The sequence below is a fragment of the Ascaphus truei genome, chromosome 10 (genome assembly GCF_040206685.1).
Source record: "Ascaphus truei isolate aAscTru1 chromosome 10, aAscTru1.hap1, whole genome shotgun sequence".
In the NCBI taxonomy this organism is placed as follows: domain Eukaryota; kingdom Metazoa; phylum Chordata; class Amphibia; order Anura; family Ascaphidae; genus Ascaphus; species Ascaphus truei.
In genome coordinates, this window is record NC_134492.1 from 63,637,561 (window position 1) to 63,709,649 (window position 72,089).

The window sequence follows — 72,089 nt, forward strand, 5'->3', positions numbered from 1 at the left end:
AGCTGCCGAAGGCCAGGCTATATCTGTAATACCTCGCCAGGAAAGAGGCACGAGGAAGTGAGATTTCTATCTGATCTGTCCTGGAAGAAAAGGGAGGTGTGTAGTGGTTAAAAGCTGAAACCCGACAAACACGTTTAGAAATAGAAGCTTTTGAGCAATCAACATTTTCCAGGAACTTGTTTCAAGTCCTGAATACCGTTTTACAGCAGTTATTCCCAGCAGGTGGTCCACAATAGGACACCAAGGGATCCGCCCCAAAAATTCTTTACTGGAAGCTCCCAAGCAGTATATAGGGGGTTCCTGAGCCTGTGCAGGGGCTGCACACTTAGAAATGCCCCAAACTGCACCTTAGCATTAGGGTATAGCTGTCATTTCCAAAGTTCCTGCCCACAATCAGGGCTGCACACAGATTTTAGGAAAAAAACAATCTATGTAGAATCCGATCTTAAAGTACACTCTGACATCTTCCGCAAACCTCATGCACGCAACACACTTTTATACGCCATCAGTTGTCACAATCGCAGCCTCTTTCGAGGAGTCCCCTATGGCCAGTTCCTGCGTTTATGCAGGAACTGTTCCACAATGGAACGCTTCGAGATTGGTGCCAAAGATCTTTATTTGAGATTTCTTGAAAGGGCTTATGACTCCCGAGTCATACAAGAAGCATACATTAATGCTAGAGACAAACCCCGACAGGACCTGATAGACACAAACCCCAAGCTTTTCTAATAGAAAATGTATATCATCAGCAACATACTGTAGTATCCCCCAGTATGGTCAGAAAGAATACAATTTATAACAAAAAAGAGATGTTCCCAAAGTTGCTCGTTTGCTTTCCTTGTGGAAAATGCAACATATGTAAATTTGTGCAAAAGACGAAATGTTTTTCTAATCAAGAGGAAACTAGGATATACAATATCATGTCTTTTATCACCTGCAAAACAGAATACATTATTTACATGCTTACATGCGATTGCAACAAAAGCTACATTGGACTGACATCAAGGACATTCAAAGTTCCAATGCAGGAACATGTGAGATCTATTATACATAGTGATCTCACACAACCAGTTTCTCAACATTTTAAACTTTGTCAGGGTGGCAAGGTGACAACTTTCAGATGCGTAGCAATAGAACATATAAAGTCCCACTTACGAGGTGGTGATAGAAAAAAACAATTACTGCTGCGGCACAGTTTATTCGAGCATTTGCCCGTTCTGTGCCGCAGCAGTAGCCTGGCGCGCGCCCGAGTGTGACGGGCGCACGCCGAAGCAGCGGAAGAGCGCCCTCCGATCGGGGCGCTCTCCCTACCGCTGCCGGGTCCGCCGGGTCCCCCGGAACCCCCTGCCGCTGTCCCGCGATCGCGGGACACCAGGGCTCCCTCGGGGAGCCCCTGGACACGCGTGCAGGGGGCGCACGCTCCCGATGACGCGTGACCGCGCGTCTATGACGCGCGGCACGCCGAGGGGCGGCCACTAGCAAGCCGGGAGATTTCCCGGCTTGCGGTACCGACCACACTTCAATAAAGTGTGTCGGTAGTGTATATAAAACCGAGGCTTTTTGGATATTCACCATGGATACATTGCAACCCAAAGGTTTGAATACCCAATGGGACCTGAAAGTCTTCTTGTGATAATCTTAGTTGCCTCTTTTTACTACGCATCTGAATATCTCAAACTTATGTCACCCCGGCAAATGTTGTTAACCTATTTTCCTCTCTTGATGGCATATGAGTTATTGATTTTTGCTTATTTGCTTTGTTTTTCATTCATTCAATTCAGATTCTATTGTAATATTTCTTTGAATTATATTATTGTATATCATTCATTGATATGGAGTTACTAACCATTATTGACTTTATATTTTAACTTTTAATTATCAAGATATGTCCCTGTACTTATACTTTACATTTGATTGTTTAAAAACTTTTCGTTTTTATCCATATTTTATGTGTGTTATTTCATAATGCTCATTAGTGCTGTCTCTTTGTTTCTTTCAGCTATGTTTACAATGTTGCTATACATAACTATAGAATATCTGAAATATTTAATGGTATCAATAGCTATCAATTATGATATCAATTACTATTTTATTTCAGATACTATTTATTAAGATTCATTAAACATTGAATAATATTATAATCAGTAATTGACTTTATATTTTACTTACTCTATTTTCTAATGACATTGTCCATTATCTCACCGAACAATTTCTAAGTATGTATGTTCAAATGGCAACATTGTTCATATGCGGTTTAACTATTGCTTACTCTTTGCATTTGTCCATTCACCTCTATATGATTGATATCCAATTACACACATGTTGTGTATTTTCAATTAGAAAGGAGGGGTTTATATAGCAGCGCCTCTCCTCTCCTACTTTACTCCTTGAGAAAGCGCCAGTGACGGCGTGAAACGCGTGGGAGGAAGAGCTTTTTTGTGTGTGATGCCTTCACTTTTAATGTAGTTTAATAAAAGTTTTTTTTACTCCATTTTCTGGCTGGTGAGTTCTGCTTTTTCACGATTGGCTGTCGCACTGATCTTCTTTTTTTGCTACTGCACACAGATTTCCCAGGACTAGAGTTTCGACTGGGCCCCCTGGTGCAGGCAGTCTTGCAAGCCCCCACATTTCACACCTCCTCATGAGCCGCCTCCTCTATTCAACTCCCTCTTCCTCCCTCCCTCTCTTACACCCCCTCTCACTCTCTCCCCTCCGCTTTCACTCAATAATGCCCCTCTCACTCAATCACGTACCCTCAATTCCAACCTCATCACACTCATTCCCTCCTCCACCCCTGGCCACATAGACACGTACAATTCCCCCCCCCCTCAACACACCTTCCTCCCCAATACTCCACACTACCTCCCAAATACATACCACACTAGCCCCCCGAAAATACATACGGAGAGAGGTGCCTGGCACGGGAGAGGCCCGCAGAAGCTGGAGAGAGCCGAGGCCCGGCGGCAACCAGAGGCTGTCTGACCGAGACCAACTTCTAGCATCAGCCGGGTCCCCACAGCCACCAGGCCCGGGACACTTGTCCTGGCGCTCGCCCCCTTGTTGGTGGCACTGCCCACAATGCTTTGCATCTACAGCAGCAAGGCATTGTGGGGCATTACTTTGGAAGCTCCCACAGTGAGTGACAGTTTGGTGTCTTATAAAAACGTGTGTTCCCCCCCCCCTCCCCACACCCCCCAACCCCCACGCGCTCATAACACTGTAATACCTGGGATTGGTCACACGGGTTTCTTATCATTAGTTTGATGAGTCGGCAATAAGATTTATTAATTAGGGGTTCACATATCTTCTAGCAGGGGGAGCACAGTGTAATAAAAGGTTAATCCCAGCAGTTCCCCAGATGACAGAAATACCCATATTACACACACATAAAGTATCTGTTGTCTAAATTTAGCATAGGTTGAACTTGATGGACGTACGTCTTTTTTCAACCTCATCTACTATGTAACTATGTAACTATAATATATTATATTATTATTGTAAGTTCAAACCGTTCCTTCCAAGTAAACCTGTGTCCATCCCTTTATGAGACGTGTTACGAAGCTGCTGGGGACGCTCCCTGTTTTTTAAAAGTACTTTCTTTCTTATGAAACTGCTATTAGCTGTATTTTTTTTCTTCAAAATCCCGGGGGAGCATAGGAGAAGTTCAACCAAAAATATAAAGAGAAAACAATTCGAAGTGTCGATGTAATTCATTTTGCGAGTTTATAGGAAGATTTGCTTCCTATGTGTTGTCTACTCACAGTGTAGCAGGTTGAAAAAGGGCATATCCAAAGCTGAGGCTATCTATTCTCAATTGTGGGGGTCGAGTAGTTGGTACCTCAATATGCAAGAAAGAGGGGAACCATTGCACAGATCAATTTGCAAGTAATTTATTCATGTAAAAACATAAGAATCGCACTTACAATTTGTGCAATGTTTAAAAGCATGTACAGGCATACCCCGGTTTAAGGACACTCACTTTAAGTACACTCGCGAGAAAGGACATATTTTCAATAGCACACTGCAGAGAAGCACACTGCAGCGTGAGCCCTTAGCCAGAGGGATTTCACCAAAGACTACTTCAACTAAAGTAAGGATTATTCATTTGTTTACTGACTGCTTAAAGTACCCTTATGGTTTGGTTCTGGTTTAGCCAGCCAGCCTGCTAGATAGGTCTGCTGTGTTATGAGTCAGTTTTTCTCCCAAAGTGGAGCAGGATTTATTTTGTTAAAGGGACAGTGTACCCGCATGTTATGTTACTGTGGAGAAATAAAGCCACTGAACGTTTTTATTTATCCTGAAACTATACGTGTGGACTGTTCCCTGACCTCGGCTACAGGCCGTACTGCCACAAGCACCATACCCCTGTGTCCGTACGCTCGCTCCGTGAGTACGGACACTAATTCTGCACTACAGACCGCAGTAGTAGTAGAACGCTGATTCTCCTCGCCCAATAAGCAAACGGCAGATCGCGCATTCGCCTGTCAGCACTTCCTGAACAGCAATACCGGCTCCCTACCCGTACCGGAGCAGCGATACGTGGGGAAAAGTTAGTGCTTCACTTTAAGTACATTTTCGTTTTACATACATGCTCTGGACCCATTGAGTACGTTAATGCTGGGTATGCCTGTAACAGATATAGGGGCCTATGCAAAGAGCAGCGAATTTTAAAATTGGCGAGTTTATTAAAAAGTAGCTTTTTTGGAGAGTTTTATTCTCCATATGCAGAAATGTGCGAATTCTGCTATGTTTAACATGAATGCGTGTGGCGAGTTTAAATTGGCGAGATGCGCGCTTCAGAAATGTGTAAAAAAAAATCGCGCCTTTTTTTTCCCTTTGCTATGGCCGCGAGCGGCAGCTTCTTGCCAATTTTTTCTGGCGAGGCAAAAAGGAGACAACTAGATGCCGTTCGCGCCTCTCTGCATTAGGATATTTTTAAAACTGGCGAGATGGAGGTTCTCGCCAGCCGCGAGGCGAGTTTTAGAAATAGAAAAGAAAAATTGGCGCGTTTTTCGTAACTCGCCATTTTCTGCTGTTTTCTGCGTGATTTTCTCCAAAAAATGGCGAATTTTTAAATAGCGCTGCTCTCTGCATAGGCCCCATAGTGTATGACGACGTGATTTTTCTCCCCGCCACCGTCCCCTCGGGTGTCGCTGCCCTGCCGGCGTCTCTCTCGGGCTCTGTGATTTTTCACGAGCGCCCATCCTGCTGGTATTAGCTGTTCGGAGCGGCGTCTCAGCCCTGTCGGTGTCCCCCTCAGCGCTGCAACGTCACTTCCGGTACCAACGGCGTCACTAGGCAACACATAGGAGCCAAGATTTTGAAGAAAACTTGCATCATTTTGGGACCACTGGAGACCGTCCCTACCAGAGGGTCTGAGCAGGGTGTTACAACTCTAATTACATCACTGTTTATGTTCATTTATTTCAGTGTAATATAATAAGTCACAAATAATATTTAGCACTTGTATTATAACACTCATCACGTTGGTTGTAGAGGGAGCGCCTTTTTCATTTCACCTTATTGTTTGCATTAGCTGTGTAGCCAGGTTCCCCAGATCCTACCCTTATCTCTGTATGCTGGGAGAATAGGGAAGGTCGCAGCGAGTGCAGGGAGCGCTCCGGTGCACCGGAGGCTACGTAGTGACCCGAGCGATCAGGGCGCCGCCATGTTGGATGTTCGCGCATGCGCAGTGGGCCCGTGGAGGTGGTGATGGAGGAGAGGTCGCGCATGTGCGGTAGGGGATTGCTAGAGCCCGCGAAACAGGAGCCAATCCTATAGGGTGTAGCGGATGGGACTACGAGTCCCAGGAGCCTTTGCAAGACCAGGTGACGCCGGGGAGCCTATAGGGCGAGCGGATTCGCGGGAGGAAGAGTTAGGAGGTTGCGCAGGGGAGCACGCCGGGCAGAGACGATCGGGAGGAGGAAGGAGAAGGAGCTCTGCGTGTAGGGAGACAAGTATTCCCTACACTAGGCCACATACCCCCGGCCCAGTTAGGCCCTGAGTCACAGTGAGTGAAGCTGATGCAGGGACAAGCCCTAGGATAGGAAACAGCCCCTTTAGTGTCAGCCCCAAAAGGTATTATACTCAGAGACTGCCGCGGTACTATACAGAGGTTTGGGCTCAGACCTCCGCAAGCACAGCAGCAGCCGACCGGGTGGGATCGCCCCGGAAGGTACCCCGGGAGTGTCTTCATCGTCGGATCCTTTGCGAAGTCCATTTGCAGGCCCGAGTGCTGGAGCACTCGGCAGGTAACCTCCTTAAGTGCACCAACTATAAAACCAGAACATAGCAGTCACACACACACATACCTTACTTTGGGGGTGGGGTTGTGGTGTGGGGAGTTGGACACGGTGTGGGTACACAGTGAGGGGTCGCGTCCTGCGAGGCGCGTTAGTTATTATTGTGTCTCCTATACAGAGGGACCACTTATTGTATGACACGCAAGGTTATGGTTACCCGTAGTAAGGTCACTGTTCCTTTTATATGCTGTGTGCGTAGTATTATATTATTGTCCTGTGAGGAACCACTCCCGCTCTGCTGGGAGCCCTCGCAGGTGGAGGCGCTGCACTTGGTAAGAGGTTATCTGTATTCACATGTGTTGCCCCAGGCTTTCCGTGGCGAAGGCTTAGGCCCTGCGAGCCAACAGGTTAAACAGCATTGGTAGCACACTGTATTCATAGGAAACAGGGCTACAGCTGTATTTAGCGAAAAAACATACCTGACCTTCTGATCACTTGTTCCTGCTACATAAGTACCTGACCTAACCTGTTCGTGCTGTGGCGGAGGCGGGGGTGTCTGGGATGAAGTTAGTAGGACATGCAGCACATTCCTCCTTTACAGGGGCCTATGCAGAAAGCTCCGTAAAAAAAAAATCGCCACGTGTTTTGATTCGCCATTTTTGGCCGTGTTGCTCTCACGGTATGCAGAAAGGCCCGAATACCAGTGAAAGTAATATATGTAGAAATGGCGAGTAGTTAGCGGCGTGATTATCGTCTGCGTGAAAATGTGGAAATGGCGTGGAATGTAAATGAATCTTTTTTTTTTTTTTTGCATTGTGCGAGAATCTCGGGAGAACTTCAATTAGTTGAGCGGCCTACTTAAATGGTGTATTTTTGTTCATCTTTCTCTGTGTTGTTGGGAGTGAGTGAGAGACAGACAGAGCTAGTATTTGTGAGGATTTTTTGACTTGTGAGGTTGAAAGTGTTTGTGTGTCATTTAATTTATTATTTCTTATTTGTGAGTGTAAGAGGTATGGAAGGTATGGAAGAGAAGAGTGGGAGTAGGCGTGGGAGTGATGGTGGTGTGATTTATGTGGTGAGTGGTGGGGCTGGGGTGAGTGGTGAGGCTGGGGTGAGTGGTGGTGGTAGGGTGAGTCATCGTGGTAGGGTGAGTGGTGGTGGTGGTAGGGTGACTGGTGGTGGTGGGATGAGTTGTGGTGGTTGTGGGGTGAGTGGTGGTGGTTGTGGGGTGAGTGGTGGTGGTGGTGGTAGGGTGAGTGGTGGTGGTGGTGGGGTGAGTTGTGGTGGTGGTGGGGTGAGTGGTGGTAGGGTGAGTGGTGGTGGTGGTAGGGTGAGTGGTGGTGGTGGTCGGGTGGGTGGTGGTAGGGTGAGTGGTGGTGGTGGTGGTGGTGGTAGGGTGAGTGGTGGTGGTAGGGTGAGTGGTGGTGGTGGTAGGTTGACTGGTGGTGGTGGGGTGAGTGGTGGTGGTGGTAGGGTGAGTGGTGGTGGTGGGGTGAGTGGTGGTGGTGGTGGGGTGAGTGGTGGTGGTAGGGTGAGTCATCGTGGTAGGGTGAGTGGTGGTGGTGGTGGTAGGGTGACTGGTGGTGGTGGGATGAGTTGTGGTGGTTGTGGGGTGAGTGGTGGTGGTTGTGGGGTGAGTGGTGGTGGTGGTGGTGGTGGTAGGGTGAGTGGTGGTGGTGGTGGGGTGAGTTGTGGTGGTGGTGGGGTGAGTGGTGGTAGGGTGAGTGGTGGTGGTGGTAGGGTGAGTGGTGGTGGTGGTGGGGTGGGTGGTGGTAGGGTGAGTGGTGGTGGTGGTGGTGGTGGTGGTAGGGTGAGTGGTGGTGGTAGGGTGAGTGGTGGTGGTGGTAGGTTGACTGGTGGTGGTGGGGTGAGTGGTGGTGGTGGTAGGGTGAGTGGTGGTGGTGGTGGGGTGAGTGGTGGTGGTGGTGGGGTGAGTGGTGGTGGTGGTGGGGTGAGTGGTGGTGGTAGGGTGAGTGGTGGTGGTGGTAGGGTGAGTGATGGTGGTGGGGTGAGTGGTGGTGGTAGGGTGAATGGTGATGGTAGGGTGAGTGGTGCTGGTGGTTGTACGGTGAGTGGTGGTGGGGTGAGTGGTGGTAGTGGGGTGAGTGATGGTGGTGGTAGTGGGGGGAGTGGTGGTGGTAGGGGGGTGGAGTGCCATTCTCTTGCAGTCTCTTCAATTGGAAGAAGAAGAGAGCAATCAGCAGCAGCAGCAAACCTCAGTGGTTGGATCTGGGCATTAGAATCCTATTGGGAAAAAAAAGTAATATAAAATTCAACGATGAGGAAAACAGAGTCCTCGTAACGTGTATTTTGGAGAATTATGATCGCCTGTATGGTCATTTAGTAGGTAAGAAATTAATTAGCAATGAGTGTCCCAATTTATCTTGTAATGAATTATATAATTTTTCGTCATTCACATAGAACTGACATTAACATAAATGCCATTGTATATATGTACAAACATGTTATATATAGTCTTAGCAACCATGTTACAAATAGATGCATTGTACAATAGTATGTAAATATTATAGTTACTTCTATATTAATTGTAGACGTATGCCTACAAATAGTTTCTATATACATGTGCTTAACATACACTCTGGCAAACATCATCTCAAATAAATGTTAGCTGAGTTCACACACTTTATAAAATGTAAACCATAGATATGAAGATATGTCCCGGATCAAAAAGCGCACCAGCACAAACGGAGCAGGAAAAAACCAGAACAAAAAAATGATTAAAAGGGCACTTTAATGTGGCAAAAGACCCATCCAATGCATTTCGAACGTCGCAGCGTTCTTATTCAAGGATCCTTGAAAAAGAACGCTGCGACGTTCGAAATGCATTGGATGGGTCTTTTGCCACATTAAAGTGCCCTTTTAATCATTTTTTTGTTCTGGTTTTTTCCTGCTCCGTTTGTGCTGGTGCGCTTTTTGGTCTCCCTTTTCCCTGTATTGCATTGAGTAGCTGCACAGCTTGCCTGCCTGCCCTACCAGGATGTGAGTATTTGCATATTTTTCAGGGGAACCTGCCAATGAGACATATGGTGAGTGGGTTGCACCACACACCACCTGTCTTCAGGAGGATAGTACCCATTATATGACACAATAGGTACTATATCAATTGTTAGTACCCTGGTACAGTGGTCTGGCTTATTATCATTTTGAGATATACCTGCATTTGAGCGCTTCAGCTATTTTCCATGTCCCGGATCAAGGCTATTTTATTGTATATTTAAAGTAAAGACATCGGTATTGGTGAAGAGGGAATTGTGGGAACACATTCGAGTGTCTGTGTCTGGCTGTGGTAATCAAGTTTGAAGTTATGATAATTGTCGCAAGAGGTTTGACGATATCAAATGGAAATTGAAATCCAAATTACAAACCCAACATTTACATGCTTCAGGCACAGGGGGAGGACCTTCTGCACCCAATCTAAACCTGACTCTGTGGGAGGAGCAGTTGGGTGCTAGACTGCCGCCCATCCAGATTGAAGGCTTGGAAGGGGATCGGGATATCGGGGTGCAGATCATCCGTTTCCCGAAGGTAATTATTTTTGTCGATGAAAACAATTTCATAGTAATTAAGTTTTGTTGTTGTTTTTACAATACTTTCATCAATTATGAATAATTAAAAATGAACAATGTCATCACTTCATAATGAATGGCAACATTATTTCGTGTCATTGTTTCATATTTATTATGTGATTCCAAATGTACACTATTACCCACCCCTTCATACATATATAAATTAAAATTATATGATAACATATGAACATAATATTTGGAATACTTCATTTGTTACGAGGAGTGCTGAGAACAATAGAATGAAGTGGGTGGAGGAAGCCATCATCGCCCATTTAGATGCCACTGCTAGGGACCCCATGTATAGAGACATGATCGGGCCCAGCATTTGATTAAGGTATGGGTTGTGGGCCGGAATATCCACCTAGATCGTGTGGAATATATCTCTTAGTTTGGGAAGAGGAAGTGTTACTCAGTAAGGGTGCCAGATGGAAAGGGTGGAATGGTCAAAAAGCCTGATCCGGCGCACTACTACTGAAGGTAGCCTTTACTATGTTATGTTTTGCAATGTGTATGCAGATGTATCACCGTGTATATACATATGGTTATTTCGTTCATACCATGTTATGCCAATTTCCAGGAAGTTGCGTAGTGGGTGATGTTAATGTTAGGAATCTGATTTCTCAGCGCCGTCCGCTCAACACACAAACTACCCTCAAGGAGACTCAGGGCGCGCAGCGCAACCTCCGCTTACCTGCCTCCATGGGCCGTCAGCTCCTCCGTCCCGCACGCACATGTGTGTCCTCCTCCAATGCTGGTCGCGTGCACACGCAGCTTACAGAGCGCACGCCCAGCATCCACTCTTCTACTTCCACTCCTACTGTGAGGCTCCGCACCCGTACACCGCACGGGTGAAATCAGAGTGCTACCAGTACTCACCTGGGTTGTATCAACCACACCTATCCAGAGAGGCTCCCTGCAGTCCTCCTGACCCGCCTCCATCCCTGATTGGTCAGCCCAGCCTTATCTAGCATGTCTGAGCCCGCACTCATCGCTCGACATAGTCTCTGTATGGAAGTTTGGTGTACTCTCGGTTACTACAGGTTTTGACACGGCTCGTACGACTACCCCCTTTGGCTCTCGACTTCGGCTCTCCTTGGACTACGTATACTCTGGCATCCCACGATCACGGCTTGGACTTCAACCTTCCTCATCTCTCCGCTCCCTGACCTCGGCAAGGCAATCACTATTCTACTCCTACAGTATACCCGGTACCGGCAAGTATTGTCTACGTTACTTACATCGGCCTGGCAATGCTTAATACCACACTCGGGACACGCTGCCTTTGCTGCGGGTGCGTGTATTCCTACCTCCCCCTTCAGCATAGGGGACGGGTCTGGTCTGCGGGCAGCACCGGCATAACATTATGTCGAGCCCACAAGATGCAGACCAGACTGAAGTAAGGCAGTTTTTCTCTGATCTGCTTCAGCAAAAACAGGCCATGGCGGAACAAATTGTGGCACTTACTGTCACGGTAAATTGTGGTAGGATATAATATACACAAAATAACTGGGTTGAACTGAACATGACTTAGATATAATAAAGAGAATTTATTCCTTAAAGAAGGTGAACACACAGGATAGTACAAATAACAGACAAGAAATAACACTTACTTAGGGGTTGGGGTGGTGAAGTAATCAGGAACAGGATTAGCAATTCACACAGCAATCAGGCATCAAGTAGTTGGTAAAATCGAAGACAATGAGCATAGGACTAACACTTGTTTATATGTAATTCCAGTCCTATACCTTATCATTGAGTACAGGTCATTGGAGAACAATGACCTGCACCCAATCTCTAACGTGGGAACATTGATAGATCATGCCCCCCAGCTAGTTGGTACATGTGTACTTCTGGCCCTGGGGGTCCCATTTCCATAGCCCCACACAAAAGACAGGGTGCCTACATGTCTACCAGACCTGGATCTGGTCAGGAAACCCTTTGTCTGTAAGTGTGAATTATAACACTTACAGACCACTCATGCCCTGCGTTTCTCCGCCATAATGTATAAAGCCAGAGTGGCTGAACCTTTGATCAGGGGGTCTGTTGCAGACAATGGGTTGCCCCCCTGAGCATTTACATTAAACAGATTCAGAAACCTTCGCGGGCTTTTATCCCCACTTCGAAATACAATACATTTTTCAATATCAAGATATATTAAAATAATCCGTTCGGCTGGGCCAAGCAGGCTGAAACTTGCCAGTCCCTCATGCCGGAGGTGACTCTCCATGGTGGCCAAGTTTCAGCTCTCTGCGACCCGCCGAGCCGGAGATACAAAAATACAGTTTAAAACCCTTATTAACTTTAATGCAGGATTCTCCGCTCTAACTAAAATAAATCTCTGCTTTTCACTCTCCCATTGAAATCAACGGGTTCCGCCGCTATAGGCTTTCAATGGAGCAACTCCGCCATTGAAGTCTATAGGAAAACCACAATTCTTTACATTTGCCCATACTCCGTCTGGTTGATCGGAGAGGGCTGGAAATGGCCATGCAGTCATGCCGAAACAGTGACTACATGCGACCCAAATCCCAGCCCTCTGGTCCTCCCAGAACCGGAGATATGGGCTTACACATTTTACCCTTTCGGACTTAGCCGTTTTTTCGCGTTGCTCTTCCCTCCGCCATTGGAGTCAATGGCGCGACCCTCTTGGCGAGCGCGACCCCTTACGGGAATCCTTAATCCTCGGCCCCAGTGGTGGTCGAGTGTGGGGGTTCCTTGGATCTAGGGGCAACAAGAATTTTATTTCTGGGTGCCTTAGAACCTCAGTTTCCCACGCCAATTGTGTTTGAACTTGAACTAGTGTGATAAAAGCTCTTTTTCAGATATTGTATCTGCTTCTGCGGTTTGCGGTTTGGATGGCTGCCAACCCGTTCCTGGAGGTCGGAGTCGAGGAATCCCCATTGAAATGAATGGCTCCTCCTCTCAGGCGCCACCTGCTGGTCTTCTATGGAAACGGGCCCAAACCGCCGGATTCACCATAGGATTGAATGGAGCTGCAATGGCGACCTATGGGAAACTGCAAAAGGGAGCCTGAAAAGGCGGAAACCTGGAACAAAGGGCTATAATTACTTTCTAACTATTAACCCTTCTCCTCCCGAATGGATCCCAGTGTGTGTTGGTGCAGACACTGGAATGGTGACAATACATTGTTACAGGGGAATACACATTTGGAGGTTGCAGCAAGGTAAAACCACATTCCTGGACCGCAGTCCAGTTAACCCCTTACCTCCCTGTTGAGGTCAGGGGGTGGCCATATGGGGTGCAACCCCTTTAATATCGGGCCAATCCCCTTCTCCCTCTACACTTACACGTCAGGTCGCCGTACTCTTGGCCCGAGTACCAGCTGCTTCCTCTCCTGCTGTTAATCCCCAGCCTGCAAGCGCAGCTAGCAGCTCTGACGTAAGAATTCCGCCCCCCAAGCCTTACACAGGCGAACCGCAAGAATGTAGGGGTTTCCTCAATCAGTGTGAGGTGCAGTCTGAAATGGCCCCCTATCTCTTCGATACTGGACGTAAGACGGTAGCCTACATTTATAATCTCCTAACGGGCAGCGCCCTGGTTTGGGCTTCCCCGGTCTAGGAGCGACGTTCTGATATTACCCAGGATTACCTGGCCTTTATGGCTTAATTCCAGCAAGTGTTTGATTCTCCCGCATGCCGGGAGATGGCATCTGTTTCTCTCCTACAGATTACCCAAGGGCAACGAACGGTGACGCAGTATGCCGTGGAGTTTCGGACCCTCGCAGCTGAGACTAACTGGGGGCAGGAGGATCTCGTCTCTGTATTCTGGCAAGGCCTGGCAGATCCCATCAAGGATGAACTCGCTCGTCAACCCAGGCCAGATCAATTGGAGGTTCTCATCGAACTAGCAGTCGGAGAAGATCAACGTATCCAGGTACGCCGCTCCGAGCGTCAGCGCACTCGCTTTCTTAATTTTCAACCTCCCTTCCTCAGTACTCCTGGCAGTACCCCTGCAGTTACTAGTGCAATCACTCCTCTTCGTCCTCTCCTGGAGCCACCAGAGCCAATGCAATGGGGGGTATAACGCATCCGCACACCTATACAGCAATTCCGCTATGCCGGGGGATTGTGTTTCTACTGCGGATCTGCTGAACACCTGGTCCAGGAATGCCCCCTGCGGCCGGGAAAATGGGAACACCCAGTGAGTACGGAGGGGCTCTCTCTGGGTGTCATGTCTCCTCGTCCCCTCCATAAGGGAGAACTCCCTAAGAAACTCACCATACCCGTCTCTCTTATAGGCGATAAGTTTCAGACCTCGACCGCAGCGTTCATTGACTCTGGAGCAGGAGGAAACTTTGTGGATCTAGAATTCACCAGGCTGAACCACATACCGATCGTGAGAAAGAAAACTCCCATCGCACTGGTCAGTATAGATGGACTTCCCCCTGACCCTGCATACATCTCCTTAGAGACGGTCCCTCTCCTGCTGACCTCACACCCTCACAAGGAGACCTTAGTCCTCTATGCCATCCATGCACCTGGAACACCCATTACCCTTGGTCTTCCCTGGTTACAGCTTAACAATCCGCAGATTGACTGGACTTCCTCTTCCCCCATCACTTGGAATCCAAGGTCAGGCGTGGCTTTCCAACTCTTGGCCAATATCTCCGTACCTGAGATTATCCTGCCCCTGTCTACCACCAGTTCCGGGATGTTTTCAATAAGGACCAGTCAGATCTTTTGCCGCCTCACAGGACCTACGATTGCCCGATCGATCTTGTTCCAGGTTACTGCTTGCCCAAGTCCAAGACTTACCCCTTATCACTACCAGAGTCACAGGCCATGGATGAATATATCCAGGAGAACCTCAAGAAAGGTTTCATTCGCCCTTCCAACTCCCCAGCAGGGGCTGGCTTTTTCTTCGTGAAAAAGAAAGATGGCTCGTTAAGACCTTGCATCGATAACAGGGGTTTGAACCGCATCACCATTAAGAATCGTTACCCCCTTCCCCTTATTACCGAACTGTTCGATAAATTACAGGGGGCTAAGATATTTTCCAAGTTGGATCTACGTGGGGCCTATTATCTGGTGCGCATCAGACAGGGGGACGAATGGAAGACGGCTTTCAACACATGTAGCGGCCACTACGAGTACCTTGTAATCCCTTCGGCCTATGTAATGCTCCAGCAGTCTTCCAGGACTTCATTAACGATGTTTTTCGTAAGGTACTCAACATTTTTGTAATAGTTTACTTGGATGACATACTGATTTTTTCCAAGGATCTCCAGGATCATATTCGTCACACTTCCTATGTTATCTCTCGTCTCCGTGAACACCATTTGTACGCCAAGCTGGTGAAGTGCACCTTTCATCAGACCTCTACTCAATTCCTGGGCTACATCATTTCTGACGAGGGTTTTATGATGGATTCCGGTAAACTTCAGGCAATGACTGAATGGCCAAGACCCAATACCCTCAAGGCCATACAACGCTTTTTGGGATTCGCGAATTACTATCGTAAGTTTATGCGTAATTTTTCTACCATTGTGGCACCCCTCACAGCTCTTATGAACAAAGGGGCCGATCCAGCTGCTTGGTCACCCAAGCCTTCCAGGTACTCAAGGAAGCTTTTGTATCTGCCCCTATCCTCCGTCATCCTAACATCGATCTCCCCTTCGTGTTTGAAGTCGACGCCTCCGATTGCGGTGCAGGAGCAGTTCTGTCTAAGAGACCTACGCCCCAAGACAAGTTACATCCCTGTGCATACTTCTCCAAGAAGTTCTCATCTGATGAGAGGAATTACGACATGGGTAATAGGGAGCTCCTGGTTGTGAAGATGGCTCCAAGAGTGGAGACATCTCCTGGAGGGGTCGAAAGAACCCTTTACTATCCTCACGGATCACAAAAACCTTCTCTACATCGAGAACGCCCGACGCCTTGGTCCACGACAGGCTCGTTGGTCTCTTTGGTCTCTTTTCTTTAACAGATTCGATTTTCACCTTTCTTATATTCCTGGGACAAAAAAACGTAACGGCGGACGCACTTTCCAGACAACATTCCTCTGAGGAGAGACCAGAGGAGTCCTTGGAGACCATCCTTCCACGGGAGAGGATTCTCGCCACATCTACCTTCAAGAACCTTGATAAGATTATGCATTTTCAGAGATGCATTCCTAAGCACTTGGTGGTTCCTGACAACAAACTCTCTGTACCCCCCAAATTTGTTCCTGAAGTCCTGAGTTTGGGGCCACTCTTCTAAATCCGCAGGTTATCCAGGTCTTAAAAAGACTATTGACCTTATTCGTCGCAACTTTTGGTGGCCTAAAATGTCCCATGATATTTTTTCGAATTTACCCGCGCTTGCCCTACCTGCGCACAGAACAAGACATCCCGTCAAAAACCCTAAGGTTTTCTGTTACCTCTACCAGTCCCCGGCCGTCCCTGGTCCCATATTTTGATGGATTTCATCGTGGAGTTGCCCAAATCCAGAGGAATTAACACAATCTTGGTGGTCGTGGATAAATTTTCTATGATGGCCCATTTTATTCCACTGAAAGGATTACCCACCTCTCCCGCCCTTGCTGATATCTTTACGGATCAAATTTTTCGGATTCATGGGATTCCTTCCTCCATTGTTTCTGACAGAGGGTCCCAGTGTGTGTCCAAGTTTTGGAGAACTTTCACCAAGAGATTGGGCATTTCTTCCTCCTTCTCCTCTGCTTATCATCCACAGTCCAATGGACAGACGGATAGAATCAAGCAGTCCCTGGAAAAGTACCTAAAATGCTTTATTTCTGATTCCCAGGATGATTGGACTCAACTCCTTCCTTGGGCGTAGTATGCTGTTAATTCTGCCAAGAATGAAGCCACCTGTGAGTCGCCTTTTTTTTTTTTTTTTTATAAATTATGGGTTTCACCCTCCCTACTTGCCCATCTTCAACATTCCTTCTGGGGTACCAGCCTGTAGACGGACGTTCACAGAGGTACACAATTTGGAGACGTTTATAATGTGAAATTATAATAAGGCTTTATTGTGCCTTTTCCTTTTCATCAGGAAATCCATCCAAACACAGGGGGGGGGAACAAAGCTTCTATTCACTTGGGAGTATTTCTAGTGAAACACTATGCAATAATTCACATCTCCCTTAGTCAAGCATTTCTCGCAGCCCCAAAACATATAGCATGAAATAAGCAGATATAAGCAGTCTCTTAAGAATAAAAGTCTTATCTGTTTCTTGGAGGGAAAATCTTCTCACTTCCTGGTTCAGCTTCAGGTGTAGTAGTTTTCCCTGTGTCTTGAAATCAGCTCTGCAGTGCAGAGCTCAAGACCGGTCAGCTCCAGAGATCTGGGTTTCTTTTGGTCAGTCTCTCCTGGGACTCAAGAACCTCTGCTCTGTCTCTCCAAAGGTCAGCTCTCAGTCAGAGCTATGGAGTCACTTCCTGTCTGAACAGACAGGTTTTTGTAAACAATCTAATCAGGCAGGTGGTGTTTAGTAATTAACTACCACACTGCTAGATTAAAGGCACATTACTGAACAGGGATAAGTCCCCTGTTACACAGCCGTAGACGAATGCATTTCTTCTCTCCAAGCAGCATGGTCCAGGATTCAAACGACCCTTCTCAACTCCTCCCACAGATCTAAACTTCAGGCCGATCGCCCCCGTCGTCCTACATCCAGGTACAGGCCAGGGGATTTGGTATGGCTCTCCTCTAAAAATATCCACTTAAAGGTACCATCCCCAAAATTGGCACCTAAATTCCTGGGTCCTTTTCCTATTTTAGAATAGATCAATCCTGTGACATTTCGCCTCCAGCTACCACATAGTATGAAGATCCCCAATGTTTTTCTGTGTTTCTCTCTTAAAACTTTTCGTTTTCAGTCAATTCTTTCCGGACCAGACTCGCAATCCAGTTACCATCCAAAATAACGAATAGTATGAGGCTCAATCTCTATTGGATTCCCGCGTGTTCAGGGGTCAACTCCAGTTCCTGGTACAATGGAAAGGTTTTGGACCCAAGGAGAGGTCTTGGGTTCCTTTAAAGGACATTCACGCCCCGGCTCTTCTTAGAGCCTTCAGAAGGAGGTTTCCGGAGAAACCTTTTGAGGACCATCCAGAGGCCGTTCCTGAAGAGGGGAGTACTGTTAGGAATCTGATTTCTCAGCGCCGTCCACGCAACACACAGACTACCCTCAGGGAGACTCAGGGCATGCTGCGCAACCTCCGCTTACCTGCCTCCACGGGCCATCAGCTCCTCCGTCCTGTGCGCGCACGTGTGTCCTCCTCCAATGCTGGTCGCGTGCACACGCAGCTTACAGAGTGCACGCCCAGCATCCACTCTTCAACTTCCACTCCTGCTGTTAGGCTCCACCCCTGTACACCGCACGGGTGAAATCAGAGTGCTACCAGTACTCACTTGAGTTGTATCAGCGACATCTAGCCAGAGTGACTCCCTGCAGTCCTCCTGACCCGCCTCCATCCCTGATTGGTCAGCCCAACCTTATCTAGCATCTCTGAGCCCTCACTCATCGTTCGACATAGTCTCTGTTGGAAGTGTTTGGTGTACTCTCGGGTACTACAGGTTTTGACACGGCTCGTACCCCCTTTGGCTCTCGACTTCGGCTCTCCTTGGACTACGTATACTCTGGCATCCCACGATCATGGCTTGGACTTCAACCTTCCTCATCTCTCCACTCCCTGACCTCGGCAAGGCAATCACTATTTTACTCCTATACCCGGTACCGGCAAGTATTGTCTACTTTACTTACATCTGGCCTGGCAACGCTTAATACCACACTACGGACACGCTCCCTTTGCTGCGGGTGCGTGTATTCCTACCTCCCCCTTCAGCACAGGGGATGGGTCTGGTCTGCGGGCAGCACTGGCATAACAGTTAAGCCCACTGCAGTAGAAGCAGGGATGTTGGAGTTTTCACCAGGGGGAGAATATAGCCTAGCCTCCCGGCAGCTACTGTACTTCTTTTTCCTGGGCCTTTCCTCTGTCAGTCCTGTTATTGCAGGCAGTGTAAATGTTAATTCCTTCTGTAGGCCTGTGTGTGTGTGTTACAGCCTTGGATGATGTAATCAGTATCCAAGGGCGGGCCTAGCAACTTCTGAGGATGTCAATCTGAGGGGTGGATATTGATTGGAACACACCCTGTAGGTGAGGGCCTATCAATATCCAGATCTAGCTTGTTATGAATCAGAGTTACAGACACTCCCCAAAGATTATAAATCCTGACATTCTCCCAAATTGTGAGTTGAGTTCAGTCCAGTTCTGAGAGAGGATGGAGTAATATAAGTAGAGAGGAGTCTCTTCCTCCCACCCATGAGGGGATGGGAGGGAAGAGGAGTAGGCCTGAGTCAGGGCTCTGACTAGGAGAGGAAGGAGGAATACCACAGGCCTGAGCTGGGCATAAGGCTTGATGCAGGGCCATGATCTGTAATTAATAAGCTACAGCTATGAAGAATGCCTGCCTCTGCGTAATGATCAGCTGCCTGCAATAAAACATCAGAAAAGACAATGCTGTCTGCAACTGTCTCTGTTGTATGGAGGAATGTCAGTAGGGGCTCATCCCCTGAGCATCCCCAGAGGATCCCTGCTGACTGGAGGCGCTGCACCTACTGAGAACAAGGTAACCTGTCCCTCCTGTCCTGTTTCTCCCCATACCACCGCGGAGCACTCAGCCCTCCTGTCCTGTTTCTCCCCACACCGCCGCGGAGCGCTCAGCCCTCCTGTTACCTACAGGTATTAACCACCACACAGCGTAACCGGAACAGGCATACCCACCCCTATCTCACTTAGGGGCAGCGGTAGATGGGCTACAACTGTAAGGAATCGGAGAACACGTCCTTTGCGACGTGTTCTCTCCTTACCTGCTGCTGCCGCTGTGGCCACTGTTCCTGCCCATGCGCGCACCCCCTCTCTCATTACAAAGCGCGTGCGCACCCGCAGCTCTTCTTGTTGCCGCACGGAACCTGGCCTCGCCCCCCACATGCGTCACGCATCTCTCCCGCGCGGCGCGCACACGAGATGATGTGCAACAATCCCCAGCTGCGTGGCAAATAGTTCGATTCCTGCCTTGTCTCCTGCAGCCTCCGCTGGGGCCGCACCAGTGCTCCGCCCCCTGCCCTCATTGGCTAGTCCTGCCTTTAAATACTTCCTGGTTGCTCTCATGCTTTGCTCGGCATAATCCTATGTAGCCTCGAGACGCTCACTTCTGTTGTGCTTTGCTCTAAGTTTTGTCTTGCAGTTAACCTCTTGTGTACCGAATCGGCTTGTTAGTGAACTCTTCTTTATCTTGGACTTTGGCATTCCCTCGACTACGGCGATCTCTCCTACCCTTGAACACGGCATACGGACTCGGATTACCCTACTCTCTACAATCCCAGACCACGGTTTATGGACCACTACTATCCTGCCCTCTCCAATCCAAGGACCCGGCAAGTATACCGCATATTCTACACTCTCCAACCCAGACCCGGCAACGCTAGACTATCCGCCTCCCAGACATGCCTCCGCTGCTGCGGGTGTGTGGTGTAATACCTTCCCACCTCAGTATCTTGTCTTGTTTGTGGGCACCGCGAGCGTTACAATACCACATGTACCGTTCTCCATTCCATGAATACGGTCACACATACAGTACCACATGTACAGTTCTCCATTCTATGAATACGGTCACACATACCACATGCACAGTTCTCCATTCTTTGAATATGGTCACACATACCACATGTATAGTTCTCCATACTATGAATACGCAGGGTCACTCAGCCACAAGCCACTTTGCCGCAAATGTAAGTCACTAACGTTAGCCTTTATCCTAAAAACTCTTATCTTAACCCCCCAATACTTACGCTACCCGTTACCCTAAATCCCTCCTAACCTAACCGCTAAAACCCCTAAAGTTATCCCCCTAATCTAAACCACCAAAGCCATCAAGTTAACCTCCTACCCTAACCAATAAACCCCTAAAGTTAACCCCTACCCTTCCCACTAAACCCCTTAAGTTATCCCCCTAACCTAGCCGCTGAAACCACTAAAGTGAACCCCCTACCATAAATGCTAAAACCCCTAAAGTTATCCCCCTACCCTAACCACTAAATCCCTAAAGTTTTCCCCTTACCCGCTAAAACCCCAAAAGTTATCCCCCTACTTTAACCACTAAAACCCCTTAAGTTATCCCTCTACCCATTCAAACACCTAAAGTTAACCCCCTATCCTTCCTGAAGAAGCGGCCGGCGGCAGAGGGGCCAGTGGCGGAGCGGATGCGGCAGAGGGTCCCCTTGCAGTTACACATCGGTGGGATCTTGGTCGCGGTGAGACCCATTCCAAATGTCTCATTCCACCGGACCGTCCATTCCTCACATACAATAAAGAAGCAAGTCGGATGTTTTCTAAAATACATTTTATTTCAATCTGTCCCAATCACTTTTTTTCTGGTGCCAGGAGCTCTGGGACCACAAGCAGCGTGATCCTAAGATTAATCATTCATCAATAGAAATCTTTCATGACTAATCCAAAATAAACACCCGACCCCACATTAATAAAGTGTGATGTGTTTCCGAGATGTGGTGTCATCTTTATAATTGGCTCTGATTCTCGTCATCAATCTACAATAAAGGTACCTATAATATGTATTATAGGCTAAATCGGGCAAATTCCGGGCATTATTGAAATCCCTGCTCTCTGATTGGTTAAAATTCCGGGCATTATCAAATCAGTTATGGCTCGGAATTTTTGTCAGCTTGCCAAGTTTTTCAGCCAATCAACTTTCAGTTCTCATTCACAAAGAGTGAAATTTGCTCATAGACAGGGGAGGTAATTGGACAGAAGGCACTGACTCCTCCCCCACCTTGCCTGCAGAGAGCTCCGCATAGGAGAGTGAGGGGAAAGGTTTGTGTGTCTGTGTGTGTGTTTTGTGTGTAAAGGGGGGCAGCAGAGTGTTTTATTAGTGTGTGTGTCTTCTGTTGGTGTGTGTTTTGTGGGTGTAGAGGGGGCAGCAGAGTCTTGTTGGGGTGCGTTTTGTTGGTGCTGAGGGGTTTGCAGTGTGTGTGTCTTCATTGAGTGTTTTGTGGGTGGAGGAGGGGTGCAGAGTGTTTTGTTGGTGTGTGTGTCTGCAGTGTATGGGTTTACAGGGGGCTGCAGTGGGTGTAGGGAGGGGGCTGCTGGTTTGTTTTGTGGATGTAGAGGTGGCAAAGTCTGTTTTGTTGATTTGAGTATCTCTGCAGTGTGTGTTTTGTAGGTGCAGAGGGGGGGCTGCAGTGTGTGTTTTGTGGGTGGAGGAGCGGTGCAGAGTGGTGTGTGTGTGTTGTGGAAGTAGAGCTGGCAGCCTGTTGGTTTGTGTGTGCCTGTAGTGTGTATTTTGTGGACGTAGAGCGGGCAGTCTGTTGGTTTGTGTGTGTCTGCAGTGTGTGTTTTGTGGGTGTAGAGGGGGCTGCAGTGTGTGTTTTGTGGGTGGAGGAGGGGTGCAGATTGTTTTGTGTGCGTGTCTGCAGTGGGTTTACATGGGGCTGCAGTGGGTGTAGAGAGGGGGACTGCTGCTGTGTGTTTTATGGATGTAGAGGGAGCAGCAGGCTGTTTTGTTGGTGTTTGTGTCTGCAGTGTGTTAGTGGGTGTAGAGGGGGGCTGCAGTGTGTGTGTGTGTGTGTGTGTGTGTGTGTGTGTGTGTGTGTGTGTGTGTGTGTGTGTGTGTCAGTGGGTGTAGATTGTGGAGGAGGGCTGCAGAGTGTGTTTTGGTGTGTGTCTGTGTGTGTGTGTGTGTCTGCAGTGTTTCTGTGTTTTGTGTTTTTGTGGGTGTAGAGGGGGGCTTGCTGTGTGTGTTTTGTGAGTGTAGAGGGTGGAGGAGGGCTGCAGTGTTTTTTGTGGGTGTAGAGGAGGGGGGCTGCACAGAGTAGGGGGACTGCAGTGTGTTTTTGTATATAGAGCGGGGGTTACAGAGTGTGTGTTTGTGTGTGTGTGTGTGTGTGTGTGTGTGTATGTGTGTATAAAGGGGGGCTGTGTGTATGTCCAATTTCATTTGAATAAGCTAGCAGTAAAAGCATAAGAATGTAGACAATCATGCTAATAACAATCAATATGACTACAACAATTTATCTTTTTTATGAAAAATTAAAAAAATGAAAAATATGCCTAAATTTAGCCTAGAATAGTAATAATCCCCTTTTAAGCCTCGGGCCTTAAATTCTTCCAGCCAGGGCATTATTGGCCAGTAAAACCCTGTTCTTCTGGGATTATTACTTAAATACGTGAAGCATAATATATATATAGATATATATATATAGGGCCATATTTACATTACTCTATCCAACTTACTAAATACGACCCAGTTAGGAGAATGTATAGTGTGCTCCAGAACAGAAGGTGTCTTATGGAATAACGGGGCTTAGTAAATATGGTCCATAATATGATAGTTATATACTATTGTCCATAATGCATGGAGTCTTCATCCTTGGAACCTGTCTCAGTCACTGAGAACGAGGTTATCTTCAGACTCTGAGGAGGGCGGCCACTACAATCATGGCGTAGAACGTGAGCTCGTACAGGGCAGGAGCCTGAAAGACAAGCAGGGAAAGTCAATTCCATGCAGTGAAAGTTCCAGTATAGTATAGAAATGTTCACAATGATGTTGGTTGGCAATACATTCGATGAAGAGACCTGGCTGTCCATTAAAAGGTATCACAACCTGCAACACATCTCCATTTATCCATTAGCAATTCAGGAACTAGAACGCTGCACAGAAAATGTTGCTGGTGGGGATAGTAATACAATACAATGCTACACGGGCCTCCTCCTTTACAAGAGTAACCTTAACAGAAAATAGTAGCCGTGTAGTAGAGGCGCCATCTTGTAGAAGAACTGTGAGTACGAGCACCTGCGTAACTTTGACTTGATGTCCCTGTTTTTAATGTATCTGACCCCCCGAGACTCTAAAAAAAACTGGACACTGAACCCGGATGAAGATAAAGGCCAAAGCATTTATTAACCATACAAACACATACCATTATTAACATAAAAATCTGGACCCTGCCAAACATACCCAAACCCTACCTCTTGTCTTAAACCAAGAGGCTATAAATATGTAATGTCCATCAACAGATTTAAGCAGCATCAGGAACTGCCTCAAGGTCTATTTCCCCTACTGCTTATCAACCGCCTCCAAAGGGGGCCAAGTAACCCACACCCAAACCATTATCTTAGACAGGGACTCCAGGCATACTGTGACAAGCCATAGGTTATATAAAATAACAAGATGACAAGCGTACAAACATGGCATCCCAAACCAGCCTTATAATGACTGTCTGTTGAACACAGGAAAATGAAAGCGAGGATGGGAAGATAATTGTGATGGTGAAGGGGTACCCAAGCCAATAAATAAAGGTATTATGCCCAGCTGGGTGCCCCTGAGCCTTATTGGGGATTGTACTGTAGGCTGTCAGCTCGGCAACCCAGTAATGGCTGCAACACTGTGCTTTTAATAAAAATGTCTGTGTGTTTCCCACCAGGTATAAGGTGGCTAGAATAATGTTATTTCTTCTGCAAAATGTATTTCAATAGCAGTGTTTCCCTGTAACCGCGCAAAGGAAAAATGGTTTTAAAACCCAGCAGCCCACAGCACAGTGCACGGCGTTTAGCTAACTTCTTCTAGGCAGGTCCTAGCGCGCTGAGATTTGCTGTGAGCGCTGGGGGAGTAAAATCATGAAAAAGGTTATAACGCAACTTTTAGAAAGTTTTATCAAAATTGATGAATGAAAGTCCCCCTATTTTAATTGTTCCAACATTATAGGCATAAGGGGATTTTCATTCAGATGGCCGGAACAGAGGGAAACACTCAAGTTGTAATTGCGGTACTTTAGAAATGTATATCAGGAAATTCCTGAGAGGTGAGCAATGCATACGTAACTAGGACTTCTTAGCCACCCCGCTGGTTTGGTTTCCCGGTGTCTGGAAAAGTCTGTAGTTGAAAGCATTAGCTGACTAAAAGTGTGAAGTGGGGAGGGGTAATTCAAGTATCCCCATCTTAGCAAATGTCCGGGCAAATTGCCCAGATGTCCGGCCAGCCCAGACAAAATGTCGCCAGGTAAGGGGGGTGGCTCTGGTATGCTAAGCGGCAGAGGTGCGGGGTTCGCGCATGCCTTTAGCAAACTAAGAAGCCATCTGCCAGGTTTTGCCAAATATGGGCAACTATGGGATAGGTGGGAATGCTATTCCCACGAACGAGATTGGCTGCAGAGGTTACAGATAGGGATTTGTACTGCATAAGAATCCCTGCAGCCGATCGGGAGTGAGATTCATCTAAGCTGGATTTTAAACTTTATACCATCGTAACCCAAGTGAAGAGTTCATAACAACTAAGGAATCCAGAACCAATTCTACGGTGGTAGACCGAAGTAAGTAGCTTCGGAGGAGAAACAGTTGTTGCGAGAGGTGCACTATCCATAGACTGTTTTTGGCTCTGTTGCGCACAACTCCCACTCCTGGGAAATTGTTTCTAGAGACTCTATTTCTAAAGATTTCATTCCGGGAATAAAAGATTTCATTTTACCCCGTCCCAGTAAGTGTATTTCAAGTTTTGTTTTAAACTAAGCTGTGTACTGTATGTTCATTCTGTAAATAAATTACAATTTATTTTATCTCTTGCTTTGCTCAATCAAAGGATCCGGGTAATTTGGTATTAGAAGTTCTGGTCTACCGTGATAATAATCATGCTGTCAGATCCCTCCTGGCTTAGGGAAGGGACTATCCCAGAGTTCCTGTTGTACCCCCACGCCTCAATTTCCCACCCAAATTCAGCCAATCACGGCCAGCTTCCCTCCCACCTCTGAGATTAGGTAACAGGTATTCTGTATGAGAACTTGAATTTATAGGTAAGTGAAGAATATTACACACCTAGTACTGGGTGTGGGGGTGGGAGATATTAAGGGCCAGATACATGAATCTCCGTTGAAGTTGAGTTAATATCGTACCCAGGAAAAAAATTACAATCGTTATTACCGCAATGTTAAATAGTTACATAGTCGCATAGTCACATAGTAGATGAGGTTGAAAAAAGACAAATGTCCATCAAATTTAACCTATGCTAAGATTCACATGACAGATACTGTATCCTATATCCGTACTTACAGTATATTGATTCAGAGGAAGGCAAACACAAAACCCCAGTGACACATTATCCAATGATATCTCAGATTACTCCCTGGATCAACATTCTTCCCATGTTTACTTATTAACTTACTGTAAAGAAACCTTTCCTTGGTTGCTGATGAAATCTCCTTTCCTCCACCCTTAAGGGATGATCCTGTGTCATTTGTACTGCCATAGGGATGAATAGTTATTTTGAAAGCTCCTTGTATTGACCCAGAATATATTTGTATATAGTTATCATATCCCCTCTTAGATGCATCTGTTCTAATGTACAGTAAATAAATCTAAATTAGCTACTGTAGCCTCTCCTCATAAATCAGATTTTCTATGCCCTTAAGTTAATCACAGGATATCAGCTTTGGTGTATGATTAGAATTGTTACGGTTCCATGCTGCCTCTGTGATCCAGATTACTGTGTCTGGATTCAGTTGCTACCAGTATCCAGTTATCTCCGCTCGACTGAGCAAGCACCTGTATCTTATTTCCTGGTGCTCACCAAATGTATCTCTAGTGAATGTAATCCCAACACATTGAGCTGTGGCAGCTCTCCAAGCTGCAGCTGCTCCTGCCCTGGGGGCAAGGAAACCTTTGACGACTGTAGGATGTTTTTCTTCTGCTGCCCTGTATTACTGTACATGGCCACTTCTATAGTTCAATGCTGAATTATTGTATTTATTGTATCAATACAGTTGTCTCTTTTCTATCAGTAATTGTCACTCATCAACATTCTGGATGAGTGAAATATATTGTACATAGAATTTACCCAGGATCAGTATCACTTCATATCTCCCGCCCCCCTGCCACACCCCGTACGGGTGCTATTCTTTACTGACCTGTAACTTCAGGTTGTCCATGCAGAGATGTCTGGCCTCCTGTGAGGATTCGGGGATTGCGTCCCTTGCGGCGCGGTTCCTCCTCTTTACATAACAGTACTGCAGCGGCTGCTGCCTCCGATCTGCCCCCCGCTGGTGCGCGCACCCCCGCTCTGTTTACAGAGCGCGTGCGCACCCGCGCCTCTTCTACCAGGTCACAGACCTTAGCTCCGCCCCCTCAGTCACACCGCACCTCCGCTGCGCGCGGCGTGCACGCGTGACGTCGCGCAACGAGCCCCAGCTGCGAGTCAAGATTGCTGTGAGCCCTTGTCTCCTGCAGCCTATCCTTTACATCTGCTAAGGCTCCGCCTCCACTCCGCCCCCTCTCCTACTGGTTCCTGTCTCCTATAAGAAGCTTCCTCTTCCTGTCATACCTTGCTGAACATAACCTTGTGTAGCCTTTGAGTGTGCCTGTCTTGTCCAGCCCAGTCTTGTCTTGTTCTCTGCAGTTAACCTCTCGTATACCGACCTGGCTTTGCATTTGGATTATCTCTGGCTCCTGACCCTTGGCATACGGATAACGACAACGAGTACCTCTCCAACCCCAGACCACAGGCTTACGGACTCCAACTACGTGTACCTCTCCAACCCACGGACCCCGGCAAGTATTGGATTAACCCTTTCTACATACCCAGACCCAGCAACGCTACAAACCACCTTCTGGGCTCGCCTCCGCTACTGTGGGTGTGTGGCACAGTCCTTCCCACCTCAGTGCCGGGGTCAGGTCTTGTTTGTGGGCTCGCGCAAGCGTTACACCTCCTCACATTGAATCTGCATCTACCTCTGTCATCCTGTTTTACTATCCCAGCACTTTTGTAACCAGCAGACTGCAGCACTATGAGAGCACGTTATTGGGGTTTGAAATCATCTCTCTCCTGAGGTGCTTTCTTGGTGGTTTGAATGAACGTTTTACCCCTAGTACAGCTACCTGTACTTACCCAGGGTTCTGCGAGTATTTTGTGCTCTGTGTGTTGAACAGGTATTCTGCCCAGGTACCTGCCCTGATTAATTACCTTTTACCTCAAACAGGACGGGAAGGGAGAAGGATCAGAGAGACTAGATGTACTCTGTTTGACCCCTCTTGGCTATCCTTCTAGTTGGACAGGGCTAAACAAAAATATATTTGCATTATAATATGAAAGGAAAATATACATTGTCCTACTTACAAAGAGTCGGAATCCGCTGTGTTTACCATGTCCACCTAAAGCCGAAGTTGCTCCAGATGCTGCTGTTATCCCGGATGCTGTTGCTGCCCCGGTACTGGCAGGTACTGTGATTATGTGAGTTTTGGACCAAGAACATTATTCCAGTAGGTCAGTTTTACTTGCACAACCGTGGCCCTAATAACAGACAGATTAATGAGATCATGTTTTGCTCAGGTCTCAGGCTGCAAATTCTCAGACAGTGAAATGTTTGGAGAGCAGGTTTTTAGAGTTAGTATTAGTTACATAGTTACATAGTAGATGAGGTTGGAAAAAGACATACGTCCGTTAAATTAAACCTACTGCTGCGGCCGAGTTTATTCGAGCATTTGCCCGTTCTCGGCCGCAGCAGTAACCTGGCGCGCGCCGGAGGGTGCCGGGCGCGCGCCGAAGCCTCGGAGGAGAGGCCCGCCGATCGGGGCTTCCCCCTCTCCTTACCGGGTCCGCCGGGTCCCCCGGAACGTCCCGCCGCCGTCCTAACATCCGCGCGACACCAGGGCTCCCTCGGGGAGCCCTGGGCACGCGTACAGGCGGCACAGGCACCCGATGATGCGTGACCGCGCATCGGTGATGCGCGGCACGCTGAGGGAGTGCGGCTCGCAAGCCGGGACATATCCCGGCTTGCGGAATGAGCCGTACTCGAATTAAGTGTGCCGCCTGTGTATGCTAAATTTAGACGACAGATACGTTATCCTATATCCGTACATACAATATACTTATCCAGAGGAAGGCAAACAAAAAACCCCAGTGACAAATTATCCCCAATGATAACTCTTAAGGGGGGAAATAAATTCCTTCCTGATTCCAAATATTGTCAATCAATATCAACATCCTTCCCATGTTTACTTACTTGGTATATCCTTTCTAAAAAGATGTCGAACCTTTTTTTTAACATACCTATTGTATCTGCCATCACAGTCTCAATGGGTAATGATCCCCACACTGTAACTGCCTTTACTGTATAGAATCATTTCCTTTTTTGCAGGTGAAATCTCCTTTCCTCCAACCTTAAGGGATGGCCCGAGTTCTTTGTACTGTCCTTGGGATGAATAATTATTTTGAAAGCTCCTTGTACTGTCCCCAAATATATTTGTATATAGTTATCATATCCCCTCTTAGACGTCTCTTTTCCAATGTAAATAAATCTAATTTAGCTAGCCTCTCCTCATAAGTTAGATTGTCCATCCCCTTTATTAATTTGATGGCTTTTCTCTGCACTTTCTCTAGTGCCATAATGTGTTTTCTAAGGAGTGGTGCCCAAAATTGTACTCCATATTCAAGGTGTGGTTTTACTAGTGCTTTTTAAAGGGGCATAATTATGTTTACTTCCCTTCCATCCATTGCCCGTTTAATGCAAGATAAGATCTTGTTTGCTTTTGCAGCTACTGCATGAACATGGGCACTATTGCCAAGCCTGCTGTCTACACGCACTCTTAAATCCTTCTCCATCAAGGATTCTGCTAATTTATCTGCCCAAGTTTCCAGTCTCTCCAAGTCCTTCTGGAGAGAACTTGCATCCTGCTCTGATCCTACCTTACACAATTTAGTATCATCAGCAAAGATTAAGACTTTGCTCTCTACAGTATGTAAACCTCAAGGTCATTAATAAACAAGTTAAAAAGCAGGGGTCCCAATATCGTTTCCCGAGGTACTCCACTCACAACTTTTAGCCCAACCTGAAAAAGTTCCATTTATTACAACCCTCTGTTGTCTGTCCTTCAACCCGTTTTCAATTCTGGTGCAAATATTTTTACTGAGTCCAATTATTTTGTACACTAACCTCGTGTGGAACTGTATCAAAAGCCTTTGCAAAATCTAAGTAGACCACATCAACTGCATTACCCTGGTCTAAATTCCTACTTACCTCCTCAAAGAAACAAATAAGGTTAGTTTGGCATGATCTATCCTTCATAAATCCATGCTGACTATTACTAATAATTTTGTTTGCCATTAGGTATTCGGGAATATTATCCAGCACTAAACCTTCAAGTAGCTTCCCAACTATTGATGTCAGGCTTACAGGTCTGTAATTCCCCGGTTGTAATCGATCACTCTTTTTAAATATAGGCACCACATCTGCTTGTTGCCAATCTTGTGGTACTGAGCCTGTGGAAATTGAGTCCTTGAATATTAAATATAATGGTTTTGCTATTACTATACTTAACTCCTTGAGAACTCTTGGATGTACTGTACTGTATGCCATTGGGGCCAGGTGCCTTATTTACTTACAATTTTTTTAAGCTACCTACTTTATGAACTTTTTCCTCAGCTAACCAATTGTTTATTAATATGGAGGTTGTGGCTTCCTCCTGCATCACTACTATTGAAATTGATTCTTCCCTGGTAAACACAGAAGTAAACAATTTGTTTAATACCTCTGCTTTTTCCTTATCTCCAATAATCTGCCTGCCCATCTCACACTAAAAGGGTCCTATATTTTCTTTTCCCATTTTTTTGTTCAGTTACTTAAAGAACTTCTTAGGGTTGACCTTACTTTTTATTGCAATCCTTTTTTCATTATCCATTTTTGCTAATTTGATTGCCATTTTGCAATTTTTGTTACATTCCTTATAATTCTGATACGATGTCTCAGTCCCTTCTGACTTCAAAAATCTAAACACCTTCCTCTTCTTGTCCATTTCCTCCCCTACCTGTTTATTTAGCCACATTGGTTTAGATGGTTTCATTTATACTTATTACTCAAGGGTATACACTGATAAGTTTGCTTTTCTAACAATGTTTTAAAGACTGCCCATTTATCTTCTACTTTTTTTCCCTGCAAAAACATCATCCCAGTGTATTACTACTAGATTTGACCTCAGTTTATTAAAATCTGCTTTTCTAAAGTTTAAAGTCTTTGTTGAACCCAAGTAATCTGTTTTTTGATAATTTATTTCAAATGAGACCATGTTATGATCACTGTTACCCAAATGTTCCAGGACTTGAATATTTGTTATTACTTCTACATTGTTTGATATGACCAAATCCAGAACTGCCCCTCTCCTGGTTGGTTCCTCGATAATTTGGGTCATATAATTGTCTTTAATCACCACAAAAAAACTGTTCCCTTTTGTTATAATGCTAATCTCATTGCCCCAGTCTATGTCTGGATAATTAAAATCCCCATTATGCAAACATGACCCAGTTTTGATGCCTTCTCCATTTGCAAAAGTATTTTAGCTTCCTCATTCTCACAGATATTTGGTGGTTTATAGGATATTCCCACAAACATTTCTTTATACTTTTACCTCCACTGCTAATTTCTATCCACAAGGTCTCAACATTTTCATCAATCCCTTCATAAACATCATCCCTTATAATAGGTTTTAGATCTGGTTTAACATATAGACATATTCCACCTCCCCTTCTATTTGTTCGATCCTTCCAAAAAAGGTAATAACCCTCTAAATGAACTGCACAGTCATGAGTTTCATCCCACCATGTTTCAGTAATGCCTATGATATCATACTGCTCCCTTGCAGCTACTAATTCAAACTCCCCCATTTTATCTGTCAGGCTTCTTGCATTAGCAAGCATGCATTTTACGGTTTTTTTTCTGTCTGTACTATTATCTTACCTACTCCTTTCTTTCTACTCCAATTGGGTTTAGTCTTTAGAAGTTTTCTAGTATTATCTGAATTTAATATTGGTGTCTTCCTGCTTGCCAAACTCCCACTTGCCCCCATTCTACCCCCATGACCCATTGCTATGTCCCCATCCCTATCTATTTAGTTAGTTATCTGTTTCTTGTCTCTCCCCTCCCCCTTCTAGTTTGAAATCTCCAACCTTTTTAGCGTTCTCCCCCCTAGCACAGAAGATCCCTCTTCATTGAGGTGCAATCCGTCCCTAGAATATAGATGGCACCTCTCAGAAAAGGAGTCCCAGTGCTCTAAAAACCCAAACCCCTCCTTCATGCACCACTTTCTTAGCCATGCATTAACCTCCCTGATCTCTGACTGTCTCCCTGCGGTAGTGCATGGCACTGGTAGTATTTCAGAAAATACTACCTTGGAAGTCCTTGACTTAAGCTTTTGGCCTAGATCCCTGAAATAATTTTCTCTCTCTAAGTTTGACATTGGTGCCAACGTGTACCAAGTCTGCCGGGTCAGTACCAGCCCCTCCCAATAATCTGTCTACCTGATTCACAATGTGCTAAACTCAAACCCCCAGGAGACAACAAACTGTTCGGTTCATGCGGTCATGGCAACAGATTGCCCTATCTACCGTCCTAATAATCTTGGTCTCTGAGTATTCTGAGTCCCCTCTGTGATGGAGGAACTATTCCCCTGGCTGCTAGAGGAATCAGTCTCCCCTAACCTTGCCATTTCTGCCCTGACACTCCCTATATCTTCACTCAATATGGCAAATCTATTGGGATGGGTCAGCTCAGAACTGGCCTGCCTCTTCTTCTTCCACCTGCTTGCCCTTGTAACAGTCACACAGCTAACTACCTGCTCCTCACTCACAGCGCCACCATCTGCACCACTAGTCCCATCCAGGGTCTGCTCACTCAGCACTAAACTCCTTTCAAAATGGTCAATGTCCATCAATATTGCAAGTTTCGTCTTCAGATCAGCAATCTGAGACTCTAAAGAGACCACTTACAGCACTCACACTTTTCAAAGCGGTATGCTCCCTGGAACAGCTTCTCCAAGTGCACATATATGTGGCATGTGCATTGAGTGGAATACTTAATTCTGTTCTTTGTTGTAACTGAAAGGATTTGTGTGCCTTCTGTAAGAATATTTTTCTTAACAATTTGGGGCCGTGATTCAGATGGATGACTCACCCTGAACCTTGGGGTGCCCCCGGATGACCTGAGAGATACCGCGGCCAAGTGAGAGAAACCTGTTATCTATTTTGTTTCTTTTTAAGTCACTGGCTGTCTGGTGTAAAGCTCTATGGCTCACTGGTGATGCTCCCAGAAACCAAAAATGTATGAATTAACACAGACACTGTGACTAATTAAAGTTATTGTGTTTAGTGATAAACATAAGAAATTCCATGGGTAACACCAACTCCCATGGCACGATATCCTCTCGCATGGGTGAGGGAAGACATTGTTATATCCAAGTTCAGAAGGAACTTGAGGGACTAATAGATTATGGTAAACTAGTGAAAGTATGTGATAATGTAAGTCTGTGCACAAAATTAATTTGGCTAGAAGGAGGCAGTTTTGAGGAAGACGTACGGCACTGGGGGGGGGGGGGCGTGGTTGCTGCCGCTTGTGGGCGGTGGGTGCAGGGGGAGGCGGGGGGGGGAGCAGCCTCCTGCTCGGATTGCCAGCCTTTCCTCTCGTCCCTTCCCCCGGGCCAGTCACTTACATTACATCTGCCTCTATACTCCACTGTGTGTGTGTGTGTGTGTGTGTATCAGTGTGTGTGTCAGTGTGTGTGTCAGTGTATGTGTATCAGTGTGTGTGTGTATCAGTGTGTGTGTGTGTGTGTGTGTGTGTGTGTATCAGTGTGTGTGTGTGTATCAGTGTGTGTGTGTGTGTATCAGTGTGTGTGTGTGTGTATCAGTGTGTGTGTGTGTGTGTGTGTATCAGTGTGTGTGTGTGTATCAGTGTGTGTGTGTGTGTATGTGTGTCTGAGTGTATGTGTGTGAGTCAGAGAGAGAGAGAGAGAGAGAGAGAGAAAGAGAGAGAGAGTCTGAGAGAGAGAGTCTGAGAGAGAGAGTCTGAGAGAGAGAGTCTGAGAGAGAGAGAGAGAGAGTCTGAGAGAGAGGGAGAGAGTCTGAGAGAGAGGGAGAGAGTCTGAGAGAGAGGGAGAGAGTCTGAGAGAGAGGGAGAGAGTCTGAGAGAGAGGGAGAGAGTCTGAGAGAGAGAGAGAGAGTCTGAGAGAGAGGGAGAGTGTGTGTGTGTGTGTGTGTCTGTCTGTCTGTGAGGGAATGCAGACACCAACCCACGGTCAGTCATAGTCACCCACCCACTCGTCAGTCACCCACCCAAGTGTCACCCAGTCACCCACCCAAGTGTCACCCAGTCACCCACCCACCCAAGTGTCAGTCAGTCACCCACCCAAGTGTCAGTCACCCACCCACAGGTCAGTCACCCACCCCATCAACACCCACTCTCTTTGTCTCTCTCTTTAACCTACACTCCCTCTGTCTTATCTTAACTGCCCTATACCTACACCGAAATAACCTATACTGCTTTCTTCCAGATCTGACTCTCAAGCTTCACACAGAAGATATCAGAATCCCCCCTAACCCCGAAGACAGGTAGGGAACACCCCAGTCCCTTACTGAATCCCCCCCAGGTCTTTTGTCACATAGGATGTAGCATTGGGTATCTTTGTCTTTTGTTGAAAATATTAAAATAAACAGATTGCATTGTAATGTTTTTTTATTAGGTATGTATATACAATGAATATACAACTTTTTTTTCACTTTGGGCGCCGCGGAAAAATCCTGATCGCTTTTGGGAGCCTTGAACCGAAAAAGTTTGGGAACCACTGAGCTAAACGCTTCACAGACTCAAATTATAACTCAGAAAGGAAGGTTGGCTAGAAAAAAATAAAAAGTTGTTGTTTTATAAAAAAAAAATGTTGGTACAAATATTTTTATTGAATGTTTGTAGTGCGGGGGAGTGGGGGGGGAGATACAGAAAAGGAAAAATGTGGCGGAGAATGATTGACATTTACCTTACAAAGGTTACACATGAATTTGCTAACAATTCTTAGACATTTCCGAGGACATCTTAACAGTTAAGCATTATAGTAATTATATTTCACCTTACTTTTGGGAACATAATTTTTTAAAGTTCTATTAACAGACAGTTTGTAAGGGAGTGAAGAGGTTAACTCCCTTCCCAGGCATCTAGAGACTGCACGGGTGTCAGATTTCACACCTGAACACAGAGGTGTGCACAATCAACTCCTGATGGAGCAGGGATAAAAGACAGGAAGCTGCCAGAGAGAGACTGCTTCCCTCCACAGAGAGAGATGAACTGAAACTTCTCCCAGCCAGGAGAGAGTTTGGCTGTTATGGACCCTAGGACTGAAGGAAGCAGGCCTGTTGAGTCCAGCTGGGAATCACACCCAGGATAAAGATTGCTTCCCAGAACTGGCATTCCTAAAGGAGTGAAGGAGCGACATGGAGACCCTGTGAAGGAATCCCTGCAATTGAGATAAGACTTTCTATATAGCTCCCTAAAATACTATTTCATATGTTTTGGGCTGGAAACCAGGTTGGCCAGCACCGTTAGCTAGGGACCTGCTGGTGTAGTTAGTTTCCCTAACATGGAATAGGATTTTATTTTATTATTTTATGTTTTGCCTTAAAGGGGCAGTAGCCCCAATGTTTTGGTTGCTGTTTGGTGGCAAATAAACCCAATCCAGTTAAGGTTCACCTTCAGTCTGTGCGTCTAACTGCCCTCACCTACAGGCCGGTCCATCACACAGTTATATATTACTTCATAGAAAAGGAAAGAAAATAGTTAAAAAAAAATAAGAAGAAGAAACACATATTTCCTCCATTTTAACTGTTGATCCAGGGGTACAAGACCTTATAGAAAATTGGAACTCTATTTGTTAGGAGGGCTGTGAGTTTTTCCACCATCATAATATCATCGATTATTTTTTTAACCATACTTTTTTTTTTTTGTAACTTAAATTTTTATTCAGATAAGGTTCAGATACAATTATAACATAGCATGAACATATGCAATGTGTATACAGCTCATGAAATCATCAACAATATCACAATCTGTTGGTAATGATAATGGGACAATACCAAACAAGACGGACTAGGACATAACAAGACGACATATAACTAGACAATTATATCTCAGCAAGACCAAGCGTAACATAACACAGAACGGGAAGGGGGGGAGAGGATTGTGGTGGGGAGGCGGGGGTCGGTAAGAAGGAAGGACCTAGGGAGAGGGGGGACTATGAGGGGAGCCACACCAGCTAGACCATCCAGAACCTGCACGCCAGGACGTCATATCTCAACCCAAGCTGCTGACAGACATCAAGCCTTATTGCCTTGCGCTAAGAAGTCTTGATACGGGTATGGGGTAATCTCTACTCCAGTCAAAGGAGAATGCATCTAGAACTATCAACGCCAGATTGTGGCCCGCTCCACCCCGGGGATGTCCGACTGGGCCAGCCAAGGCAACCAGACCTTTAGATAATTGATGCCAGTGTCATTAACCAGACTCGTTAATTTTTCCATCTGGCAGACAAACCAAATCCTATTCCGAATCTTGGGGATTGAAGGAATCTCATTCGATCTCGCACCGGGTCGCCAGGGCAAAATGCCCAATTAGTTTATTATTTGCTTTTGGTAAACCCGCCAGTGGTCTATTCAGTAAGAACAGCCACGGTTCCAGGGGAATTGGGAGGTTCAAGATCCTCTGAATCCAATTTCTAATTTCTTCCCAAAGAGGGGTGATCCGTGGGCAAGACCACAGCATATGTAACAGGTCAGCCGACTCTCCACACTGTCGAGGGCACAGCGGGAGAGTCCTGGCACATACCTAGATAATTTTAGTGGGGTGTGGTACCACCTCATTAGGACTTTATACGCATTCTCCTTTAATATGGTCCAAATTGAACTTTTAGCTGTGGCCAGGTAAATATCGTTCCAGTCCTCACCCTCGAGAAACTCACCCAGGTCCGACGCCCATTGGGATCTATACCCCGGGTGTTTCTGTCGGGATCCTCAGATCCGACCACTTCCCTGTACAGCTGCGATGTGAGTCCCGATGTGTCTGATTCTGCCAGACAGAGCTTTTCAAAATTAGTCAGCGCTGGGTAGGGGGCTAAATTATTAAAAAATGCCCTGACCTGAAGGTATATAAAGAATTCGGAATGAGGGATGTTTTTTTCGGATCTAACATGTTCGAATGATTTGACCTTTTTGCTATTACCCTCCAGGTCCTTAAGACGTAAGTATCCAACATTTTTCCAAATATAAGTACTGCTCTATAACAGGCCCGGAGCAAAGTCGGGATTCCCCCAAAGGGGGGACATCAGGGAATTTTTTGTGGTGAAAGAGTTTCTGTGCTTTGATGCATTCCATACCGACAACGAGTTGGTCATAGAAGAAAGCGGCAGGTCAGCACCCACACGTGCTGTTTTAGGGAGCCAAATTAATGATTTTAGCTCTAGCGGGGAGCACACCGCTCTCTCCAGATCCACCCATCTTTTCAATGTACGGTCGGAGTGCCATTGAACAATTTGGCTTAATTGCGTTGCTTTGTAATAGGACAATAGGCAAGGTACCGCTACGCCCCCTGCCGGTGAGGATCGCTTCATAATTGATTTGTTTACTCTCGTTTTTTTGCCTCCCCATATGAATCTGGAGATACCAGACTGAAGCGAGTGTACATCTTTCAGTCTCAGTGGCACCGGTAATGTTAACCATACTTTTTGAAGGGGTATACAGTTTTTAAAGGAAGCGGAGATAGTGCATCTTGCTGCTGTCAGAATATGGGATATAAGTTTTTGGTTTAAATAGTTTGTGTTTTCCATTGGTTTTGGCCAGAACAATTACCAACGGATCCCATGGTTATAGTAACTTCTATTGTTTTTTCTATTAATTTTTGTATCATTTCCCAAAACCTTTGGGCCTTTAGACACAACCACCAAATGTAAGCCAAGTCACCCACCTGGCCGCAGTTCCTCCAGCACATATTGGAGGCTCCTGGGAAGATTATACTTAATCTTTTGGGGTTCAGGTACCATCTGAAAAGGATCTTATATATGTTCTCTTTTGTAGTGGTGCATATTGATGTTTTGGAGGCCATTTCCCAAATGTATTCCCAATCCTCCCGTGTTATTTCTGTATTTAGATTGTGTTCCCATTTTGTGATATAACTGTAGTTATGGTCAGGCATTGACCCCCATTGGTCTTGTTTCCTGATAAATAATTGAATCAAGTTTTTCCTGATAGGACCTATTTCTACATATATTTTCAAATACTGTGTGAGGTGGGAATAAATTATGTTTAACAAAATGTCTGGTCTGAAGATACTTATAGAAATCTTCATTGGGCAGGAAATACTCTGCCTTAATCTCCTCAAATGTCATAGTTTCATTGTTTGATATCATGTGCCCAAGAGCCACAATTTTCCTTTCTTGCCATCCCTCAAATTGACCAGAGTTATAGCCTGGAATTAAATATGGGTTGTTTACTAGAGGGATCAGCTTTGATGGGTTTCCGATTAGTCCAAATTTGATTTTTGGTAAGGTGCCATATTTTTAGTGAGAAGGAGATTTCCTCTGTCGGAAGATTTAGCATCATTTTCTTTTCTTCCTCCCTTTCAACGTTGTTACGAAACGCGTTGTGGTCACGTGAGGCTATCTCAGCACGCTTGCCATCTGGCTGGGGACAACAACCAGGAAGGTCCAGCAGTGATTCTACTCTGCCGCGGAGAAGCTGCAGTCCGGACTGGTTACACAGCAGCTCCCTTGACGTCCCGCTTGTCACTTCGTGGTTAGTACTGTCCTCCCCCACTGTGGCCTTTATTCATGTTACATTGTATTCATGGTTATTGATTTATGTTTTGGTGCTTTTACTTTGATCTCTGTGGTTATTTCACTAGATACACATTCTGCATCTATGCCACTGCACTTTCTATGCATTATTTGCATTTCTTTTTGTCCTTTTTGCACCTAATTACATTTGTGCAATCTTATATGTAATTTTGTATCACTTTCACGTTAGGTTAATTTCCTAAGTCACTTTGCACATTATATGTTTACAATGTTGCATACTTGTCTACAGTATATCACTTTAAGGGTACTTATTCTGTTTGTATTGAAGTATTGTTATTTTCACCTTGGGTGATTATTTGAATTATGTTTGTTACTCTGTATTTATACTGCTTTTTAGCTGATAATCTGTTAGGATCTATTGGGATCTTATTAAAAGTATTAATTACGCTAATCCCTGGTGCGCTGTGTGCCTACTTTTTTTCATTTATAGAGATGAGTTTAATAGGCGTTTCTTCTGCCATCTCTATTTATTGTGTTCAAAATACTTTTGTTTTGCCTTATTTTTGTCTTTCCCCAAAAATATTTGGAGGTCCAGGGATGGAGGACTGACGCTGTTTCCCTGATTTCAAAGTCCAGATAAGGTAAAGCTATGTGTTTCATTAAAGGAAAGGTCTTAAAAGAAAAGGTGGGGGGGAGTGGAGGATTGGTTATTAGAAATTAACTGGGTGTGTATGGCGGTGGGGCGATTATCACAATCAGTGACAACTTTGATATTTTGCTAACCTAAGAGTATGGTTAGCCTGATGGACAAATGTCCTAATGGGGATACCACAGGTGGGAGGGTGAGATCCCTCACCAGTCATCCCATGCAGTGTAATGCAGCCTGTTATTGGAGCCTCCCATGGAACATCCCCTCCCTTCTCCTACAGGGAGAACTCTTACATTGTCCCTATCGGACCCAGGAGTCCCCAAATCTTTAGATCAATAAATAACCGCATAGCAGGAACATTATTTTAAAAGGAGAGAAAACCCTCATCATTTTCAACAATAACAGCAGAAATAACATCAGTCATAATAACTTTAACATTAACATTCTTAATCTACAAAAGATATGCATATTCAGTGTGTGCATAGAAGGCCTATGAAACTACCGTAACATATGGATGGAGTATAGCTATTAAATCCTTAAAAGAATTATAGAAAGGACAAAATATCTGTATTCTGAGTCTATTCATGACTATATGATAGACTACAGATGAATCTCTGAGAAAACTGAGAGACTAGTGCCCACTGTGGGAGGGTGTCGCGTCCCACAGGGGTCGTACACGGATAATCCCCTTCCCTAAATTGCGGCCCTGTTTCCCACATTGGGCCTATAGAGATAGCAGTCCATTCTTCTCTCTGGGAGAGGGAATTCTTGGCCAACCGGACTCCAACCAGTGGGGGCGGCAGACATCCCTCCCAAGTCTTTAGTTTTTCCCCAGTGAAGGACTCCCTGGAAAGGTAAGGAACAGTCTTATCTCACTCAGGGGTCAGGTCGGGGGATCTGTCCAGACCTCAGAATGTTGGATGTTTCAGTTAAAAGGGGTCACCATCAATCTGGGCGCCTCGGGTTCCTCCATCTCCCGATGCGGGGACTCTCAGTCTCCCAGCGAGAGGTATTCAGCTTGACGAGGTCTCGGTCCGTCCCCTTCCCTTTGCTGCTGGCCTAATTGAGAGGGTCGGGCCTTCTCACCCGTGACGGCTCATCTGTGGAGGCTCAAGACGCGGAGGAAGGCCCAAGATGATGTTGTTTTCCATTCCGATCCATGATCAATCAAAACACTTTGATAAAGCTCCCCCGAGCAAAAAATGTCAGTGTGATCTCCCATTTTTGTGGATTAAATCGTCTTTTTTTATATTCACCCTCTTTTACTGTCCTCTGTTTTTTGTGGTGCAGTGCTCTTTTGGCCTTGTGCCATTTTTTCTCTTCTCTTCAAATATTCTTGAATGTCCTCCATAGCAACCAACTCGGGGACGTTTCTAATGCGCAGATTTTGTCTCCTTTCGCGGTTCTCCAGGTCCTCCACATTCTCCCTCAGGGCCGAAATCTCTTCCTTCAGAGTCAGGACTTTCGTGTTTGTCTGGATCTGGACGTTCGCATTCATTTTTTGCTCCAGGGCTGTGGGCCGATTAAAAATTACGGTGATTCATGCTTTGAATTCTGCTACAGTCTTGCATAGTTCAGTCTGGAACGAGTGTTTGATATCACTTGAGAGCCCTTCCAGCTTTTCCGTAGTTATGACCCTAGGTTCTCGTTTTCTCAGGGCCGCACCCGGAGACACGTTGTGCACGAGTTTCGCGGCGCCCCCATCTTCTCCCTCCGATGCAAGGAGCAGGCCAATGCTGAAGAAGCATCCCTCCTGTGATGAGCTTTTTTTGTGTAGGACCCTTTGGAGGCATTTCTGCTAGTTTAGAGAAGGTTAAGTTTGTTTATTATCTTGTTTTTTGGGGGGTTTTAGTCCAGATTCAGGGATTATTATGTTATTTTTATTGCATTCCACGAGGAGCTGTTGTAGCAAGCGTCCATTTTCCTCATCAGCTCTCTGGCGCCCCCAATACATCAGTTTTACAGAAATATATTTATACACATTATGAAAATATTAAGATTAGTTATAAGAAAAGGAAATTATTCTTTAATTATTATTTCGTTGTTGCAGGAATAAGAATCAGGGAAAAGGGAGACCAAAAAGCGCACCAGCACAAACGGAGCAGGAAGAACCCAGGACAAAAAAATGTTTAAAAGGGCACTTTAATGTGACAAAAGACCCATCCAATGCATTTCGAACGTCGTCAGTTGAAAAAGAACGCTGCGACGTTCGAAATGCATTGGATGGGTCTTTTGTCACATTAAAGTGCCCTTTTAAACATTTTTTTGTCCTGGGTTCTTCCTGCTCCGTTTGTGCTGGTGCGCTTTTTGGTCTCCCTTTTCCCTGTATTGCATTGAGTAGCTGCACAGCCTGCCTGCCTGCCCTACCAGGATGTGAGTATTTGTATATTTTTCAGGGGAACCTGCCAATGAGACTGATGGTGAGTGGGTTGCACCACACACCACCTGTCTTCAGGAGGATAGTACCCGTTATATGACACAATAGGTACTATATCAATTGTTAGTACCCTGGTACAGTGGTCTGGCTTATTATCATTTTGAGATATACCTGCATTTGAGCGCTTCAGCTATTTTCCATATAGGAATAAGAATCAAACTGGGCCTCATTTTGCAGGCATTGGCAACAAAGGGCCACAGGTTAATACGTATAAACTACATGTAACGGATTTTCTGGCCTAGCCTGACCCACCCAATCTCACATTGGCCCCTGTGGTCTAACCAGTCCTCATTACATGGTCGTGTCTGGTGGTGCACCTGTTGGCAACAAGACTCCTGAGTCTCCTGCATGATGGTGTTTGGGGAATGCCAACCCAGACAGGAAGCTGAGGTAGTGTGCGTGAGTCCTACCTATATCCAGTGCAGCGCCTCCACCTCATCAGGATCTCTGCGTCCGCAGTAAGATGTGACTGATGAGGAACTCCTTCTTGGTGCTTCCTCCTGTGCAAGAACTTCACACCCACACAGCAAGGATTTGTTGAACTTGAGCATCTTTATTGTAGTTGCGGTATGGGCTAGCTGCCCCTCGCAGTGATGAACTCAGCTGCACATCTCGGTACGTGCTCCCTTCAAAGGTACACCCTCCCAATGGAGTGGGATCCCCTCTCCCCTCAGGGAGATCACCCCTGTGTCAGGTCCCTGGACACAGTATGGCGTTGATAACTTGATGCTGATTGATTTAGTATAGGGCCACTAGTTACAGCACTAGCGCCCTCTTTCCCCAGGTCTCAACGCAGACCTGCTCCTTACTCCAACACCCTAACTTTGAGCAGTGCTGTGCCTTATATCTCTCAGGAGGCAGGCACATCTCTGATGTCACTAACAATGGACTCAGAGTATGAAACCACTCCCATCCACACATAGGGCACCTCACCAGGGTGTGAGGGCAAACCTCCATGATTACTGCTGGCATCCCTATAACTTACCAGGCCTTACTGCCAGCAGGAGAGGAAACTGCAGTCCATTTTACAGCATGGCTACATACAGATAGGCAAAGCTCAGGTAATTTATTTGGGACATTTGATCTCCCGGAATGCCTGTGCCATCATACCTACTAGGGTACAAAGTATCAAGAACACACCTGTCCTTTCCGCAGTCCACGAGTTGCATTGCTTCCTGGCATGACTGCCTTACGGTATCACCACCTCTCAAATCACAAGACTTAGTCACATTGGATGAACCAGCGCTGTTAGTTTTTAAGGAGTTAAAGGAGGCTCTAGTGTCCGCTCCAGTATTAGGATTCCCAGACTATGATAAACCTTTTTATCTGTATATCACAGAGCAGCAAAAATTCACCCTCTCTGTTTTCACACAACAACACGGGAACAGACAGACCACGTAGTCATGCAGACCAGTCCCTTACCGTCCCCATGCTCAGCCCAGATGGCTGAGTTACATGCACTTACCATGGCTCTCACCCTTAGCAAGTAGCAGACTGAGAACATTTACACTGACTCACAGTATGCTTGGGGTATTTAGACATATGTTGGTATGCTATGGAATGCGCGTGAGTTTTTGTCCTCTGCCGGTACACCGGCAGAAAATGTTTCCTACCTTGCTGCTTTGCTAAATGCTATTTTACCTCTGCATGCTGTGGCTGTTATCAAATGTTCTGCACAAACTAAAGCCACTGACCCAATTCCAAGGGAAATGCCTCTGCTGACATTACTGCCAAGACAGCTGCCATGCAGCCTATTGTTATGAACTGGGCCATTGTTACCATGACAGAACTCCCCACTTTCAACGACTTTGTTACTATGCAGGATTCTGCAGATTCTAAGGACTGGAAATTACCAGGGTGTAAGTATTTAAACGTTATACTTATTACCATACAGTATATGTTTTTTTTTTTTTTCAAATCTTTTTATTAGATTCAATTTCAGCATACAGATGAACTTTTCGTACATTTACTGTTACATACATATTTTATCATTGTACTTTCTATAAACAATGCTCACAATGTATTATTTTTTTTCCAACATAACTTAAATCTAATGTCTTTTTTCATTCTCACTCTCAGTTTTTCCTATCACAATAGCTTAAGGTCATTCCATTTTGGTTTTTCCAGTTTTGGTCACCTTATGTCCTCCCTATGTCTTTCCATTCTTAGCTATATTTTCCGGTTCAATGCCTAACTACTTTAACGTCAACCTCTAACATAACTTGTCGTGTTGGTATTTTTTTATTCTCTTCCTTCTCACCTTCCCCTCTCTGGTGTTTGTTGTCCTGTCCCATCCATTGTCCTCTTGTCTCTGTCCTCTATGAACCAATCCCACCTCTGGTGAAAGTCTTCCTTTGTTCTGTTACTGTCTATGCTTGTCTCCAGTTTGTCTATCGTCATTAGTTTGTACAGTGTGTCTTGCAGTTGATCTATTGAGGGCTGTTGTGTTTGTAACCAGTTTATCATGATGGTCTTTCTTGCCGCTAATAGTATAACCTCAGTGGGTCTGGTCACCAGCCTACTGATTTGTTTGCCTTCTGTCCAATTCTCTATGTTCGCGAAAAACATAGGTATTGGGTCTTTCTCCCAGGAGATTTTTATTTTGGTTTTCATGTATTCTAAGACTTGATCCCAAAATCTGGCTATGTGTATGCAAGTCCATAGGCAATGTTTAAGGTCTGCTTTGGGTGTCTTGCATTTAGGGCAAAACGTGGTGTCTTCTGTCCTAGTCTTTATCTGTTTTATGAATGCTATGTAGGCCCTATGTGTGATTTTGTATTGCATTTCTCTCCATGTCTCTGACGGTATAATCTTTTGTACCCTGTTGGTCCCCTGAATTAGTTGTTCCATACTCTGTATCTCTGGGAAATCTTTTTGCCATGCCCTGAGTGTGTTTGCGTGTGTGAGCTCCATGTCTTGATCTCTTATAATGCTATATAATTCTGACAGTTTGCTTTTTTCTTGCGCCTTCAATTTAAAGTAGTCGTCTATTGTGTTGTTTTTTAATACAGTTATTTTGTAGTTTGTTAATTTTTTGCAAAAGCTCATTAGCTGTGTGTATGAAAATGCATGTGTGAGATTTTGGGGAATGTCCCATTTTTGTGCAAATTCTTGGAAAGTCATGTGTTCCTGTTTGTCTGTATGTATCGCCTGTTCCAGACAGCTGATGCCTTTTTTTTCCAGATTTGGAATGTTAATTGGGTGTATCCTGGTATAAATTTGGGGTTGTCCTGGATAGGTATATATCTTGAGATTGTGTAGGAGAGATTAAACTTCTTCCTAACCGTTTTCCACGTTATTATGGTGTCTTTTATTAGGACGTTGTTTCTTTGTGTTACTGGAATGTCTCCCCATTTTGTGTGTAATAGCTCTCTCAGGGGATATTCTGGTGAGAATTCTTTTTCTAGTTCTAGGGAGGAGTAGTGATTAGTATCCTTTATCCAGTCTCCTACATGTCTCATTATGCTTGCTAGATTGTAATTTCTAATATTTGGCAGATTGATGCCTCCCATTTCCTTTGGTAGCTGTAGTTTTTTTAATGCTATCCTGCTTCTCTTATTTCCCCATAGGAACATTGACAAAGCTCTATTTACTTCAGTTATGTCCCCATGTTTGATGAGCATGGGGAGAGTCTGCATGGGGTATAAGAGTCTGGCGAATGATATCATTTTAATCGCGCTCGCCCTCCCAAAGAGTGACAGGAATAGTATCTCCCAGTTTTTTTAGTTCTTGCACAATTTTTTTTATGATTGGTTTGAAGTTGTTATCGTATAGTCTGGACATCTCTGCCTCCAGCCTTATCCCCAGGTATCTAATGGGTTTCTTCGTTACTTTTATTGGGAATTTATATGGTTTTCTTGTGTCTGGGGGTTCTTTAATGTACATCATTTCTGTCTTGGATATATTTATTTTAAAACCTGCAAACGACCCAAATATCTCTAATTGTTGTAATATCCTTTGGATTGTTTCATCCGGGTTCGTCATGAACATTAGGATATCATCAGCAAACATTGACAGTTTCAGTTCGTTTTTGTTTATCATGATTCCCTTAAATTCCTCCATTTGCCTTAGGTATATTGCTAGTGGTTCTATTGCTAGGTTAAAGAGCAGGGGTGACAGCGGGCATCCCTGTCTCGTCCCTCTATGTAGTTGAAAAGTGTCTGATAGATGTCCTGCTGCCATTATTCTAGCTTTGGGTGTATTGTACATTGCCTTTATCATGTTGCTAAAATTTCCCCTTATTCCGAATTTGTCTAACACAAAGAACACATGGTTCCACATTATGTTATCAAATGCTTTTTCCGCGTCAATTGTTACCAGGGCCGTGTTCCCTATTTTGTGTAGCCGTACCCATTCTATGGCCGCGAGTACTTTTCTGATATTTTTAACTGCGGATCTTCCCTTGACAAATCCCGACTGGTCAGGATGTATCAGGGACGGGAGAATGTTCGCCAATCTATCTGCCATAATTTTGGTAAATATTTTGGCGTCTTGGTTGATAAGGGATATTGCTCTGTACGATTCTGATTTCAAAGGGTCTTTCCCCTGTTTATGGATTATCATAATGTGGGCCAGTTCGCTTGTTTGCATGAATGTGGCTTCTTTGAGTGCCTTGTGATATATTTGTTGTAGTGGTTCTATCAGATCCTCTTTCAGGATCTTATAATATTCCCCTGACAGGCCATCCGGGCCTGGGGCCTTGCAGTTTTTAAGGTTTTGGATTGTGTCCTTTATCTCTTTTTGGGTTATTGGGGTATTTAGGTTGTCTATATCTTCCTGACTTATTTTTGGTATATTAATTTTTTTGAAAAAGTTTTCTCTTGCTTCTATGTTCACCTCTCCTTCTCTATAAAGTGTGCTATAGTATTCTTTGAACACCTCGTTTATTTTTTTTGCGTCTGTGATTATTTCTGTCCTTTCATAGATTCTGGTAATGGGTTTAGTTGACCTAAAATTTCTCATGAGGTTTCCCAGTAGCCTTCCCGTCTTGTTCCCATGTCTGAAAAATTTGGCTTCTTTTATTGATTTTTTCCCCTTTTCTTTTTTCTCTAGCCATATCTCGCATGTGGATTTTTTCTGATTTATATCTTTCTTTATTTTGGGGTGTTGGGTCTGTTTTGAATTCTCTAAATGCTTTGCTTAGTTCCTTGCTTGCTTTGCAGAATTCCTGGGTTGCATATTTCTTCCTTCTAGCTATATATGCTATGATCTCCCCTCTGATTACTGCTTTTGATGTTTCCCAAAAAAGTATGGGGTTCATCTTGTGTTCCTGGTTTGTGTTTTCAAATCGTTCCCATGCCACTTTTAGATAATTAACAAAATCCTCGCTGTTACTCATGTAGTTTGGGAATCTCCAGATGTTCGGGCTTGCTCTACCTATTCCCATGTCTAGGTCCATGCGGACCATCGCATGATCGGATATGATGATCTCTCCCATATCTATGTGTGCTATTTTGTTCAGTAGGTTTGGTGTGATAAGGATTGCATCTATTCTTGAAAATGTATTGTGTACATTGGAGTAAAAAGAGAAATCTCCAGTGGGTTGAGTGTTCTCCATCCATCCACTACCCCTATTGCTGTTTTAATCAGCTGCATATTTTTTGTTTGTATGTTGTCTGTGGATTTGCTACCCTTTAGACTTGATCTGTCCAAAAACGTGTCCTGGACTGCGTTCCAGTTGCCCCCCAATACAATGTTTCTGTGTTTAAATCTCAGTATGTTGTTAATTATCTCTTGGAAGTATTCAGATTTATGGTCGTTTGGTCCATATAGTTCCCTAATAGGTAATCCGTTCCTCTACTTCTGACTTCTGCTACTACTAATCTTCCCTCCCTGTCTCCTTTTGTTTTAATTATTTCTAGGGGGAGATTTTTATTTATGAGTATGGCTACTCCTGCTTTTTTTCCTACGGCCGGGGAAAAGATACTATGTCCTACCCAATCTCTTTTGAGTTTGCTGCTTTCTTTTGAGTCTAAGTGTGTTTCTTGTAAAAAAGGCTATGTCTGCTTTCTGTTTTTTTAGATAGTTTAATACTTTTTTGCGTTTTATGGGGTTGTTAAGTCCTTTGACATTCCACGTTATTATTCGTGTATGCATTTTATATCTGTCTGTTTTGGGTACATTCTGTGTGTTCGTTCCTTATCCCTTTCTTGGTTCTTATTAATTGAGTTCTGGGGGGTCCTGTGTCTCTCTGTTGTTTCCCAACACTCTTTGGTTTTTTTTCTTGACCCGGCCTCTCAACATGATCTCTGCCAGTAGTTATTAACTTGTAACTTGTAACTCTTAACTTAACTTTTTAACTTGTTAGTCTTTTCTTGACTTCCCTTTTTTCCAGAGATGTATTTCTTCACTTCCTGTCTGTAAGGTGTGTCACTTAATATGTGCACTTTGTTATCCGCGTCCCTGCTGGGGGTTTTTCTCCCCCTTGCATGTCTTTATGTTACTTGTATATTTGTTCTTGTGTGTTTTTTTTTTTTTTGGGCCCTCGGATGTCTTGGTCTTGTGTCTTAGTGGCTTTGTTTGTGTACGTCATTGTTGGGTTATGTTGTCTCTTTTATTTTAACTTTACCCAGTGTTTTCCCCTGTTCCTCTTATGTGTGGTCTGTGTTTTTTTTTTTTGGGGGGGGTTGGTTTTTCCCTGTTTTTGCTGTTGTCTTTATCTTATTGTTTGTTCGTGTGTTTTTGTGTCTGTGTACCTTACGTCAGAAGCAATGTTTCTCGTCTCTGTCCCCCTTGGGGATCGTTTTTTTCCCCCCTCTGCTGTGCTTTGTTTCTCTCCGGATGCTGTCATTGTCTCGTTCTGTCTGGGTCTCCTGACTTCCCTTGCGGTATTGGTTACACATATTTGATAAGAAAAACAGTAATAAAACATATTTGGGTTAGTGCATGACATTAGCATATTGGTATAGCTAAACATTTGCTTCGTATCTCCCTCTCCCTTCCCAACCTTATCCCCCCCCCCCTTTCCCTCCCTCCCTCTCGCCCTCGTTCCCCTCCCCTCTATCCCCCCCTCATTCCCCCTTCCTTTCCCTGAGTTGAGTAAAATTTACACATATAGTCCGGGATATGAATGTAGTGGGTTTATATCCTTCTTTTTTTTTTTTTTTTTTTTTTTTGTGTTTGTAGTGGGAGTTCGCCGCTTCTGTGTTGGTCATCTTTACATCCGTCAGCCATCCGAGATTTTATATCCTCTGTGGGGTTTCCCCCCTCATTTCAGTCCTCCTCTCCTCTTGTCGCATGGTCTCGCTCGTTTCTTCCTCCGCCCGATGACATCTCCGTCACATATTTTTCTGCTTGTTCGTGCGTTGTGAATGTCTTTATTCCTGTGTCTGTAAAGATCCTTAATGTAGCTGGGTATACCAGGGCAAATTTTCTTTTTTGTCTGAATAAAGTGGTGCAAACTTTGCTGAAGTCTCTCCTTTTTTGCGATACCGCCACTGAGTAATCCTGGAAGATCATAATTCGCTTTGACTCATACATCAGTGTCTCTAGTTCATTGAAGGCCTTGATGACTCTTGTTTAATCATTGAAGTTTAGGATTTTTGCTATTATGGGTCTAGGTTTGTTCTCATGTTCTGGTCTCATGATCCCCATTCTGTGCACTCTTTCCACCTGCAGCGTGTGCTCCGCAGCAAATCCCAATTGTCTCGGTAGCCATTTTTCACAAAAGTCTGCTAGTTGGTTATGTTTTACAGTCTCTGGCACTCCAATGATTCTTATGTTACTGCGTCTAGACCTATTCTCTAGGTCATCTAGCTTTTCCTCCAAGGTGTAAAATAAGTGTATACAAGCGCTAGTGCAACAATTCCAAACAAACAGGAGAAACAAAACCTGAGATACAGTCCTAGGGGGTAGGTAGTCCTGGAGCTGCCGTAGAGGGTTAATCTGGGATCTTCCAACCAGATATGCAGGCTGTGGATAGAAAAACCTCTTATGGCGCTGAGGGTAGGTGGCTGGAACAAAAGTCTTGTGCTGAGGTTTCGGTTGTATAAGCTCAGAGAGGGAGACAAGAGAAATACAAACAACACAATAGTGTATTATCCTTTAGACAATATAAGACATGTGGATGGAAAATGAAGCAATTTATTAATTAAAACAATTGTGACTACAATTGAAATAAAACATGAACTGTAAAATAAACAGTGGATGATCTTCTGTTAATAAAAGAGATAGGGGCTTCTCAGCATTTAAGCAGAGAGAAGCCTTGCTGCTCCACCAGAGGTAAAACCGAAATCCTACTCACCGTCCTGGAGTAGGACATGTGCATTGGTACGGGGTCTTTAGCCAGGGGTAGCCGTCTGCTGTGGGGTGCCGGACGTCTGCTTAGAGCGTGCGGGGAGATCTCAGGAATACTCGTGCATTCAACAACACCGCGTGGATTTCGCGCGTCTCCTCCGCTGACGTCACCGCCGGATTGACTCAGCTACGGTGTCCCTGGATGACCAGAATACCTTCCTACGCGTTTCGAAACACTCGATCACGTGTTTCTTCGTCAGGGAATGAATGCTACACCGGTTGGGCTTCCTTATATACCCCCAATGTTCTAATTGATCAATGGGAACTCCCAGAAGGGCGGGTCCAAAAGATAATGAGTCCATAAACATTTGCCTTGATCATATCATTGGTACAAGGAGATATAGAGACACAAGATAGTTGATTAAATAGATACATCAGTGAATGAATAGTTGCTGCAAGGATAAATACCCTGCAAAAACTTATATATATATATATATATAACATACATAACAATAGAATGACAGATACAAATAACTCACATGAATAACGATTGGTTTTTGTGCTGTTGTTTCTTGAGACCATATTGTTTGATAAAACCCAATTGATGCCCAATATAATTAATTGAATTGATTATTGGTAAAAGGGTTGATTGGTATATAGATGTTAACCAAAAAATCAGAGTAAATACAGCACCTTAACCAAGGCTATACATGTGTGTGATACAATACGATCTATGAATATTAGGATGCAGATATTTTAACAATTACTAATACAGTGATACCAACACTTTATCTGCATAATGGAGTCTACAACAAAGTGGATCAAATAAACAATTTTTATCCTAACTAATGATTCTTTAAACACTATAAAGACCATTATATAATAATACAGACAGTTAGATAATTTAATCTGATAATTTCACAATTCAATCTGTTAGTTGTATATTTCATAATAGCCAGAAAAATGACACATTTGATGTAGTAAACATCAAATCATGTCATTTGTAGAACAATACATATGTATAGGACCACTAAATGAAGTCCTATTTGGAAATGGTCAAGGTGGAGAGGCACATCTCACATGGACAGGGAGGAATTCTTAGAGTCAAATTGAACAAGAAACTTAATGTGATTATTATTTTAAAAGTGCGTTTAGAACATTGATTATAATTAATAGTGCAACTATTTGATTCTCATTAATCTGATAAATAAGTAAATATAAAATCAAATCATAATAATCGTGTAATAAATTGTTGATTTAGTGTAGTAACTTAGTTTGTGTATTTATAATTTTATAAGTGTAACAACATTGAATTATTAATATATAATAAATTAAATTAATTTAGTGTACTAACTAAGTTTGTGCATTATTAGTGATATACTTAGTGATATGTGATACTGGCTAGGCGCATCCACATTGATAAGAGTGTTGGCGGACAAGCTCTAACAAACTTAATATAAATGTGGAAAATAGTAATGCAGATGTATAGATTATGAAATGCTATTATTTGAGAAATGCTGTCAAGTCGAATTCCACATTCAGCCCAAGAGGGCTGAGAGTTTTCAGTTCAAATATCCAATAGGATTCTCTCCTGGAAATGATGTTAATTTTATCCCCCCCTCTTTGGCTGAATGTGGGACATTCAATAGCATGACATTTTAGTCCCATTGGACTTTGTGCATGTTTAAGTTTGAAGTGGAGTGACACATTGTGGGCCTCAAAGCCTCTCCTGATATTGTATATGTGTTCTCCTAATCTTCTCTGCAGTGTTCTGCCCGTGCGGCCCACATATTGTAAGCCACACGGGCATTCCAGCAAATAGATGACAAATTGGCTATGGCAATTACTGTAATGAGTGTTCTGATTGCATATTCTTTTGTTGTAATGTTTGAAACAAATTTTTGTATTTTGACACTATATTGGCATGATATGCATTTGGCACAAGGGAAATAGCCTTTGATGCTGTCTCTTGTGTGTGGGACATCTCTGCTGAAAGGACAACTTGGGGATATTTTTGTTTTTAAATTATTCGCTTTTCTAAAATAAATCTCCGGCTTATCTTTCAAAAAATCTTTTAGGATGTCATCTTGCCGTAACAAACCCCAATATTTATCAAATGTTTTGACTAGTTGGGGTGCAAGTGAACTATATTTTGTAATAAAGGCCACTGTATTACCTGTTGTAGTTGTCTTATCTTTTGGTTTATATTGTAACAGGTCTGACCTTGTCATAGCTGTGACGGTCTTAATGGCATTGTCCAACTGATGTTTATTGTACTCACGGTCAATGAATTTTTGTTTTAATTCTTGTGCTTGGGAGTCAAAGACAGCGGGGTCAGTACAATTGCGTTTAATTCTGACCAGTTGTCCTTTGGGGATGTTTCTAATCCAATTTGGATTATGCTGACTACTTGCCAGTAAATAGGTATTCGCCTGTACTGGTTTGTAGTAAGTTTTTGTTTTTAGGATGTTATCTTCTGTGTATAGCTGTAAATCTAGAAACTCAATACAGTTGGTACTTTCTTTAAATGTAAAGACCAAGTTCCTATAGTTGTTATTGAGATACAATTTGAATGATTCCAGTTCACAGACAGGACCCCCCCACACAAAAATAACGTCGTCTATGTAGCGCCGCCATAGGATGAGGTTCGCCCCCAGCTCTTCATTAGACCAGATGGTATCGTCTTCCCACTTACCCATATATAGGTTCGCGTAACTGGGGGCGAACTTCGTACCCATGGCGGTGCCACATGTCTGAAGATAAAATTGATCTTTAAATGAAAAATAATTATGTCTAAGTATATAATTTATGGACTCCATCAAGAATTTGACCAGTGGAATGGACATAGATTTGTCACTTTCTAATGTTGATTGTACTGCTTCACATCCCTTGGAGTGTGAAATCACGGTGTAAAGCGATGTTACATCAGCTGTGACTATAATATAATTTGATTGCCAGGGAAGATCCCCCAAGATTTGCAAAATATGTGTAGTGTCCCTTAGATGTGAACGCAGATTAGTTACATGTTTTTGCAAATGGTGGTCAATATACTCTGACAATGCAGAAGTAATTGATCCAATACCCGAAATTATCGGGCGACCAGGTGGTCTGTTAATGTCCTTGTGGATTTTTGGTATCATATAAAAGATCCCTATCTGGGGGCGAACCTCATCCTATGGCGGCGCTACATAGACGACGTTATTTTTGTGTGGGGGGTCCTGTCTGTGAACTGGAATCATTCAAATTGTATCTCAATAACAACGATAGGAACTTGGTCTTTACATTTAAAGAAAGTACCAACTGTATTGAGTTTCTAGATTTACAGCTATACACAGAAGATAACATCCTAAAAACAAAAACTTACTACAAACCAGTACAGGCGAATACCTATTTACTGGCAAGTAGTCAGCATAATCCAAATTGGATTAGAAACATCCCCAAAGGACAACTGGTCAGAATTAAACGCAATTGTACTGACCCCGCTGTCTTTGACTCCCAAGCACAAGAATTAAAACAAAAATTCATTGACCGTGAGTACAATAAACATCAGTTGGACAATGCCATTAAGACCGTCACAGCTATGACAAGGTCAGACCTGTTACAATATAAACCAAAAGATAAGACAACTACAACAGGTAATACAGTGGCCTTTATTACAAAATATAGTTCACTTGCACCCCAACTAGTCAAAACATTTGATAAATATTGGGGTTTGTTACGGCAAGATGACATCCTAAAAGATTTTTTGAAAGATAAGCCGGAGATTTATTTTAGAAAAGCGAATAATTTAAAAACAAAAATATCCCCAAGTTGTCCTTTCAGCAGAGATGTCCCACACACAAGAGACAGCATCAAAGGCTATTTCCCTTGTGCCAAATGCATAGCATGCCAATATAGTGTCAAAATACAAAAATTTGTTTCAAACATTACAACAAAAGAATATGCAATCAGAACACTCATTAATTGCCATAGCCAATTTGTCATCTATTTGCTGGAATGCCCGTGTGGCTTACAATATGTGGGCCGCACGGGCAGAACACTGCAGAGAAGATTAGGAGAACACATATACAATATCAGGAGAGGCTTTGAGGCCCACAATGTGTCACTCCACTTCAAACTTAAACATGCACAAAGTCCAATGGGACTAAAATGTCATGCTATTGAATGTCCCACATTCAGCCAAAGAGGGGGGGATAAAATTAACATCATTTCCAGGAGAGAATCCTATTGGATATTTGAACTGAAAACTCTCAGCCCTCTTGGGCTGAATGTGGAATTCGACTTGACAGCATTTCTCAAATAATAGCATTTCATAATCTATACATCTGCATTACTATTTTCCACATTTATATTAAGTTTGTTAGAGCTTGTCCGCCAACACTCTTATCAATGTGGATGTGCCTAGCCAGTATCACATATCACTAAGTATATCACTAATAATGCACAAACTTAGTTAGTACACTAAATTAATTTAATTTATTATATATTAATAATTCAATGTTGTTACACTTATAAAATTATAAATACACAAACTAAGTTACTACACTAAATCAACAATTTATTACACGATTATTATGATTTGATTTTATATTTACTTATTTATCAGATTAATGAGAATCAAATAGTTGCACTATTAATTATAATCAATGTTCTAAACGCACTTTTAAAATAATAATCACATTAAGTTTCTTGTTCAATTTGACTCTAAGAATTCCTCCCTGTCCATGTGAGATGTGCCTCTCCACCTTGACCATTTCCAAATAGGACTTCATTTAGTGGTCCTATACATATGTATTGTTCTACAAATGACATGATTTGATGTTTACTACATCAAATGTGTCATTTTTCTGGCTATTATGAAATATACAACTAACAGATTGAATTGTGAAATTATCAGATTAAATTATCTAACTGTCTGTATTATTATATAATGGTCTTTATAGTGTTTAAAGAATCATTAGTTAGGATAAAAATTGTTTATTTGATCCACTTTGTTGTAGACTCCATTATGCAGATAAAGTGTTGGTATCACTGTATTAGTAATTGTTAAAATATCTGCATCCTAATATTCATAGATCGTATTGTATCACACACATGTATAGCCTTGGTTAAGGTGCTGTATTTACTCTGATTTTTTGGTTAACATCTATATACCAATCAACCCTTTTACCAATAATCAATTCAATTAATTATATTGGGCATCAATTGGGTTTTATCAAACAATATGGTCTCAAGAAACAACAGCACAAAAACCAATCGTTATTCATGTGAGTTATTTGTATCTGTCATTCTATTGTTATGTATGTTATATATATATATAAGTTTTTGCAGGGTATTTATCCTTGCAGCAACTATTCATTCACTGATGTATCTATTTAATCAACTATCTTGTGTCTCTATATCTCCTTGTACCAATGATATGATCAAGGCAAATGTTTATGGACTCATTATCTTTTGGACCCGCCCTTCTGGGAGTTCCCATTGATCAATTAGAACATTGGGGGTATATAAGGAAGCCCAACCGGTGTAGCATTCATTCCCTGACGAAGAAACACGTGATCGAGTGTTTCGAAACGCGTAGGAAGGTATTCTGGTCATCCAGGGACACCGTAGCTGAGTCAATCCGGCGGTGACGTCAGCGGAGGAGACGCGCGAAATCCACGCGGTGTTGTTGAATGCACGAGTATTCCTGAGATCTCCCCGCACGCTCTAAGCAGACGTCCGGCACCCCACAGCAGACGGCTACCCCTGGCTAAAGACCCCGTACCAATGCACATGTCCTACTCCAGGACGGTGAGTAGGATTTCGGTTTTACCTCTGGTGGAGCAGCAAGGCTTCTCTCTGCTTAAATGCTGAGAAGCCCCTATCTCTTTTATTAACAGAAGATCATCCACTGTTTATTTTACAGTTCATGTTTTATTTCAATTGTAGTCACAATTGTTTTAATTAATAAATTGCTTCATTTTCCATCCACATGTCTTATATTTTCTAAAGGATAATACACTATTGTGTTGTTTGTATTTCTCTTGTCTCCCTCTCTGAGCTTATACAACCGAAACCTCAGCACAAGACTTTTGTTCTAGCTTTTCCTCCAGCATGATGTTTTTTTTCGCAGCTCTTCAACTGTTTGGTTGGTCTCAGAGAGTTCATCTTCAATAGTGCTTATTCTTGTTTCTGCCTCCTCCACTCTGGAGGTGTGTGCACTCAGATCAGTTCTCAGCTCGTTTATAGACTTTCTGATAGTCTCATTGCTGCGTTCTAGTTGTGGCAGCAGCTCTCTGACTACAGCCTTAGCTATGATTTCATGGTCTGACCTTTTCTGTTGCTGCTGTCTGTCTGCTCTATCGCTCCTGTCTGTGTCCTCGGGAGCTGCCTCATGGCCGTCGGCCATCTTGGATTCCTCCCTCCGTCTTTCTGCCTTGTCCTGCTTCTGCTGCTGTGCTTTCAGCGCCATCTGACGGGACTTATTGAGGTATTTTTCCATGTAGTGGGTACCTCTTGCTTTGGGGGTCTGGGCTGGTGTCTCTGCTCGGGGTTTTTTGGTCCTGATATGTCGCGGCTATCTCCGTTTTCCCCACGGACCTGCGGAGCTCAGTGCAGTGCGTCTTACCGCTCTGGCGCCATAACCGGATGTCTACCATATATGTTTTGTAGCATTGGGCACCCCTGTCTTTTGTTCTATACATTTGCCATGCTCAGTAGCACTCATTTTGACATAAATATATATTCAGGATGTGGTGGGTGTGGGAGTTTGTGTGTGTTTGAGTGTGTGTGTTAATCAATTTCTGACTGGCAACAGTTGTATGGAGGTAGGTGGCAACTCCCCCCAGAGCACACTCCTCCTTCACCTTTTTAACTTGGAACGTCTTTTCATTTTGCTGCAAGAACAGGACCTATTATGGTTCCTTCCCCTCATAGAGAGGTACTGTAAGAGGAAGGATCCACAGTGTAGTGTAGGACCTGCATTAATTTGGTTATACTTTGACGTGTTATGCAGGCTTATTACGCTTTGGCCAAAGTGTTTAACTAAATAACCAAGTAATTATTATTATTATTATTGAAGTATTTAAACTTTATACTTATTACCATATATGTTTTGTCAATTGGATGTAGCATTGGGCACCCCTTTCTTTTGTTGTATACATTTGCCACGCTCACAGCACTCTTCGTGACATAAATATATATTCATGATGTGGTGGGTGTAGGAGTTTGAGCTAGCTGGGAATGTGTGTGTGACATGCAAACTGCACAACATTGCAACACCTACACCTAAGCCGGTACAACACACACCACAATCATGTGGCTATATATATATATATATATATTTATATATGTATGTATGTATGTATGTATGTATGTATAAATAGTTACATAGTTACATAGTAGATGAGGTTAAAAAAAGACGTACGTCCATCAAGTTCAACCTATAAATGTATGTATATATACATACATACTATACGTGTGTGTGTACAAATGGACTTTATACAGTTACCACCTGCTAACCAAGGATAAAAAGGCAAATACAGTCGCAAAGATTCTCCTTAGGGACTATATACTACGCTGGGTTATACCGGGAAGGCCGGACTCTGATCAAGGTCCGGAATTTGCAAACAAAATATTTAGGGAGGTGGCCAGATTTGTGGGCCTCAAACGGAAATGGCACCGCCCACACTGCCCACACCGCCCACACCGCCCACACCGCCCACACTGCCCACACTGCCCATACCGCCCACACTGCCCATACCACCCACACTGCCCATACCGCCCACACCGCCCACACCGCCCACACCGCCCACACCGCCCACACCGCCCACACTGCCCATACCGCCCACAGGCCTCAGGCACAGTGGGACAAATGAACAGGACAATAAATAAAGCTGTCTCACTAAGGCCTGTGAGCAAACTGGACTGACCTGGACTGATATACTTTCTATAGTTTTGGAGGAAATCAGAGATATGGGACAGGGAAAAGATGGACTTAGCGCTCATTAAATAATTACGGGGCGACCAATGAGTATGAGGGGTTCCCCTCCACTAGATCTGAAAGCAGCAGATATTCATACAGTATTATGTCCGACTCATGGATGTAATACTGTGAGTGTCTCTTCCAGGCTGTAGTTTAAGCAAACGCAAGTTGTACGACAAGTCTTTGAAAAAAACAACAAAGACTAGTGCGATGTTGCATTTTTTTTTTACGGAACTTTTTAAAAAATGGTGATTTTTCTTAGTGAATACCGTTTTAACACACATTTTTTATAGTGTGGTAAGAAAATGCCAACTCGCTCGGAAATGCACTTAATTTGTTGAAGTTTAGTGAATGAGCCCCATTATCTGCCTTGTTTTCCATTTATGATATGATGCGTACTGCTGATCAAATACGGGACCTTGCCAACCTGATGGAACAAGTCAGCAATGACACTGTGGACGCTCTGGGCCAAATGACTGACTACTGAAATGGTCGCTATACGTACTGTTGCCTTACAAAATCGAATGGCATTGGACTATGTGCTAGCTGAGAAAGGAGGAAGTTGTGCACTCATTGGCAGGAAATGTTGTACTTTTATTCCTGACAACAGCAACTCTAGCTATGACCTGGTCAAACATATCAAAGATGCAGCCGCCCACCTCCATACTGAAGAAGAGTGGAGCATTAGTTCCTGGGTCTGTTCTATTTTTTTTCTTCAATGACAGGCACTCTTGTTTATAGAGTGGCAATCCTGATTGGAGGGTTTGTAGTTTGTATGGCTATACTGGTACTGACCAAATGCTGAATGACATGTTGTGCACATACAGTATGTCCACAAAAACCCTGAACCCGGCAAACCTCCTCACTCTACAACCATGCCATTGGTCAGAGGACACCCACTTCTACCATGATTTCAACAAATCTCTACTTGACCAGGACATTCAGAAAATATATGATGATATATTAACAGACCAAGGACAAATCCTTTCTAATAACTAGGGATAAGGAATTAGAAAAGGGGGGGACTGGAAGGATCTGTTTGTCTTCTGTAAGAATATTTTCCTTAACACAACTATGGAATTATAAGTACTAACTATGTATGTACTACACTGTACTACCATATTTCCTCGATTGTAAGATGCCTCCGATTGTAAGACGCACCATCGATTTGGCCCTTACAATCGAGGAAAATTACTTTTTCACGTACCATGTTTCAGGAGAGGTCCCATGTCAGCGGAGGATGAAGAGGGCGGCGGTGGCAGGAGAGGTCCCATGTCAGTGGAGGATGAAGCGGGCGGCGGTGGCAGGAGAGGTCCCATGTCAGCGGAGGATGAACCCTAACCCTAACCCACGTCTGCAGATGTTGGAAGATGGACAGCGGGTGGGACAGGTCCAAAGTCTGCAGGTGAATGAAGATAAGAAGAAAGCGGGTGTGCGGCAGCAGGAGATCATAATAGCAGGAGAGCTGAGCAGGAGCAGAGCGGCATAGGGGAACGGCTTGGGAGGTGCACACTATAACCGGAAGTCAGACACCGGTCAACTTCCGGTGGTTCACAGTGCACCTCCCAAGCCGGTCCCCTATGCCGCTGTGCGCTGTGCTCCTGCTATTATATATATACTGTGTATATATATATATATATATATATATATATATATATATATATATATAAATAATACACCAGTAACCCCTTAAGTTCCATAAATGAGTATATCTCATAAAATGCTTTTAATTGTTCTATGTTTGTGAGTTCATTTTTATTGAGATTTTTGGGCATTAAATTTATCAAGTTTGCACAGTAATGCACTAGGATTTGGCGCTTCTTTTCTTCTATTTTTTCTATGCAGGTGGAGAGGGAGGTCGTTGTGCCCTTTTAAAGAAGCTGCCTGCTTTTCCTACCAGTGCTATTTTACTCCCCAATTATTGGTACAATTATTTGGACTCCATAGGACTATCTGCATTGAGCAGACTAAGGAAGGTTCACAGCACCACGTATTTTTTATTCAATTTTTTTATGCATTTTTTATTTTATTTTTCTTTGCTTGTTAGATATTTAGTATTGTGCTTTATTGGTATTGAATGATTATTATAATTTTTATTGGTACACTATTTTACCCATTGTAAAATTTATTTTACTATTTTTATATTTTTAATATAATACATTGTTTTCTGGCATCTAAGACAACAGCGCAGTCCTTTCTTGTACATATATATATATATATATATATATATATATATATATATATAAATAAATAATACACCAGTAACCCCTTAAGTTCCATAAATTTTTTGGCATGCACAGCAATGACACTATAGGCTGGGACTACAGCCAATGAGATCGTTGATTTAGTTTCCACAATCTCATTGGCTGTAGTCCCATGTGACGGCGCCATGTTGGTTTTGTTGACGTCATGTTAAAGGGAAATGAAGCACAGTCATTCTGATTGGCTGGCTTCATTTCTTTTAAATGACGTCATCATTTGTATTAGCCTTATCCAAAATCACATGCTTTTCACGGACCAATCTGGACCGTGAGAACCATTTGATGCAAAATGTGACATCATAGGCCTATAAAAGCCTATGCCGTCTCATTTTCCAGCTTGACGCCGTGGGGAGAGGACCTCCCCTCCGAAGAAGATGGACGTGCGTCACAGAAGAAGAAGCCAGAAGATCACGAAAACCCCGTAGACAGTGAAGAAGACCCTGAAAAGAAGACCACAGACGGTATGGATTATAAAGACAAGAAAGAAGACACCACATTGGATTACAAAGGTTTATTATTTTATGGGTTGCTGGTTCCTGTCTTTGGATTTGTTGCAGACATAGCGGTTCCCCCTGAAGTCCGTCATTGGTCATCTAATGGTAAGTAAAGTCAAGAAATGTATTTTATTTAAGATGGAACTTTTTTTTTTGTTTTTTTCTCACAAGTCTGGTTTATTTTTTTAATGTCCATTTCATGCCCATCTTTGTATATATCCCTCTGGAGCTATATACATACATGTTTATTAAAGGGTTGTTTTTCAAATGTTTATTGAATTTTGTCATGTCTTCTACAAGTCTTTCCCTGTTTGGTTACTATTGTGTGTGTGAAATGTAATGTAGAATTACTTATGTCATTTCAGATGATGATGATTGCATGGGTATATGTTGGGACCCTGCCTTAATTGTTTATTGTGGCTTACTTGGTGAATTTAGATTGTGTATGATCGTGTTAGTTAGAAATAAATTTGTTTTTGCAATGGTTTTGTGTTTGCATAACAATCTTGAATAGGGTTTTTGGTTTAGATTTGCTTGTAATGTATTTCGGATGGCATTAATTGTGTGTTGTTAATTTATTATTGTCTACTTGCTTTGTTTATATAGAATGTTTACTTTCAATCGTGTATTTGTTTTGGACCATTGATTGCTATTGTGTACATGATGGAAATATTATTTGCTTCATGTACACATTGTTCAATTGTAAGTTTTATTGCAATTTACTCTTTACTGGTTTGGATAGGTGCTTGCTGTATTCTCTTATGAGATGTGTTTTTATTTTCATTTGGCTTTGTTTTTAATTTGGCAGTGATGTTGTCAATTACAGATCGGATGTTTTAAATTGCTACATGCATATCCTTTCCCATTTCTTTGTAGATTGCTTAATCATACTTATATTTTACATATATTTATAAAGATATATGTAAAATATTATATTATATTATATATATATATATATATATATATATAAATTAATAATATTATATTATTTATATATATATATATAAAGAGAATGATGAAGCAACTCTACAAATGAATGGGTGCAGGGTGGCTTAACCCATTAATAACTTTAGCGCTTATTAACCGTTATTGTTATTAAGGGGTTAAGTAACACCACAATGTATTTGCTATATGGTGTGGGTGGGTTATGTATAGTTTATTAATAATTGTTATGTTTCTTGCGGATGTGTGTATTGTTTTGAATGTGGGTATTGGGGGTAGGGGGTAATGTCCCCAAGGGACGAAGGGTAGGCCTCCCGGTGTGTTGGGGGTGATTGTGGTTATGCCTCACAGGGGTGGGTAGGAGGGTGGGGTGTATTTATGTTAAAGTATTTATGTGTTTTTTAATTATTTTTTTGGGGCAGAGACTTGATACTGCAGGCAACACCCGAGGGCCACCACCAGCCTATAGTACCATTCCTGTGCCTAAAAAAATAACTATGGGTTATGTATAAAAGGGGGGTTTAGGTGTTGTTGGGGGCACAGAGTCTGATTGTGTTGTGTATTGCAATGTTTATTGGGGGCCATTGTCCTCAATAAACATGCTACTTTGACTTAACCCCTTCATTGCCATAACGGATAGCCGCTAAGGTAATGAAGTAGCATTACTGTATTTTTATTAATAGTGTACATGTGCAAAGGGTCTCCGGACATGAACTGTGTTGGTTTTATGTCCGGGGACCCCTGCTTCCCGAGATACAGGCACCTTTATGGGGTGCCGGTATCTCCTATGAATGGAAATGTCCCGCGTCACGTGATCGGGCTATCTCAATGCATAGGAGATACCGGCACCTCATAACGGGGCCTGTATCTCGGGAAGCAGGGGCTCCCAGGACATAAAACCAACGCGGTTCATCTCCGGAGATCCCCTGCTCATCTATACTAGTAATCCAATTGTTATGTAAACATTTTTTATTTGCAGCCGAGATTTGTGCAGAGAGAGGCGGATCTCGCTCTCTGCTGACAGATCTCGCCAGCGGAGCCCTTCTCACCAGGGCTCGCCATCTCTCTGCCGGATTCCTCTCGCAGATATGAGCACTTTCCTGCATACTGCGAGGGGAATCCGCCAAAAAAAAAAGAGAGGTCTGAGTCTGGTGAATGGCCATTCTCGCAGTTTACTGCATATGCCCCTCTGACTCAAAGCATGGCAACCCTGTCCGCACGACAATCCCAGTCCAGAGTTATCAGACCTGCAACTCTGTCTTCCCCATCTCGGAAATATCTCAGTCCCTGGAACCTCGCTATCTTACTCCCAATCATTATGCGGGTGACCCCTATGGCTGTAGAGGTTTCCTCAACCAATGTGATATACATTTCGAGTTAACCCCTTCACGTTTTTCTTCTGATTGATCCAATACATCATTGCCCTACTCACCGGAGACGCCTTGGTGTGGGCACCCCCCATCTGGGAGCAAAGACCAGAGCTCAAGCAAGACTTCACTCTTTTCAAGAGAGAGTTTAGACAGGTCTTTGATACCCCAGGTCGAAAGGTCGTGCCAGCTTCCTCCCTGTTTCATATTTCACAGGATAACCTATCGGTCGCAAGGTACGCCCTCGAATTCCGGACCATTGCCGCGGAAACAGGATGGAATGATGAGGCCTTATCAGCAGCCTTCTGGCAGGGGTTGTCCGAGCCACTTAAAAACGAACTTGCCGCTCAGGAACGACCTACGGACTTGGAGGAACTTATTGCCGTATGTATTAGAGTTGATCAGTGCCTTCAGGAGAGGAGGCCTGAACGTCATCGTCCCCGATCTCGCATAACTAATGTGCCCGTACGCAGTCTTTCTCCTATTGTTTCCCCAGCTCTTGATGTGCCAGAACCTATTGTGAGGAATCACCATCCTAGCAGCCGTAGACTGTCTCCTCACCTCAAAGACCCCTCCGCGACGGACACCCAGGATGCGCAGTGCACGCAGATCTTGCGCGACCGGACTGCCCACCTGTGGGTTCTGGCTCCGCCCCCCGCTCTGACGCACGACTTGTGCGCTCATCCAGCCTCCCCTCTGCCAGTGTATATAAATGAGGGTCAGCCCTATATCCAGTGTTATTCGTTGTGACTTCGTTTTGTATCCTGAATGAATTGCCAGTCCCGTTCCTGACTGCTTCATTTCCCAAACCCTAAGTAAGTGTTCATATCTTGTGCGTTAATTGTATAATTCTGTGTGTTCTCCTTCTTTAAGGAATAAACGTTCTTTATTATATCTTAGTTGCATTCAGTTCAACCCAGTGAAGTAATTTTTGTGTGTATATTATGACCCTGTCCGACGCTACCGTCACACTGGATACCCCATCACCAGGTCCACGCTCCCGCTTTGTTAAGACGGTTCCACGACAGGTTTCTGCAAAAGCCATTTGGGAGTCGTCCTGAGGCCGCTATTCAAGGGGGGGGGGGTACTGTAAGGAATCGGGGAACACGTGCTCTGCGGTATGTTCCCTCCTTACCTGCTGCAGTGCGCCTCCACACTCTGGTTACAGAGCGCACGTGCACTCGCAGCTCTTCACACTGTGCCACGGAGCCTGGCCCCACCCCCTGGTCACGTCACGCGTCTGTCACGTGTGGCGCGCACACGTGACATTGTGCACCGCTCCCCAGCTGCGTGGCAAGTACTCCTAATGCCCATTTGTCTCCTGCAGCCTATCCCTGCCTCTGCAGAGGCCGTGCCTACGCTCTGCCCCCTGCCTCATTGGTTCCCGTTTCCTTTAAAAGACTTTCACTTTCACCTGTCTTGCTGAGCATAACCTGTGTAGTCTTGTGTTCCTGCGTTGGCTGCCATGCGCCATGTTGCTGTGTTTCTCTCTGTTGCTTTCTCGTGTACCGACCCGGTTAGACTATAGGACCCTGTAAGAGACGTGTTCAGAGGAACGCAATGGAGACCGTTTAAAATGAAACTTAAATGAGGCTTCATTTGCGCCTGTCGCTTTAAACACAGCAAACATGTGAACATCCGTAAACAAAATCTGCTCCACTTTGGAGTATATTTACACTTGTAGTCCAGACCTCTTTAACTGCATAGTTAGCCCAGCGATTCACCAGCCCAAATCATAGAGACATATATATATATATATATATATATATATATATATATATATATATATATATATATATATATATATATATATATATATACAGTGGTTGACAAATCACCAAAAAATCTACTCGCCACACAAAAAAATCAACTCACCACCTAGTACCAAACGTGTGCTGCTTGGGCCAATATTTACTCGCCCGGGGGTTAAATCCACTCGCCCGGGGCGAGCAAATGTATAGGTTTGTCGAACACTGTATATATATATATATATATATAACAGTCATAAGAAAAGTCTTATCTGTCTCTTGTAGCTGTAGGGGAGGTTTCTCTGCTCTCTTGGGTCCGCACCTGTCATGGGAGAGGGGGTTTGGCCCGGGATTAAAGGGTTTACACCCCATTTGGCCACCCCCTACTCTCACCTGGGAAGCAAGGGGTTAACTGGACTGTGTCCAGTAATGTGTTTTTACCTTGCTTCAGCATCCTAATGTATATTCCCCTGTAAAAATGTATTGTTTCTGTTCCAGTGTTTGCACCAACACATACACTGGGAGTAATGCGGGAGGGAAAGGGTTAATAGGTAGATAGTGGTTATAGCTCTTTGTTCCATGTAGCGGTTTTTGACCTGTTTCCAGCGACGACCAGCAGGTGGCGTCCGAGAGGAGGAGCGGCGGTTTCCCATTGTAAGTCAATGGGGCCATTGACTTCAATAGGGATTCCGCGACGTCGGTCTCCAGGAACAGGTTGGCAGCCATCCAAACCGCAAAACCGCAGAACCGGATACAATGTCTTTGAAAATAGCTTTATCACTTGGGTCAAGTTCAATGACATTTGGCGTGGGAATCTTAGGTTCTAGGGCACCTGGGAATAACATTCTTGTTGCCCCTAGGCCCCCCACACACGACCCCCACCGGGTCCAGGAATGAGGGACCCCCGTAAAGGGTCGAGCGGAGAAAGGGGGTCGCGCCATTGACTTTAATGGCGGAGCGGAGGTCCCATTGAATCCAATGGAGGCGTGCGCCCATGCATTGTCTCCGGCGGAGACAGCCATTGATTCCAATGGGGAAAAGCCGCGTGGCGTGAAAACGGCTAAGTCCAAATTGGTGAAAAATGTAAGTCCATATCTCCGGTTCTGGAAGGACCAGAGGGCTGGGATTTGGGTGGTTTGTAGCCAAGGTTCCGGCATGAATGCATGGCCATTCCCAGCCCTCTCTGAACAACCAGACGGAGTGTGGGCAAATGTAAAGATTTTTGGGTTTTTCCATAGACTTCAATGGCGGCGTCTCCCCATTGAAAGTCTATGTCGGGGAACCCCATTGACTTCAATGGCGGAGCCCCGCCATTCAACGCTATGGCGGCGGAATCCGTTGATTTCAATGGGGAAAGAGTGAAAAGCAGAGATTCATTTTTAAAGGGAAGAATCCTGTATTTTAAAAGTGTTTTAACCTGTATTTGTGTATCTCCGGTTCTGGGGGTCGTAGCGGGCTGAGATTTGGCCACAATGAAGATACTGTTCCAGCAAGAAAAGCTGGCAGGTATCAGCCCACTGGACCCAACGGAACCGATTATATTAATATGTGAAGATATTAAATTGTGAATGATATTTTGGGTCTGCTATGAGAACGCAGAGCCCATCTGCTATGCTAATAGGTCAGGGGGGCAGACAGATGGTTTAGCATAAGCCCTCTGATCAAAGATTAACCGCTCTAATTGTATACACTAGGGCGAAGAACAAAGGGCCTGAGTGGTCTGTAAGTGTCATAGTTCACACTTGCAGGGAAGGGAGATTCTATTTCAAACGAATCTGCTAGCCAGATAGGCGCCCCAGGGTTGATAGATATAAATGAGGCTCAGTCTATGCCCGTGTCTTGTGTCATTCTGAGATTGCTGTATGAACTGCTAATCAAGATTCGTGATTATTTCATCATTCCAATTCTAAGTAAGTGCATATTTTGTCTGTTATTTGTATATCTCGTGTGTTCACCTTTTTCAAGGAATAAATAATATTTTATCATATCTAGTCATGTTCAGTTCAACCCAGGTACTGTAATTTGGTGTATAATATAGGCCTCTCACAAGTTCCCGTGACAGCACCCTTGTGTGCTAAGGCAATGGCAGGATCCAGGTTTAGAATCTTGTCCCCTTTGTCTTGTTGTCAGCTTGCAGCTCAAGACATCTGTTCGTGTGCAGTGTTTCCTTGGTCAGCCCCACGTGTGAGACTAAGGAATTCTCTGCTCTTTCTGCTTCCTGGGTCAGCTCAGCTCATGAAGAATCTCCCTTACTTTTTTAAAAAAAGTGGGTTAATATATGCCGCCTTTGATTACTTTTATTGAAAACTAATTACCTAAGCTGCCGATCGATTTGGTTTTCCCGGGATTGATCAGCAAAGATCCTGCTTCCCTGGGTTCACTAAATGCCTTTCAGTTTCAAATCAATCCTTCAGTCACTGTAGATCATCAGCTACAATGTAACCTGATATTACTAAGGTAACATGATTTATTCTATTGTTACAGTTTGCAGCTATTACTGCTGGGAACATTGGCCACAAATGATCACAAACATTAAAGTGTTACAAAGATCTCGCACTGCTGGGGAGGTGGGATAAACCTGCTATAGGAATGACAGGATGCACAGTGTATTAACACTCATTAGACATGGCATTGAGTTGAATTTAAAAGAAAGAAAAATGTAGTAATTATCATCTAATACCACAGGACTGATTTCATAAAAACAAAAAAACAAAAGAAAAGCACACATAGGATATTACAGGTGCAGCGGTCGTTATCCGAACATTTCACGGAGCCGTTTTCGTGAGCTCTGCTGTATTCCACGCGGCATTCACGTGTTATTCTTCCGTGAACGCTGCCGTGAATGCCGCCAATCACACCAGTCACACCTATCCCAATCCAGCAATGTGCCAGCGCCGGCACTAGTAAAAACACTAGTAAACACGCGTCTTAACGCGGGCAAGTTTGAGGGAATCATTCGGTGCGACCTGGGTACGCCCAGGAATACAAATCGTGAAATGTTCGGATAACGGCCGCTGCCTCTGTACATGAACCCCTAATTATTAAGCCCCGGATCATGCAGTTAATTCATTGTCACTTTGCACTGTCATGTTCTGTCCAGGATAGCCCAGCAATGGTCTAAATCATACACACAGGGAGAGGCTCAGTACCCATCTATACCTTAACAAGCCAGGCGGCCCTGGCACATTGCAACAAAGTCTCAGGGCTACAACTGTGGGGCAAAAAACTAGAGACCCAAACCCGGCTGTGCCCCCCGCCCAGGCGGAGAGGTTGTAGTGCAGAGGTGCTCAACTCCAGGTCTCTTATTAAGGATATCCCTGCTTCAGCACAGGTTGGTCAATTAAAAATGACGGAGCCACTCATTGAGCCACCTCTGCTGAAGCAGGAACAATACTGTACTGTACCTGTTGGTTGCCCTTGAGGACTGGAGTTGAGCACCCCTGTTGTAGTGTTACCTACAGATAAATCAATGCTGACTGTCAGTATTTTAATAACAAAGTCCGGCGTTAATTATCAAACACTCCCGGCTGCAAAACAGGGTTAAAAATAGCAAAAACAAATTCCCTGGGAAAAAATGGGGATGAGAAACCTGTTATTTTGTTGTTGTTTGCACCACAATGACGGATACATAACCTGCCCGGGGATCTGTAAGGAAGACGCAGATATGGGACAGTGCTTACCTTGCGATTAGAGCGGAGGGACAGGTGGATGTGCAGCTCACACAGGTGGGATGAATACAGTTCCCTGAGCTGTTTCTGGGAACCCTCTCCTTATATACACTGACAGGCAAAGCCATGTATAGACTGATGCAGCCTGGGGCCTGGGAGGGACCCGTCACAGCGCTGTCATGCAATTATCATTGGGTCCAGACTGGAGTGTAATTGTGTGTAACAAACGCAGCTCATTCTGGCACTAGATGTATGCGGAGAGCAGGAAGATGTACGCAAACGCGCATCCTGTAGACAATATATGATATGAAATAAGACGACATAATGCAATGTAACATAATATTATAATATAATATGACAATGTAACACGATATTGTAATATGATGTAAGGCAGATAATGACCTGCATATTGCCACATCTCCATTCTGATTCTTCTTGACCTCTTCTCCACTGTCGGCTGTTGGCCACCCTCTTCTTCTACACACTCTTCACTCTCTTGGCATCCATGGCACGGCCCTCCCCTGGTTCTCCTCCTACCTCTCTCACCGTTCCTTCAGGGTCTCCGGTGAAAACTTCTCCTCGTCCTAAGGAACTCTCTGTAGGTGAATCTCAAGCCTCGGTTTTAAGTCCCTTACTCCTCTCTCTATATACCCTCTATATACTCCTTTGGGTTCATCTATCATCTCTATGCCGATGATGCTCAACTATATTTATGTACACCTGACCTTACACCCGCAGTCAGGTCAAAAATTCCAGAGTGCCTATAAGCAATCTCTGCCTGAATGGCCCCGGCGACATTGCTAAGATACTAATATAATATATTATATGCACATATTATATACACATATATGATATGCATAACATAAACATACACAAACGATACACATACACATTATATACATTTACAATATACTCATGAGTGTGAAGCAGGGGAGCCTGGTTCAATCCCGGTGTCAGCTCCTTGTGACCTTGGGCAAGTCACTTTATCTCCCTGTGCCTCCTGCCAAAATAATAGATTGTAAGTTCAGCGGGCAGGGACTGTGTCTGTAACAATCCCGTGTGCAGCGTACTGTGCGCTATACTGTCATTGTGTCGCACTTTAAGTCCCAGTGGCAGAAAGCACTATATGAAATAAAGTTATATGAAATAAAGTTATCATATGCAAAATACATACGCATACTACATACACATAATATACCCCTATGAAATACACACACATTACATATTATATACATGTATTATATGCCCATGCTACATATTTCTATTACTGTATATACACATTCAGTATGATTTTATATACACATATAATACTTATGTTACAGTATGTACAGTACCCACTTTTATTATTCTCACTTTCCTCTGCATTATTAAAACCCACCGCTTCTGTTTATGTCTGTAATACCTCGCCAGGAAAGAGGCACGAGGTAGTGAGATTTCTATCTGATCTGTCCTGGAAGAAAAGGGAGGTGTGAAGTGGTTAAAAGCTGAAACCCGACAAACACGTTTAGAAATAGAAGCTTTTGAGCAATCAACATTTTCCAGGAACTTGTTTCACGTCCTGAATACCGTCTTACAGCAGTTATTCCCAGCAGGGGGTCCACGTGAGGTCACCAACGGATCCGCCCCAAAAAATTCTTTACTGGAAGCTCCCAGGCAGTATATAGGGGGTTCCTGAGCCTGTGCGGGGGCTGCGAACTTAGTAACGCCCCAAACTGCACCTTAGCATGGGGGTATAGCTGTCATTTCCAAAGTACTGTAGCACCTCACAATCAGGGTTGCCGACAGATTTCCTGGGGCCCAGGACTTGAGTTTTGACCGGAACCCCTGGTGCCAGCAGTCGATTGTCCATCCTCTTTATCAATTTGGCTGCTCTTCTCTGCACTCTCTCTAGTTCCATAATGTCTTTTCTAAGGAGTGGCGCCCAAAATTGTACTCCATATTCAAGGTGTGGTCTTACTAATGCTTTGTAAGGGGGCATAATTATGTTTACTTCCCTTTCATCCATTGCCCGTTTGATGCAAGATAAGATCTTGTTTGCCTTTGCAGCTAATGCATGACTTTGGGCACTATTGCTAAGCCTGCTGTATACAAGCACTCCTAAATCCTTCTCCATCAAGGATTCCCCCAATATATCTCCATTTAATTTGTAATTCACCTTTTTATTCTTGATAACCTTACATTTATCTGTATTAAAATAAACCTCATCTGCCATTTACCTGCCCACATTCCAGTCTCTCCAAGTCCTTCTGAAGAGAAATTACATCCTGCTCTGATTCTATTACCTTACACAATTTAGTATCATCAGCAAAGATGGAGACTTTGCTCTCGGTCCCAACCTCAAGGTCATTAATAAACAAGTTAAAAATATTATTATTGTAAGATCTAACCATTCCTACCAAGTAAACCTGTGCCTGTTAAATGTCTTAAATTCTCTTTTTCTATAGATTCACTTCAGCATAACAGAATTCAGCATTCTTGTCATTTGCACATGAAAACAAAACGTTTATTTTGAAAATAATTACTTCCATACAAAAATAGGTATACAGATGGGGGAAGGGTAAAGGGATGGGAACCTCTGCTCAGCTAATAGTCATTATACATGAGTAGGTGACTAATGGTGCTGTGCTGAGAAATATAGTAATAATACACAAAAGAAAAATAACTTACAAAAATAGTAAGAATGACGATGGTGATGTTTCAAATAGATTGATATTCTTAAGAATAGTTGCACATACAGTAGTAACCTTCTTTCTGTTAATATTCTCTCCAGGTATTAACATGTCTTTTCTCCCTTTCTTGGTATTATCACTCTTCGGCCTGGCCACCGGCTTTCCTCCTAGCTCCTACCTTTGGCCTTTCTTCCTCTGGCCTTTCTTCCTAAAGCTTACTAAGCTCACTGCTGTATTTATCCAAAAAGACCCACCCAGTCAGCCATTTTAACCTTTAAAATATTATATCCCAACATGGTATTCACCTACATTACTGATGTCATATGAACTACCTCTGAACATATAAGTAGTTTCAAACTTGCTGAATGGAAAAGACTTATGGCAGCATTTTTCCCAGTTAGGACTTACAGCTGTCCAACAACTTTAGACCAAGAATTCACCCTTTGGGTCAATTCTGTCTGTCAGAATAGATCTGACCTTTTACTTAGTCTCCAATGTACAATAACTGAACATACAATCAGATAATAAACATATGTATATATGTATGTATATACAGTGTTCGACAAATCACCCAAAAATCTACTCGCCCAACCAAAAAATCTACTCGCCACCTAGTCCCGCCCCCAACCCCGCCCATAGTCCCGCCCCCAACCTTAGTCCCGCACCCAACCCCGCTTTAAAATAAAATATATAAATAAAATACATTTAATAAATTCCTAGTCAGAACAACATTAGTTTTTGACATAAATGTATTTATTGTATTACATTATACTACAATTAGTCCTTGTTACGTATGTTTATGTAAATGTCGGATCTAGAAATAAAAGCCAGGTGTGAATGACTAGTTTCCTGAACCCCTTAACCAGTGTCTGGACGTCCCCGCTTCACAATATCTAAAGCAGCAATCCCGCCTGGGATCTTACCTGATCCGCAGTCCCTCAATGTCCAGGTACCCTCATTCCCGCAATGTTATACATTGGAGGGGAGGTGTTCCCTAGCTGTCTTCTGGGTTAGGGGGGGTTCTGATGTCTTCCGTGTGAAGCTTGAATCAGATCTGGAAGAAAGCAGTATAGGTTATTTCGGTGTAGTATAGGGCAAGTAAGATATATAGGATAAATAAGAGATCCAGAGAGAGAGAGAGAGAGAGAGAGAGAGAGAGAGTGGGGGGGAGAGAGAGAGTGTGGGGGGATAGAGAGTGTGGGG

General features: G+C 43.9%; 1 long non-coding RNA gene across 1 annotated transcript; it reads right to left on the minus strand.

Annotated features, from left to right (window-relative positions):
• Positions 1-22,915: 22,915 nt before the first annotated feature.
• Positions 22,916-59,132, minus strand: LOC142504015 (uncharacterized). Its single transcript, XR_012804163.1, has 3 exons — positions 58,945-59,132; positions 27,970-28,143; positions 22,916-23,341 (listed from the first exon to the last, which is right to left on the minus strand). It is a non-coding gene; the product is annotated as an uncharacterized LOC142504015 (long non-coding RNA).
• Between the last annotated feature and the right edge of the window lie 12,957 nt (positions 59,133-72,089).